The 72,089-nt window shown below is 37.2% G+C and overlaps 1 long non-coding RNA gene across 1 annotated transcript; it reads right to left on the bottom strand.

Moving 5' to 3' along the window:
* Positions 1-25,788: 25,788 nt before the first annotated feature.
* LOC115920490 lies at positions 25,789-49,200 on the bottom strand. The gene is made up of 3 exons (XR_004062376.1): positions 48,732-49,200; positions 34,960-35,024; positions 25,789-26,001 (listed from the first exon to the last, which is right to left on the bottom strand). It is a non-coding gene; the product is annotated as an uncharacterized LOC115920490 (long non-coding RNA).
* Positions 49,201-72,089: the final 22,889 nt, after the last annotated feature.

Below are 72,089 nucleotides of genomic sequence, written 5' to 3'. Positions count from 1 at the left end.
ACATGCCCTCCAGAACATAAGCACCGCCCCTTTTCCACGTATCGGCACCTGTCATTTTTCACCATTAAAATGTCGAGCAAGACATGCCACAACATAATTGTATGGCAGGCGGCTAGTGACATAAAAGTTCAATGGAAGAGAGATCAATCGGTTTAAAGGTATGGTTATCGCTGCAACTGCTGTTAAGTTTTTTTTTGGTCAATGGCGCAATATTTTGATGATGGGGGTACATACAGCGTTTTCCTGTCGCTGTACCCAAGCATCATCACGTGCGCGTCATCAGTTGGTGATGCATTTTGGGAAATGGCTGTCGACACATCGGGATATTGTGAGCAGTAGAAAGCAGTATACGTAAATCTGAATTAGTGTCAGTAGAATACACTGCCTTTAAAAGTTGGATGGTAAAAACATCGACCTTTTCCCATGTGTTTGGTGTCATAAACACCCGAAGGGAGATAGAATCTTTTTTCATTCATGTTTTTGTAATCGGCGCTCGAGAATTAGCGGCTAGTCTATTAATTTGTCTAAATGTTCGGTTTATATGGATGTTTAGATTGGGCGCTAACTCTCGTACCCTGATAAGTTAACAAAGACATAGATGAAAAAAAAAAGAATAAAGAAAATACGGATGTTTTAACATTATATTTTAAGAGTCGGATCAATCTTTGTTTCTTCCTCAACCATGATAGCAAAGACTTTCGAAAAATTAACCTAATGTAATTTTAATACCCCATTCTATATCCTGCAGACACTACGTTTGGATTTAAAGGGATCGTTTAACAATGTTAAACCTGAGATACACGGCCCTACGTGTTATCAGCGCCTGTGATATGGTGTAAAATTGAAGCCCTAAAAAAATTGCGCTTCAAAATGATCAAGAAGTGCCTCAAAAAAGTAAAAATCTTTGAGTGACCGGTTTTACCATACTCATTTTCCCCAATAGACGGTAGTGTTATGAAAACCGTCAGGCGAACGGTTTTCAAAATTTGTATTTCCAATCATAAATATCTTGATAATCAGACAGGCGATCGGCTTGTAAAAGTCATGGGGTTCCTGACTGACCTAAAGGTTTATAATTATCATTGCATCATGAGCTAAATCCAGAATTATTATACTTAAATTGGCGATGGTTAATTCTTTCGAAAGTCGTTGCAGACCTCTTCATTAAACCTTTATGTCACCAAACGCCTACAATAGAGCCCTGCTGCGGCTTGGGATCTGGTGTTGATAACAGATGATCACTCACTGCCTGATCAATCACACTGCTCGTTAACATGCGATAATTTGCCGTATTGTTTATAAATCCACGTGTCGTTGATTGATATAAAGGCACAGGTGAGATGCCAATTATCGGCCACGTGATGTGGGAGAACATGACATGTTAAGTTGATGTGGAGGCGATGTTGCTGTAGTCCAGCGGCTGTCCTGGCTCCTATCCATTCAAGCTTCGAATTTATATTTAATTACCATGCAAGGATGAAAATTGATAAACAATTTGTGCAACAGAAGCTGCGATCAAACGTAACCCCCTTGACCTTTTTCATTTAGGATTTTTTATAGCTGCTTGAGGCCATGAACATGCAATATGAGACTTGCATGGTGAACAGTGATGATGGTGTTTTATGTAACAGATCCACCATTAAATTATGCATTTGTATAAATATGTACGTGTATTATGAAATTATGTTCACGTGTTAAAATATTAAATGCAAGGAGGAAAGTAATTCGAATATATGTGTCTCTTAAAAATGCAGCAATATTTTAGGTGGAAACATATAAAAAGGTACTAAAACTTTTTCAATAAAAATTGCGTAGGTACTGGTGAAGTAGTGAGTGCGAATCTGTCTAAGCGAAAAAATAATAAAGTTATGCCTAAATTTGTAAGATGCATCATCTAAATAAATCCAATATCATTTCTGAATTTGGAATATTAAGCTTTGGAGTGTGATAACGTGGTATATCCAAGTCACTGGGGATGAAACTATTACGGTGGTATATAAAATCACTACTTTAACTGTGTCCTTGTATGTGAACGTCACTCTATGTTTTGCTGAAGGCTTTATTCCCCGCCTTTCCAATTGTACAGACCAAGTTCAAGTGGAAGTAGAATATTTGAGATGTCTAAAAAAAAGCTTGAAAGTTCAAATGTGATTGCATGATGGACATGTCTAAATTGTTGCTCCTTCAACATCAATAAGACACACTCTGGGCTTCCATCGTCTAGAGAGCTAAAAGCTATTCGGGAGGGGATTTGATGAGAGATCAACTCAAACCATCTCGATCCTTACGGGCTAAGGAATGGCAGAACAAGACAAACAAACAGTGAAGTCTAACTAAGAAAGCTTAAATACCGCTTAGGTTAAACATCGTATGTGGATTCATCAACTTCGAACGGATATCGATGGATACTATTCCTACCGGGGGCTTAGGTATATAGATATAACCTAGACTCATCCTTTGTACCTAATGTACATGTTCTGACGTATTAAAGGATAAATGCATAAATGCAGCTGTCTACAGCTATAATCCGTGGTTATGGAGGGATTTTCCCTGGTTTACAAAAGGCTGGCTATTTTGCATTTATGCCATGTGTTACGAGGCGTACTCGAAAAAACAATACAAAACCAGTCGTAATCACTTTTCATCGTTGAACACAGGACTACATCATTTGATGTAATAATCCGTAATTATAATGTTAAGCGCTTAGAAATGAATTAATAAGCGCTATACGAATGTGACTACTACTATTATTATTATTGATTATTAGTAAATCGTACTTAAAAACAATAATTGTTGACACATGATTAGGACGGAATACTTGTGAGCGAGCGAGGCAGTCAAGCGTTATATAAAGTTTGTATCCATACCTATAGTTTGTGATGGTGTACTCATTTATGACACAAGAAACTAAACTACTAGTTATTCCCTGTTAGTCACTTGGTATTTTAGCCGTACCCGGTAATATCCTCTCGCGTGCGCCTTGGGATGTGGGATACTATTTACAAATCCTTAGACCCGTTTCTCGATACCGTCATAAGTCCAATTCGTTGACATCGATCACATATGAACGACTGTTATACAAATAACACATCCTCAAAGGGGTGTTAACGCACCTGGGCACATGACGGTGTCGAGAAACTGGCCCCTTGGGTCTAGGTCTAGCAGTTCAAAGATATAAATGATGGACATCCCGTTTACATTGACAGTGTCACTGCCACGTACTGCAACAAATATTTGACATGATAAGAAAACAGAAACAGACAAAAACATTTTCACCAACAGCAAACACCACAACGTAATAATTAGTGCGATTTGGATCGCCGTGCAGACATTGATTTCATTTGGGGACATTCACAAGAGGGAGATTTCTCGCTCGGCGGCAAGAACGTCCGAAATGTGGATGCATGAATCTCGACAATGTATGCGCGCTTGGAATCTTGGAAATCTTGGGATTGAATATATAGATTTTTTTATTCTCAATACGATTCACACACACAGCGACCGGCAAACTATCGCAATTATTCTGAAAAGTCGCAAAACTTTGATGATAACTGAAATAATTCTGTCCACACACGCAAAAAAAAAAAAAAAATTGGGATCGCGATGCAAAAGTCGATTTTTAAATCTCCCTTTTTTTCTGTGAGTGTGAACGCCCTTATTTTTTCCTCGAGGCCGAACTCACCTACATTCGTACATTACTGTTGTGGATTCGGCAGAATAACTTGAATACGTGATCCAGGGGAAATGAACACAGGGATTATTGACTTACGGATGTCAAAATGAAACGTTAATATGTCACACCTGCCCCATGTTCCGGAGTTTACCTTATCTGATAGTATTTGTGGGGAATCGTTTGGCTGAACTAGAAAAGACATTGGAATATAATCCTTGAAACGCATTTTCGTATAAGATGTATAATGTACGTGAGAAAGTTCGTCTTGCATGCACGTAAGCCGAGAGCAACAACTGCGTTTTTGTGTAACTTATAATTAATAGGATAATGCTCTACCGACTATTACAAAGTTTTCGGAGCACGCTCATATACCCTTTATATCGAAGTACCCTTTGGCATTGATAACGGACAAAGTTTTTTAACACTCCCCCAATTCGGTCATTACATTCAGCAATGCTCGTGGTAATAATGCACCGACTCGAGTTTCAATCTCTATTTTTTTACTAATCCGTCATGGCGTACATTACGGCCCCCTCGTTAATCAGGAAGGCACACAATAAATCCCCTCGGTCTGACATGTTTCTCTCCAAATCCACTCCACTTTGTCTATGAGCTAATTTCCGTTTGTTTGTCCCCGAGTCATTTTCGATGTTTTCACGCATCGGGTGATGTCGACCGTCAGTGGTGGCGTTGAGTCAAGGATAAGGGAGAAAGGGGAAGAGCAAGATGGAACTACGTTGGGGAAAAAGGAAGTGAGAGACAGGAGACACAGAGAGAGAAAGAAAGAGAGGAAAGGTATGGAAATAGATAGTGAGGGGCGACTCAGAGATTACTAATATGCATGGGCCTATATGTTTTAACGTTATCATACCATTTTGTAATAATATGATTCAAGTGAAAGGAAATCCGGTAACGACAGTCGATCAGTTTGAAGATTGAAAAACTAAGAACAGTGTACTTTCAAAAGCAATCCGTATACACACACGAACACACACGAACACACACACACACACACACACACACACACACATTAACATATATATTACGAGTAACCTATTTCATGAATCTCTTTTGTTGCAAAATTGCTTTTTCACGAAATATGTATGAAATGAATGAGGAAAGATTACAGAGAATATAAAGAAGAAAAAAGAAAGGGAACGAGCGAGCTCGTAAATAACAGACACAAATAGACATACATATATAGAAAGAAAGAGAAATAGAGAGAGAGAGAGAGAGAGAGAGAGAGAGAGATACGGAGCGAACTGAGGGATTATGGTATAAGAAGGAAGTAATAATTAAAAAAAACAATGATGTAATAACCTGTAGTACTTTTGATCAGTTATAATTACATTCAAATGCAATCGATTGAAGAGACACGTATGAGTATTTAGACCAAATTGAGCACAAGACAGTATCAAAAGTCTGCCATTAATGACCATAAGGGTTAAACTTTAAATAAGAAGAAGTGGGTGAGCAAAGGGCGTGGCGGCTTATTGGAGATATAGCTGTAAATGGTTAACTTCAATAATTTCGGTCGTCTATTTCCCATCCTCTTCCTCCTATATTATAGTCATGTCAATGTCTTTAATTTTGCAAGTTTCTTCGATGTGATTGTACTTCTAAATCAAATACGGCTTTATGCGTGAAAGCTAGCCGACGTAATAGCGCTTAAGTCCTGATCGCCATGAAATTTCTCATGCAACGTAAAGCGAATTCGTATAATCGGATCTTGCCAGATTTAGCTCCTAAAATAAAATAATTATTCCATGCAAGGTCACATTTAACTCCTCAACTTATACAAAGTTCATGAGATTTTTTTTACTCTTCAAGACAACAAATGTTATAACAAATACGTCACTCGTCTGCTGATAGTTAAAGTCTCTGTCCTCATGAGCCACCGAAAATGGAACACTTTCGTTGTTATATTGATATTGTCTGACGTGGAGATCAACAGATCGGTCGTAACAATGGTAATACTGGTAGCTCGCATCACTTTCCAGTACATGCATGACTGACGAAGGTGTCTGAGCAATCGACCATGACATTGCTACCTTTTGAGTGTATTAGATAATTCTTTCATAATCGAGTCGCTAAGGTTACACCTTTAATAAGCGCGTCGTAGGGATTTGCACGATGACAAATCTCAAAACTTGTAAAAGGGCCAAGATGTTGAAAACAAATATTATAATTCAAACTTTTAGGCCCGGTCACACAGCCCTCCACGGGCGTATCGCGGCCGAATCACGGCCAAAAATTTCTGCCCGTGAAGCAGACGCTGTTGGACGCTTTGAGGTCGCGATAAAGACGCGATACAGCCGTACTTTACCCGTCGTTACACGCGGTAAGAAATTCACACGCGGTTGGCCGCGCGAAAAAGTTTTGGGGTGCCCAAAAATTTAGACCGCGGGTAAGCGCGGGCGGTACACGTGGTACACGTGGTACACACGCGGTAAAGACGCGGTACAGACGCGGAACGAACGTGCTAGGACGTGCTACGGCCGAGGTTAAGACGTGGTTACACGCGGAATTGGACGCGAAATTTTAGCGGGTAATCGCGGGTGGAGCACGGTCATAGCACGTTTGTTCCGCGTCTGTACCGCGTTGTTATCACGTGCATTAGCGTGTGTACCGCGTGTAAGCGTGGTAGGCCGCGGTACCGCCGCGCTTCACCCGCGATAAGGACGCGGAACAGTCGCCGGCGTCTGTTCCGCGGGCATACCACGGGTAAACCGCGGGTAAGCCAATTTTGCACATTTTCCACCACGGGCAACCGCGGGCAAAAAAAAATCGCGAAATTTTACCCGCGATACAGACGCGAAAGGCTGTGTGACCGGGCCTTAAAAGTTTGGTGGCAAAATGTATATACTAGCAAACTAACCGTAATTTTATTTTTTTTTCAAACTTAAATTTTGCAACTAGCACTAATTTATTCACCCCATTTGTTGTGTTCTTATAATGAGGGCTACATATTTTAGTTAGAGAGAGGAGACCACAGTATTTTCGTCTGAAATTTTGCACACACTTTCATAAACTAATCTCGCTGCTAAATATATTTTTAGATAATTGTTAAAGGCTTGCAATTCCCTGCTAGGGGCTTTAACATGTGAAAGTCCTGGCTTCTTCACTCTAAAGAATAAGGTCCTGGATTCTTCACTTTAAAGAGTAAAGACCTCACTAAATTCCAAGCTTTCATGTCTAATGCTTCTCCTGTTCATTCACTCCAACCTTCTTCCCCCACTCGCAACCCTCAGTCATCTTCTTCTCACAATTCTCCTCCTCTTTTTCCCTCCTTCTAATGAGCGTCACCCCTTCTTGTCGCGGTCCCATCACTCAATGCGGCTTCCCAAACCAGGTTCATTTCCGAGCTCCCTCCTCCATGGAGTGGATATTAATTACAGCTAACCTAGGATAAATCGATCCTCATTAATCCTCATCAATTATTCATGAATTAATTAAATATTGTACAGAAGAGTGTTTGATGTATAGGTCCCTCTTCTATGGCTGAAGAATGGTAACGTACCCTTCTTTACCTGTACGGCTTAATTGTAATATGCTCCTTCGTTGTCAGTATTAAAACGCAAAAGGCGTTTCATGCTGAATTAATGGAATCATTAAACGTTTCAAACATTAAGTGTTGTGTTCCACAAAGATGAAGAAGAACAAAGCAGCTGGACCAGATGGTGTGGTCACTGAAATGTTTGAAGCATTAGAGGAATATGGTGTTGATAGATTAACAGAAATTATCAACAAAATATATGATGACGGAACATTTCCAGATGAATTGGGCAGATCCATTTTCATTACTCTCCCAAAGAAACCGGGAGCCGTGGATTGTGAGCAATATAGGACAATCAGCCTTATTTGCCATATCACTAAGATTATTTTGAGGATTCTGCTTTTGAGAGCAAGAAGAAGCATAACTCCCATGATCGGAAGGGAACAATTTGGTTTTGTAAAGGATGCGGGCACAAGAAATGCAATATTTGTGGTTAGAAATATAACGGAGAGAGCAGTCGAAATGCAAAAGGATGTGTACATGTGTTTTATTGATTATTCAAAGGCTTTTGATAAAGTAAGACATTCAGAACTTTTTGAAGAGCTGAGAAAGCTTGATATATATAGGAAAGATCTAAGACTGCTACAAAGTCTATATTGGAATCAGTTTGCATGCATCAGGGTAGAAGGAGAGTGTAGTGAATATATCAACATCAGACGGGGAGTCAGACAGGGTTGTGTTATGTCGCCAGACCTGTTCAATATGTATAGTGAAATCATTCTAAGAGAATTGGAAGATGAAAATGGGATACAAGTGGGTGGTCATTCAATCACAAATATTAGATATGCTGATGACACTGTTTTATTTTCTGAATCAGAGAAAGATCTCCAAAGACTCCTGAATGTAGTTGTAAAAGAAAGTGAGAGAATGGGACTAGGGATCAACTATACCAAGACAAAATGCCTGGTGGTATCCAAGAAGAGCAGTCCAAAATGTAACTTGAAACTGAAAGAACAGACTATTAAACAAGTCTCCTCATTTAACTACCTCGGCAGCATGATTACCGAAGATGCCAGATGCGAGACAGAGATCAAGAGAAGGATAGCTCTCGCTAAATCTGCATTTTCAAAGTTAGGCAAAATTCTGACAAATCGAACATTGTGTATGAGGACCAGAATAAGGGTATTGAATTGTTACATCTACCCAGTACTTATGTATGGTAGTGAAACATGGACTTTAGCCTCTGATACTAAAAAGCGTTTGGAAAGTTGCGAAATGTGGTTTCTAAGAAGAATGATGAAAATCCCCTGGACTGACAAAGTTAGTAATGAGGAAGTTCTTACACGAGCTGGAGTGCAAAGGAAAATGATACGTGAGATGTTGATTAGGCAGTTGAAGTTCATGGGTCACATTACACGTAAAGAAGGCTTAGAGAACCTTGCTTTGACAGGGAAAATTGTGGGAAGAAGGAGTAGGGGAAGAAGGAGGATACTTTGGATGGACAGTCTGCAGAAATTGTTGGAAGAGAGAGGAGTGAAAGAACTGGGAGTGGTACTAATACAGAAGGCTAGGAGCCGAGGGTTGTGGAACAGCATGATCGCCAAAGTCAAACGATATGGCACTTAGAGAGAGAGAGAGTTCCACAAAAACAAAACTTAGTAATATCCAAGATAATGAGCAAAGTGTAGCAAGAACAATACTCATGCTACTAGCTGGTATTTTCCAGCTAGCATCACTAATTCCTGAGCAATGGCGCCTCGCTTATTAACAATCTTCCCAATAGACGCTTTGATTTATACTTTTCTTAAGTACCCACCATGTATCTCAATATCATACCAACTGCAGATTTTAAACGATATTGCATAACCAGTCGCTCAAACGTTTTTTTTATTATTACTATCATTATCATTATTTTTAGTTTTATTAATAAATCTATCCTTATTGTTAGTTTTATTATTACCATAATTATGATTATTATGTGTATTATGGTTATTTATTTTGTTGTCGTTGTAAATAATACTCTTTGATTGCTATTTTGTTGTATCTATTCTAATATAAATTACACCAATCATTGTTAAGTTAAAGAATAATAAGAACATTTATAAGATTATTATAACAAATATTTACAATAATAATTTTTTTTTAATGATTTATTCTATTATTTCTAATCCTATTGTTATGATTGCTGGTATAAACATAAGAACCCAAAGTTTTGTCTATGACGTAGAAAAAGGAAAGCTTGGCAAAACATACACATAGCACACATGTAAGATTAACAGGCAACCATTCCTACTCAAAAACAGATCAATGAAAAGATCTTGAAAAGCAGATTAAATACCCTATAGCCAACAGACCAGGAAACGCTACTCACCTGCCTTAACAAAGAATGGTCTCAGGCAATATTAGAGTACCTCCTAATTTAGTTCGATTTAAAATATTACGATTCCTTCCAAATCGTTTAAATCCTTTCCCATTTCAAAGAGAAAGATGTCACATGTTTCTTTCTTTTCTAATGGAAATAATATCGATGTAAAACTTACGTTTCAGGCAATCTTCATGAAAAGCGGATTGAATATCATAAAGAAAAACAATATAAAGCGAAAATGTAAAGCATCTGCCTTTTCCCAAAATGGTTTCTGGCAATGTCTCATTTAATGAATGATGTCTCTTTTCTTTCCATTTTGAAGGGGAAGAAAATCATAAATATCTATTTGAAAGAGTTCAAGAATGAAAGCAAGTTTGGTGGTGAAATAACATTACGTCACTAGACAATATATTATCATACAAATGACGAACATTAAGTGGAAGAAATGAATATGCATTCTGGATTAATATGCCTATGGTCTTGCTATAAATCACTCGGAATTCGAATCCTACTCGCGAGGTTTTTTTTTCCAGGCGTTTAATAGACAATAGCTAACCATCTAAGGCCGACATACAGTTCACCTTTCTTTTCATAAAAGTGGTTTCAGGCAATACTGTGCTCTTTGTAATCTGTGGGGAAAACTATTCCATCTTAATTTGTTTGGCATTCCAAGGGGATGGGCGTAATTGTCATTGACTTGTAGCGTCCCCAAGCAATCCCTGCTGCACCGCATCATTTTCTCAGATGCAAAAAAGAAAAGAAAATGTTATTGCTTTTTCGATCCAATATTTGCATAACAACATTAATGGGTGGTAGCTTGTTTTTTTTTTTTTTATCCTAACCCAAGTTCGATACAGCTGTTAAGAAATGCACCTTGACTTATAGGGGACGACTTAAGGGGGTTTTGTCGCATACGATTACTTTTCGCGCTTTGAGAAGGGCAGTATACTTAAACATCTGTCGTTTTTTATTGGTCATCATCATGGCATGCTCCGTTTCAATAGTAAGGTTTACACAACCAGTGGCGTACGCAGGATTTTTTCAAGGGGGGGGGGGGTTAACATTTTTAAATCGGGCTGAAAATTTCGCAACGACTCAGCCAGCCGCTGAAAAGGGGGGGGGGTAAGAGGACACTTTTTTTTTTTTTTTTGTCTCGAAATTTGAAAAATTGACATTTTGCTCCTTTGGGGGGGGTAAGGTCAAATTTTTTAGGTCAGCCATTGGTATAATTTTTTTTTAAAAAAAAACCCCACAAAAACAAAACAAAACAAAGGGGGGGTTGCTCCAAAATACACACATTAAAAATACCAAAGGGGGGTTTGAACCCCTAACCCCCCCCCCCCCCCCCCCCCCCCCCCCCCCCCCCCCCCCCCCAGCGTACGCGCCTACACACATCAGTCCCTTAACTTTGAGTTGAAGATGCGGTTTTAATCTTCGCGAAAAAACGCGCGACCTTAATGTTAGCGCGATAAGTACAAGTAGCGGGGATCCATATACAAATGTATGTGCCGTGCGGACGCAATTAGGTTAGAGGTTACGCCATCTTGTAGTTTGAATGGATGCTTTCCAGCATTGTAGTTTAAAGAAGAAGTCCACCCGGACATTATACTGGTTTCAATGAAAGCATACTAATGAGAGAGACAGATTGATGGAATTTCTGAGCAATATCCGATTGAAAATAGGAAAGTTATGTATTGCTAAATTTGCCATCAGTGAAACACAAATTGTCAACACTGTGATGTATCCTGCGAGCTCCTCTCTAATTTGCTGTGTAAAGATATGCCATAAACTTTCATTTTCTTAGTTATTATGACGGAATATACTTTGTTCATACAGTGGGTATATTAAAACCCATATGCAATAGTCATATTTAGGCTGAATGTATAATTGAAAAAATTCCTAAGGGAAAATATTGGCCTATACATATTGTGTAATTGTTCGTACAGGGCACATGGAAGGAGACCTCGCAAGATCCGTCACAGAATTGCTAATTTGTTTTTAATAAATGAACCTTCCGAAATTCGTAGCTTTCTCATTTTCAATCGGTTTTTGCAGAAATGTTTTATGACTCGTTTTTCTAATCTTTCTGCTTCTAATAAAACCAACTTAATATCCTTATACTTCCCCTTTAAAGCTTTCAATAATCAATGTAAGTTATGGTCCTGTATTGCCGTTGTTTATAACTTCGGGATGATGTGTGATGTTTGATATTTGTTTTGTTTCTGAAAGGGCCCCACCTGGGGCATGGAAGAAAAACAGATAAATGGTACAAAGATATTTGACAACAAAGACATTAAAAAAAGAAAATCATACAAACGAAAGGTTCTTTGGCAGCAAACAACACACGATAAATAGAAGGCAATATTTCAAAAATAACGAAAGTTTATAGGCAAGACGTTCTTTATTTAACATGGATACCAACGTGCTCATATAAGCAGAAAGTTTCGATCTTTTTTGTTCAAACCATCGATATTTCCTATGGGAAAAATTGTATCCTCCTAATCTGTTAGCTGCAGGGGCATTTTGATAAACAGTTTAGAATTTCTTGAAATAAAACACCCCCTTACCAACATATTATCGGAGAGCGAGTAAAGTTATCCCCGTCATAAACACAATATTGGTTACTTATTCTTTTTTTATACGTGTGGCCTTATAACCCAGTACGTTGCGTTGAAAATTAAATAAGAACATTACAAATATATTGTTTTCTTCACGTCTGACGAGGTATTTTTCTGTAAACTATACGAAATACCGCAAAATATCGATATATTTAAATATTTTTTACAATTTCTAAATCTAATACAGATCTGAACAAACTGATCATAGAGCTCATTAATTTTGTCAAACAAATACAGCCAGCCTATTTGTCCTAAAGCCCATCGTTCCTAAACATTAAGTTGTATGTTACGTGGTAGGCGCCGTTCCAAAAGGACTGTACCGTATCAGCAGAATCAATTGCTTAAATGCATTTTAATTGAAAGGTAAGTGGATGGACACCCTACTGAAATTGATTTGACATTTGAAAATTGGCAGATGAAACGACGTACTTCAATTTAGCATGAACGCTTTCCTCGAATCTTTGATGAATAGCTGAAGTCATAATCGATCGTGCGATTTGAGAAGAGATCAAAATACAAAAACAGAATGAAAAGAGTTAACTCATTGACCACTGGAGCCATATGTGTCCTGTATTATACCTATGGTCAATATTAGAGTTTAGTAGTCGGCGGGTAAAAACAAAAGGAAAAGCTTGTATTACAGTTTTCAAGGCTATTCAAAGACTTTTTTATCATCAAACGATAGCATCAAAAAGAACAAATCTTAAACCGATCAATGATCTTGAGCGGTATTGTTTAACACATTTAAAGACAAGATTGGGTTCTTGTGAAGGTGAAAAATATATTGTGAGCTTTTCGTTCTTGTTATGACAGTTTGTAATAATGTTGTAGTAGAATTGTTTCTTGAAAAGGAATTCGCTTGAAAAGCACTGATATTCGAAATATGACGGTAAATAGCTGAAGTTTGCCTCGAGCATTTATGAAACATGTATGTAGTCCCATATAGTCATTTCTGTGCGCAGTGCATGCGATTTTCAGCACAATTGTGTACATGTCAATGTTTTTAATCTTGATGATCTGAAATCTTCACAGCATACACCAATCCTGCAGGAGCACGTAATCGACTTTTCCATTTTTTTCTATACAGATTTTTACACAATGTAATTGCATGACCAGGGGGGGGGGGGGGGGTGTTTCACAAACTTAACTATGGCAGGCCGTTCATGCCACTGTTAGCTCTCACCATCATGATCTTTAGATATTATTTTTTTCCTTCAATAATGAATTATCCAATTTTTATGAATATTGATTTGTACGTCCTTTGAGAGCCCAATGCCAGTTAATGGTGAGATCAAACAGTGGCATGAACGGCATGCCATAGTTAAGTCCAACTTAAAGTCGATCTTTGTCTTTGTAAAACACCCCCAGAACTCTACTTTATCTTTAAAATACCCAGTAACTCTTTATCACTGTTCAGAATACCACTGTCAGGTTCTAAAGTGTCTCACTGACGCTATGCACAGGTGAGTCAACATAACACACGTGAAAACGACTGGGATATCTGAGTTTGATGAATTCTGCATGCTGTTCACATTGCCAAACAAAGACATTTATTCTACTTTATAGGCCGTAATAGGTGAAGGAATCTAGTGCCCTGCCATAAATATCTAACGATAGTGCGTACATCCTTTTGAAAAAAACGTTAAATATACCATTCTTGTACGCGACACTGATTTCATGGAACAAATATGACGTAAATGCAACGTTGAATGCCAACTCTATCATTGCTATAAAGATCCTGTCTTCAATACAAATTTGGAAAAAGTGATATTTAAATATCAAGTTGAAAAAGAGGTGCACTCGCTTTTGTTTAAAAAAATATAGTGCATTAGTACCAACTTCTTTATCGAAAAAAAAGTACGTATGGACATTTGTATGATGTTTATGAATATTAATATTGCTGTCGTAAGTATTGTGAAATGTTCCTTTTAATATAAAAGTCATATTGATATATATTTATATGTTATGTTTTGTATGAATTTCAACGTCATTTTGTGTCGAAAGGCGGAAAATAACTTTCTCCAGCTGCCTCATACTTATGTTCAGTCGTGTTCATACGAACATGTTGTATTGTCAATGACATCTATCGAACAATTCATCCCGTAAGGTCGAGTTCATAATGGTCATATAAATGTTCTTTCCAACCACATTATCACCACATCACAAGCTAAAGAAGATTAAGACGTTCACACAATAACTAGATAGCCTCAATAATAACAAATGATTATGTATTTCTTAAATTGTCCTTATTTTTGCTCTCTGTTCTTATGACGAGAACAAAACTATGATCTAATTAAAAAGATTACTTTCGAGATACGTTGTGGACGGACAGATGGTGGGCAAGAGAAAAACAATGACAATGCATGTGAACACGATCTAAAACGAATATTTGCCCGATAGCTTTGTTTAATTCATTAGCAAATTTGCAATAATCCTAATGTTTTTCTCATTGTCTAAAATAACCAAATTGATTGGTGTCAGGTAGAGACTGAAAATCGATTTCTCGTATTTACCGAAATAAATGTAGAATCCAATGAACAATTTAAATGTAGTCAATGATATGGTTAAAACAGGTGACTTAATATCCTATTGGTTCGATTCTACCTTGATAAAAGGCAGAGATTCGCAGACCTTTATCTCCTTACAAAAGTCAATCTATTTGCTTAATTGAAAGACTGCAATGTTTACTTAAATGTAGGTGCTTGAGCATTTTTTATTAATGTGAGAAAAACAAATTTCCACGTTTGAATGTACATTAGACAGATAAATAAATGAATGGAAGAATGAATGAATGTTAATAACATTATGTCAAAATAACTACGACAAATTATTTCGGCGACATTTATTTCCAAACTTTGAGCATGGTTGAACTTATTGTCAACCATTTCAATATGAACGCCTGTAAGAGCTGGAAATGGTTGTTTTGATCACATCTTCGCAAAAAGGCAAGGATTTCCATTGGAAATGTATGACCTAACATGGCAAGCAAGGAAAATATATTATACCATCATGGTGCCATGTATGATCCAAGATTTCTCCCAAGATTCCTCTTTGGGATTCTCCTCTCAAGGCATCGTCGGCAACCTTTGTTAAGCCACTTAATACCGACGATCTCGCAAGCCCGTTTCAGCATTTTTCCTCTGTTGTCCCTAAACTGGGGAATAAGCTCTCACATCGTCTGTAATAATCACTGTCCGGGGAACTTCGGAAGTCTTTCGTAAACAGCATAGACCCAACATTCTACCTTACATTCTTACAAGCAACAACTAAATTATTCATACCCTTACAGAGTTTTGTAATTTTTGAAGTAAGTGAACAAATGATTTGTCCATATTTATGTTTCATGAGAAAGAGAAATTTTAAACTAACATCTAAAAGGATTTTTTATTTAAAGCCCTCATTCAGACTGTCGACGTTTCAATCCAGAGTTACGAAAATACAAAAACATCAAATTTACAAGGAGTAATAATAATAAAGTTGATAACTGTAGGTTAAAAGGACACCTGAGCCAATTTTCCAAAATGATTCTTTTATTTTGGATAGAGGAACTGTCACTGAAGATGGAAATGATAATCAAAATCGAATTCAAAGTTTGATTCGTCCGATAGAAAAAGGGGACAGAAAAGTTATTTCATTCCATCTAGACTGATAAATTTTTTTTCTCCTTTAGATACAGTCCTATTCACTGGGGTATCAAATATATCGTAATTCAAAAGTTGTGTTAATATTAATCGATTGGGAAGTCAATAACAATTTTATCGGTTATCCAAGTCTTACCAAAGGAAGAAACTAAGACAATGAATATTCATTTATGCAATAGATAAATCAAAATCTGTGAATATTGTCATGTTTACCACTGTCTTGAAGAAGAATTCCAATAACATTTATGACTATTTGTATGTATATAATACAAAGAGATTCGAAGACTAAATACTGAGAGATCGAAGAACATTGTCACATGACGTTATTCAATTTTACATTGGCATATATCATTTTTTAAAACCTTTATTACGATTATTTTCCTTTAAAAAATCATCCAAGAGTTACGCGGCGACACTGCGAATTTATTTCGATTTTCTGCCCCCGTCTTAAAAAACCATATTCTGTAATTTACCGGCTACATGATATTTTATATTTAAGTGACATTTTGTATTGCGTGATACGGCGCTATGTCGCAATTGGAAGATATTTTCCAATTTACGTAAAATTGATTTGTATTGCCCACCATATCGGGTGCACACAAATAAACCCCCATATTTGATTTGTTGTCTGTCGTTTACTAACTTGCTTCTCTAGTAAAACTAATTTTGATATCTATATTTCTATTTTCTTAAATTTACTTTTCCTGATAGTTCTACGTGTGTTCATTATGTTAATGGCAATATACGTTTCTAATCCTATTCCAACATTCGTATTTTTTCCGAAATTAGAGGAGTTGCTTGCCTAAGGGTGAATATTTGTAAAAAAATTAATCTCGATACTATTCACTAGCGCAAAAAAATAAGATAATATCTTCTTTTTTCTGGATTTTCTTTTTTTAAATGTATAAACATCGAAGAAATGTTGGAATTTACCTTTCCATTGGAGTAATAACACTAGTCTTTATAGTGAAATATTTCAAATATTGCAGGCGGTAAAATATGCTTTTGCAATAAAGAAGCACATTTTCAACCATTCCTATAGCTAAACATGTGATAGGGAGAAAAGCTATTCAAATTGTCTTAGGTTGATTTTTCGAAAGCCTATGCGATCATGTTACCATCCCTAAACATTACGTCTTCCAGCTTAAACAGGTAATGTTCTATGCGACGTCATCGCAGTAGTCATACATGCCTTGCCACAGAGTATGTTGTTGCCTTCATAGACGGTCTCAGGCTTGGCCGTCAAACTGTTTGCTGATCTTCAGAACGTGATAAATGTCGTTCCACGTTGGCATTTTGATCTTATCAAAGTTGTTTGAAATGTCTCTAGTTCCTTTTTTATTCCAGCTAATTACCATTCTCTTTCTTGATGCTTACTGTACAGACCTTAAAGTTCAAGTAATACCTTCTATACTTGAAGAAAGAAATTCAACTTTAGTCTATGTTTATTGGGGTAATCTTCTTATTCTGAACAGAAAAAGGTATATATATATATATATATACATAAATATAATCGTTTTTGTGTGTAACTGGAAATCCAATAATGCGCTTTACATAGTAAATTAATGATAAACAGACAAACATTAAAAGAAAAACAATAAACATTCAGTAATGAGAAGGTGTGTTTGTAGGTTCTTCTTGGAGATTCTACTGAAGTGGAAGTACAAACAAAAGATGATAGTCAACAATATAATTGTATCTTTTTATAAGACATGAAAGGTAAGTTTGATAGTCAATACCATAATACAATAATGCGCTTTACATAGTAATTTAATGATAAACAGACAAACAATAAAAGAAAAACAATAAACATTCAGTTACTGAGAAGGTGTGTTTGTAGGTTCTTCTTGGAGAGTCAACTGAAGTGGAAGTACAGACAAAAGATGATAGTCGGTAATACGATTGTATCTTGTTATAAGACATGAAAAGTAAGTATGATAGTCAATACCATAATACAATAATGCGCTTTACATAGTAATTTAATGATAAACAGACAAGCAATAAAAGAAAAACATAAACATTCAGTTAATGAGAAGGTGTGTTTGTAGGTTCTTCTTAAGGAGTCAACTGAAATGGAAGTACAAACAAAAGATGATAGTCAACAATATAATTGTATCTTTGTATAAGACATGAAAAGTAAGTATGATAGTCAATACCATAATACAATAATGCGCTTTACATAGTAATTTCATAATAAACAGACAAACAATAAAAGAAAAACAATAAACATTCAGTAATGAGAAGGTGTGTTTGTAGGTTCTTCTTGGAGATTCTACTGAAGTGGAAGTACAAACAAAAGATGATAGTCAACAATATAATTGTATCTTTTTATAAGACATGAAAGGTAAGTTTGATAGTCAATACCATAATACAATAATGCGCTTTACATAGTAATTTAATGATAAACAGACAAACAATAAAAGAAAAACAATAAACATTCAGTTACTGAGAAGGTGTGTTTGTAGGTTCTTCTTGGAGAGTCAACTGAAGTGGAAGTACAGACAAAAGATGATAGTCGGTAATACGATTGTATCTTGTTATAAGACATGAAAAGTAAGTATGATAGTCAATACCATAATACAATAATGCGCTTTACATAGTAATTTAATGATAAACAGACAAACAATAAAAGAAAAACATAAACATTCAGTTAATGAGAAGGTGTGTTGTAGGTTCTTCTTGGAGAGTCAACTGAAATGGAAGTACAAACAAAAGATGATAGTCAACAATATAATTGTATCTTTGTATAAGACATGAAAAGTAAGTATGATAGTCAATACCATAATACAATAATGCGCTTTACATAGTAATTTCATAATAAACAGACAAACAATAAAAGAAAAACAATAAACATTCAGTCACTGAGAAGGTGTTTTTGTAGGTTCTTCTTGGAGAGTCAACTGAAGCGGGAGTATAGACAATAGCTGATAATCAACAATATAATTGTATCTTTGTATAAGACATGAAAAGTAAGTACGATAGTCAATACCAGACATGGAAATCAAAGGTGATCTAGAATGATGAAGAATAGAAATCATTAGATCTTGTTTACTCATCTAGGGAATCTTGGTTAAGTAACATTTGTCAAAACAAGCACATCAAGCATGGGGAGAATGTGAAAGGAGGACAGCCCGATGGAGGTCTATGGATTCTCTTTCTAATTCAGTAAGTTGGGAAGGTGCTTGAACAAGGAAGTGTTTGCATTCTAAAGTGAACTCGTCTTGAAGTGTGTGCAAGTGGCCCAACATTGGGTTTTTTCACCTCACCCTACTGGACGCCACTTGAATGATCAATTCACGCATCCGTAATGTATTAGCTGCGCACGTTTCTCAGACAGTCACCTTCGTGTTTGACTTGTTTGGTTTGGTATAGCTAGAGTGGTGAAGTGTGACGTCATCAAAATTCTATTTGTAGAATTTCTCAATTTTTTCAATTGGTTTTCGACATTTGGACATTATTTTTGATGCTATTTCGGAAAATGAAGAAAAAAAATGAGAAATTCTAAAAATAGATTTTTATGACGTCACAGCTTCAGTACTCTATACACCCTTTAACGGTTACAAGAGTGCGCATGCGCTGAAATAAAATTACGAGTAAACAAAGTTGTTTACTCGTAAATTAAAATGGCGCCCATGTCAATATCATGTGAGCGCAACAATGCATGCGCATCTGAAAACATTGATGACGCAATGCTTACTCGCAAATTAAAATGGCGGCCTTAACCGTAAAAGGGTGTATTGTGTTCATACGTTCACGAGGATACCCATGTTCTCTTTCGAAAGTGTTTTGATGTAACGGTTTTGACCAAGATTGGAATTGCGACATTCATTTTCAAGTAACACGTATTTTTATACGATGGAAGATTGAGAGAACCTTTGAAACGCGGTTAGCCTTTTCATGAAAATAGGAAGAGGAGTTTCCCCCGAGAGCCTTTAAATCAATGTCATCATGCAAATGTATACAGAAGGATAGTCAAGAGGGTCTCAATGGCCCGTTTCTCAAAACCTTTATAAGTCGAACATCTTGACTAAGTCAGAGGTATAATGCGTTTCAAGAAGCCCTTTTGCCATGATCAAGGACAACATCCCGACTAAGGAGTTATGACGCCTCCGACCCTGTCATGTCTCTGTCAAAACAATTTAGTCGATGTGAAGCGCCATCATGTGTCATTTATTGTGTAGACTATAGTTTGGAAGATCAGAGGCTTCTCCCTAGTTGGTGGACAAAGTCAAGACGGTCTTGTCATAGGTTTCGAGGAAACGGACCCCAGTGGTGCTACGCTGAACAGAATGCTGAGCGGTGTATTCTATCGCGCATGAATTCGTTAAAGGCCGCCTGTACTAGTTTGGCTACGAGGGATACGACCATCCAGGAAGGTCACTGACAGGTGTCTACCTCACCAACTCAGCTCTCAATTAACATAAGAAAAAGAGGATCGTGGGGGACCAATGGTCACCGATTGGGCATTGTTTTCTATAAAGAGGGAGCAAGTAGCTACAAGTAGTACAGTGGGCCTTTACACAACGTGCGCGAGAGTTGAATGCGCGTGTGGGTGAGGATGTGTTTAACGCAGTCTTTGGGTAGGTATCGAACTGCTAATTCCTGGTCACACCAATGCGAGCGACACCAGACATACAACAAACTTTACTGTCCTCACCTCATCGGTCAAATTACAGACTCCGCTCTAGTGACGATACTTCAATTATACACGTTCCTAGAGTTACTTCGAAGAAGGGTGAAGCTGGTATTGATTTTTGTGGTCCTCAACTGTGGAATAGTCGTGTACATCTACTGAATCATTTAAGCGGAATCTAAAGACATATTTGTTTGTAATGTAGTAAAGAAACATCGGAGGGCTGTAAAGCGCATATAGCAGTTTTAATTGATTATGCGATATATAAGTGACAGTTTATTTTTAGAAAGTAAACAATTACCTCTCATGACCAAGAGTTGGTCGGGTTGTAGTCGTGACAGCGTTGGCAACGTGACTGAGATATTAAACTTATGAGCTGTATAACTGGTTCGTGATATTTGAAGTTTAAATCTGATACTGAATTCGTGATTAACAACATGGATCATTCAGACTACACTTCTAAATCAGGACTGATATTTTAAGATTTGAACAAATTTTGAGAGTAGGCGTACTCAAGTAAGCGAAGATGCAGTTCAAACTCTACCATATTTTGATTGTGCTTTGATTGTGCTTTGATTGTTATGACAAGTCACCGCCTTGATTGTTTCCGCATTGTCACTTTCATGATTTTGGGGTAACGCATTTGGTGCATTAATTCCGAACATGTCCCGCTCTGTCTCCTGGGTTGTATCCCTTTTCCATCAGACCAGTGCGAAGTTAGCAGGTTCCTAAATGACCTGTCAATAACACATTACTTTTAAACATGGAAAGACAGGTCTGTGCAATTAGGAAAACCATTCTCAAAATGACACAAGATAGTGCTCCGTGCACTCTTAAAGGAGCGGGATGAAATATATGTACAATTTCACCCGACTCTTTTAAAATCGAATGTTCATTTCACGAATTTAGTAACATCGCGATGTTAGTAAAAACCACGATATAACGATGAAAGAATAATGATGAATTTCTTATTTAGAACAAAATTAGCACTCGTCTATGCCATTAAGATTAATAGAATGCAATGGCTGGGTGTCAACGTGGTTTAATTTACATACCTTTTCTGAAAAATATCCTCTTTTTACTCGGTGGAGTTCACTGTTTAGTCGAAATCATTTTCATCTTCCCATGTTCAGGCTGATATTACAAACTGGGTTCTCGACCCCACAAACTATAATACCTGATCATGGATGGATTGTACTGTCATCATTATGGATGTCACGTGTGGACATGATTTCTCTCTATGAAGGATGATAGATGACTTGTCATTATCTTCAATGCCATGTCTTTTCTTGTAAGCTCTTCTTTCTATTAAACGCCATACACATTTGATTCTCAGATGGTTCTATTCTGATCTTTATAAGAAACATATGTTGAATGATGAATGATTGAAGAATAGTCTGGCGGTTACAGCGCATGATCAAATGGGTGTCCATTTTGTTGTTTTTTCCTCCTTGTCCTCGCTGGTGATTAATGGCAGATATCTGGCTGAGTTTAAACGTGTATTTAAACATATGTACCTCTTAATATCGTGGTTATGTATTCCACATTCGGAAAGCCCATGCCTTTTTGAAGATAGGAAGGAGGATAAACAAATTAAAGGGGTTCCAGACACATACACCCATCCCCAACCTTCGCGCAAACAGAGCTATTACTGAGCTCTGTATGTGTTTGGTACTATGCCTTATCAAATATTGATTTCAGATGTTCCTTTGACAAAGAAATATTGCATGCTTTAATACCGTAATTTGGAAGGGTAAAGCGATTTGTGCAAATCACCAAGTATGATGAATTACATGAACAAGGAAAGTTAACATTACATAATAATTAACAATAATAATGAACGTTATTTGTATAGCGCATATCACTAACACAAAGAAAGTCCCTATGCGCTAAGAAGATAAGTAAATAGAGATATAGGGCAGAATAGAAATGAACATTTATGCCTGATACATGAAAATAGTTAATTATAAAAATCGCTTCATGATGGCTATGTTGTCCTTGATGTTTTATTTGGGGGTTTTCCCGCCAAAAGAGATCAACAATTATGATAAATGACCTGAACATTAAGACACCTTTTATTGCATCGAGATCATTTCATAGTGACGATGCTATCTTTAATATATTTGTTCTTCTTCTTGACTTTCTCCGACTAAAACTAATTTAAAGAGATGATCAAGTTATGACTCAGTAACTTATAGTTACATCACGATCATGTCATAATGACTATTTTTTAATGCATGTTGTATTTTCTCCCGGCTAAAAAGATCAACAACACTGATAAGTTACTTGAACAATTAAAAAAATGACCTGTAAATGCATCAACATCACTTCCTGGCTGATTATTTTGTGTGTGATATTGTATTCTTCTCACGGCCAACAAAGATCAACAACTGTGATAAATTAGAATTACTTCAACAAGAAAACTTATATTTATATATATAAATATATCTAAACAGTGCTATCTAATCATGTCAATGTAGCGTTATAATTTGTGTTTTAGTTTACTTTATTTTAGTTAAGAAGTTATATTTTTGTGATAGTAATACATGTATGTACAGCGCCATGAGCGTCAGAGCCTGGCGGATACCGGCGCTATATAAATATCCATATTATTATTATTATATCAAGATCACTTCACAATGACCCTGTTATCTTTAATGTTTTCGTTTCTTTATTTTCTTTGTTTTTTTCTTTTCCCCAGTTTAAGAAGATCAACAGGTATGATAACTTACTCGGAATCGATAACATCAAGATTACTTCATATGACATATGACCCTGTTTTCTTTCGATTAGTGTTCTTTTTGGTCTATGATCATTAAAACAGATGATGACACTGATAACGATAGAGTTACTCTGTCGTAGACATGCTTTGTATTCTTAGGTTTTATTTCAAGGTTAATAATGACGCAGGTGCGTATCCAGGGGGGCGGTGGGGCCGGTCCCCCCCCCCCCAAAAAAAAAAGAGAGAAAGAAGAAAGGAAGAGGACGTAGAAAGAAAAAGGTATAAGAGTCGAGAACGCTACAACAAATCGTCTTCTAATATTTTAATGAAACGTCAATAGAAACTGAATGTAGACGAGGATTAAGAGTCGAGAACGGTACAACGAATCGTCTTCTTTCTCGAATAATTTTATGAAACGTCAAAGCTTCCCCGCTTCGCGCGGGAGGGGGGCAGACTGAATTCAGACAATGATTAAGAGTCGAGAACAGTACAACAAATCGTCTTCTAATAATTTAATGAAACTTCAATAGAAACTGAAGGTAGACAAGGATTAAGAGTCGAGAACGGTACAACGAATCGCCTTCTTTCTCTAGTAATCTAATGAAAAGTCAAAACTTGAAACTGAGGGAGAGGGAAACTCCCTCCCCCTCCCCCTCCCTGCACCCACCCCTCTAGGGAGCGCGCTACGCTCGCTCTGTAAGTGATTCTCGTGCTCACTACCGCCCCCCCCCCCTAAAATTAAATCCTGGCTACGCGCTTGTAGTGACGTAAGTGTTGTAACTTGCCGTAATTTTCTCTTTAAACAAACATGTTTGATATAGATTTTGTACAAAAATATAGCTTTCTTGGAAGCAAAGAAGAAACAATGATGTAATGAATAGCACGGCCGTGGGCTTAATGGAACGTCTACCCTGGTATCTAATTGAATTTGATTACAGCTGGAAAAAAGCGTGAAGTAGATAAGTAAAACTTGAGGAAAATCTGGGAGAAGAATACGATATCGCTTTCATTGTTTCTTCTTGTTTGTAGCTTCCAAGTTTAGGCTTCAATTGGTTTAGCTTTGCATGTGTGTTGATTAGTTTTTAAGTTAAGACGTTGTGATCGATCAAAAACAAGAGAGCAGTTCTTCCTTGGTTAAAATGTACAACATAGTTTGTGAGTTTCAGTTTTCTCTACAATAAAACCTGTATAATTGGAAATATTATGATGCTCAACACACCCCTGAATGGAACAGGGGAAAAACAATAATCAACAACCAAGTAGAACAGCGAAGAAGAAACATGAAAGTACTTTGGGTTTTTGGAAATTTAATACAAAACAAAATAGAAGGCCGCTACTTGAAAAAAATCATGACTTTCTTTTGCTGCGATTTTTCTCAGACCTCAATAATCTACCTATCTAGTTTATATTGTCATAAAAGTCAGTTTGGTGACCAGTTATTCCCTCTTAAGCAGACAATGATATACTATTTATAAAAATAGTATAGGGTTGACAGGCTGAAAAAGAAAATTAGAAAGAGCATGCACGGTCTGCCCATAAGAAACACATAGATCGAGTTTAATTACATATACTTAATTCATGGTCGATTATGAGTGGGTCACTACTTACTACTTTATGTTGACCATTGACCTTCCAATCGACCTTTAACCGTTCAAACAAGGAGTCACGAGCGCTACTTGATATTCATGATACACACAAATATCTTCCCAATCTTCATTCCATCTCCTCCCGACGATGGCAAACGGTCAGGTTGAGAAAAATTGAAACCCGTTCTTATGTCCTATCGACAGAGGCGTATCTTGGAGGGCGAAGCTAGTGCCGATATGTAAACAATTGTATCCATATTTCCCTTCCCATTTTCCTACGGGGAACATTTTGCGAAAGGGGCGACTCTCCGAAAACACTCCTTGCCATACGCCGATGGTCATTGACAACGTCTGTGCCCCATCAAGGATCGAAGTATCTCTTTGTTTGATTGCCTTGTCTCTTATACTCTCTTCAGAAGCATCTCACCGACAGCGTTATTGCTAAAAAAATCCTCTTGAGATGGCCCTGGCGTTTTTAAGAGGGACCACCGTAAAAGTAATAAATCAGGGATGATTTTTATGGATTTTTATGTCTTCTGAGATGACAGATTTGAGCAAGAGTCATGAATGTTTTATATGGAAGGACAGTAAATCCTCCATTGCCGGTCTGCTTCCTAAATCATCATCTCCGCTTCATCTCTAAACAAGCCATTCAGGAATCAGTGTAATATCGAGTAAACAAACACCCCATATCTAATCGCACTCAAGCCTCATAAACAATAATCTATATGCAGTTTTTAGGAACAAAACAACCCACGAATCCCCAACGCCAACCTCCTTTCTGTGTACTGTTCTAAAGCGCGTGGTGAAATAAAGTGTACCGCTATAAAAATGTAAATTATTTAAACAGAAGTATTTTTCTTACCATTAAGGTATTATCCTAATGTACTCCTACGACATATCAACCACTATTCAGTCAAATATGTCCGTAATTATAATTATTTGTGATACCATGTCCAACTCTGTAAGACCACACAGCGATTACATCGCCGTCCACTACGAATTCTTTACTTGATTAAATTTCAAATCTTCATTTTCCACGTTATACCGATGATTAACTTTCACTATTGATTTGGACTATTAAAATGATGAATTACCATTAATATTTTGATTTTAAAAGAATAATAACATTTCGAACGAAATTTCCACTCTGCAACCTAGTGTAAAACTAAACATTAAAAAAAGGCAGATGTACATACCTATAGAATTAGACCATAATTCCATATCTTTTGATATCCTTCTCATGAAACATCTGTCCAATAAATTTCTGCATGGATGAAATGTGTACACAAAAAAAAAATCCGTTCCTAATTATCGTTAATTCCCCAGTTACACCGCGAAACCGTCTCTTAACCGACAGATAATCGAAAATAAAGTGGTATTTTCACATCTGACATCTTTTACAGCAAACCTAATCAACGGATCCCGACCGTTTTGGGTGTAATGTAATTTATGTACAATCTACGGAAGTCTCGTGGTGGGTCTCGTAGGTATAACTGGGGTAGAGGGGCATGAATATTTCATCTTTGCGGTCCATCATTGTAATTAACTTTCCATTTCTACCTCTGCTTTGTAAACTCTTGTCATGTCGACATTTTACGAAATGAAATAATACGGATAATGATAACATAAAACATAAATGGCAATGATAATGGAGATGATGAAAACTACGATAGTAGTAGACGAAGTAAAAGTAGTAGTAGTAGTAGTTAGGGGATGAGGCGAAGAAGGAGGGGGAGTAGCAGTACTAGTAATAGAAGGGGATTAGAATTAGTAGTAGCAGCAGTACTAGTAGTATATTTAGTAGTAGCAGTAGTAGCAGGAGTAGTAGTAGTAGTAATAGCAGTAGTAGTAGTATCAGAAGTTGGAGTAGTAGGAGTAGGAGTAGTAGTAGCAGTAGAAGTAGTAGTAGTAGTAGTAGTAGTAGTAGAAGTAGTAGTAGTAGTAGTAGTAGTAGTAGTAGTAGTAGAAGGAGCAGATGTAGGAGTAGTAGAAGTAGTACTTAGTAGTAGAAGTAGTAGTAGTAGTAGTAGTAGTAGTAGAAGTAGTAGTAGTAGTAGTAGTAGTAGTAGTAGAAGGAGCAGATGTAGGAGTAGTAGAAGTAGTACTTAGTAGTAGAAGTAGTAGTAAAAGAAGTAGTAGTGATGATGATCGTGATGATGATGATGATGATGATAATGATAATAATGATAACGATAATGATAATGGGGCAAAACAAATATTTTCATGATGATGTTGTATAATTCTCAAATATACCTACAAATACATTTTCAATATGTCATAAAAGGCTGTCATCGTTTATTTCAATGTCAGATTTTTTTTAATCGTTATAAAACGTAAAAGCAAACTGAAATGTGAGAGTGAAAGGAATAGAAAGAGAAGGAGAGAGGGATTACAGGCAGTAGAAGATGTTATGCTTTAAAGTTCAATACCAAATTAATCTCTCCACATGGCGAGATGATGACTGTCTTAAGGGACAGAACATAATATATCGGTCGGTAATATCCCCGACAGAATTGATACAGGCAGGCGCGGATCCAGGATTTCTTAGGGGAGGGGGCCCAACTTTTTTTTTTTTTTGCTCCCGAAAATTTGAAAATCGCGCCGGCCGAAAAGTCGCTCAGTGGGGGGGGGGGGGGGGGTACAGAGCCACAATTGTACAGAGCGCAATTTTTTTTTTTGCTCCTGAAAATTTGAAAAACGCGCCGGCCAAAAATTCGCTCAGTGGGGGGGGGGGGGGGGGGGGGGGTAGTGAGTGAGCACATTTTTTTTTTTTGATCCTCAAAAAAATTCAATTTACACCCCCCCCCCCCCCTTGAGCGCCAGGGGGGGGGGCCCAACCCCCAAAAAAGGTAAAAATCACGTGATTTTACATGATTTTTTTCTCAAGGGTGGGGGCCCGGGCCCCCCGGGCCCCCCCCCCCCCCCCCTGGATCCGCCACTGGATACAGGAAAGTAATATTTTCAACCGTTAGAGTACTAAAGAAGGAGATTGAAATGCCTCGTTAACTGTTCTAAAAGGCGGAAATTCAATAAAAGTCGGCTGAGTGAACGGGTGTTCTACCTTTTTTCTAGAACAATCTATAACTGATGCTATGTTTTTCCAGCTAGTCCAGATGTTTCCAGAATATTTTATGATATAATCTCTTTCCGCCGCTCTATCTTTCTCTGTCATTATTGAGGTGTGCGTGTGTTGTGCGTGTGCGCGTGTGTGCGTGTGTGCGTTCAACCCTCTCACTCTCTCTCTCTCCCTCTCTCTCTCTCTCTTCCTCCCTCCCTCCCCCTCTCTCTCTCTCTCTCTCTACAGTTTGTTCTTTAATTCTCTCCCTTTCTTTTAATTCATTTCTCTCTCTGCCCCCATTGCCTCGTCTCCTTCCGGATATCTCATTTTCACACCGTACCTCTCCCCTCGTTCTCTTTCAATTTCTCTCGTTTTTCCATCTAACACCGACATTTTGTATAAATTAATATTGGAATATTACGCAGTAGCAAAAAACACCTGTGTAGAGAACACGAAGTGCATCATTTTATCAACCGTTTCCTTATCCAAGGCCAAGTCCTTTATTGCTGTTATTAGGTGGTCTGTCAACGACAGATCACCTATTGTTTTCGTCAGAATTTTCTTTCTTTCTTTATTTATTTATTATTATTATTATTTATTTTTATTTATTTCTTCACACTTTTTTGTTCACAGGATAACTCAAGATCGGTTCAATCAATTTCCTTCAATTTTGGCACAGTCATAGGCCATTGTCATGAGACGTGACAGTAACATTTTCAAGGTCATCAAATTTTCATGACGTCATCCAGGCGCCATTTTGTGTTTTTTTTGGTACTTTTTACTCATGATCATATCTTCATAACGGAAAGGCATTTCTCATTCATATTCATCATGATTAAGGTCAATATCCGTCCGGTCAATTTCAGGTCAAAAAACGCGCGCGGATGCGTACGTCCGCGCGTCAGCGCGCGCGCAAAAAATAAAAATGCTCCAAATCGTCTCTAATTAATTTTGCATACGTTTCAGGCCATTTCAAGCATTTTGCCAAAAAAACGCGCACACGCGGATGGGCGCGCGTTTTCGCGCGTGCTGATATTTTGCAACATAGAATCGCTGAATTTTTTCTGTCATCATGTTTGACACATTTTTCCAAGCATTTTGATACCTTGTTCACCTTTTACTGACCAGTAATAACGGAATGAGCGTCCGTTTAAGATAATGTCCGTGCGTGCGAGCTCTCGTAATACATAGCATACATGGGCAAAAACATGCCTATACAAAATCCATTGTAGCGCTTTAGGATGCAAGTTGAACCCAATTTTTTTTCCATATTTTGATAGAGTATGAATTGGAAATATGATTTCATGTCTCATTTGACCCTCAATTAACTCATGACGTCATCATAATGGCCTCCCAACTCAAAATTTCAATTTGCATATTATGACGTCAGCAGATTTCTGGAAAATAGACTGTATCTCTGTCAATATTGATCAATTTTCTTTCAAATTTTGATATGATCTAGCTGAGACAATTCTCTACAAATGCAGTCATCACGATATTTCATTTTGACAAAGGCATCATGGCGTATTTTTGCGATTAAAGGAGGCATGTCAATTTTTCACATTTTGCGTGTATTCTCTATGGGACATGACTTTTTCTCAAAACTGGATTCTACATCCTGTCTTTTGCGAGCAATATCTCCGTCGTTTTAGCTTTGTTTACGCTGAACTTTGAGTATGTTGTAGCTGAGACGATAAGCTATCACAAGTGTGCCCTTTATTTTTCGATCAGATGCCGGGATCATGCTCATATTTCAATTACAAAGTGGGATTTGTGCATTCCATTTTCCGTTTACGTGTAATCTCTATGGGAAATGTTTTGGTATATCGGAAACGCACTTGACTTCCGACCTCGAGGTCCCTGGTTCGAGTCCGGGCGTCTCCAACAATTTTTTTTTCTTCACTTTTTTTTCTTTTTGACCGTTTCACTCTACCATCTCCTTTGAATATTAAAACACGTACAATCGCAAATAATGTAATAAACAACCATATTTACTTTATTATTACCCTATTATCACTAGATCCATTACTTTTTGCGTGTAATCCTTATGGGAGATGACTTTTTCTCAAATCTGGATTCTACATTCTTGTCTTTTGCGAGCAATATCGCCGTTATTTCGGCTTGATTTTTGTTGATTTTTGAGTATGTTGTAGCTGAGACTATATACTATCTAAATGTTCTCTCATTTTTTTCAGTCTGATGTCATCGTGGTCTGTTGATGATAATCATCAACATCATCATGATCATCATCATCATCATCATCGTCATCCCCATTACTATCAAGATCATCATCATCATCATCATCATCATTGTTTACATGTCTATATTAAACTTCTCCCTTTCTCAATATAGTAAATATTATAATACATCATAAGACTTGAAGACAGACCACCTAATTCGTCCCCATGACGAATTAAATTTCTAGTTTTCATTGTTATTTTGTCACTTTAACTTGCATTGTACAGTTTATAAGTTAACATATACGCCATGCACAATAATTTAAATCAGAGTAAAAAACTATCCACGTTACTTGTTACTTCCTTCATAGGGCATGTATGGCTGCAATACACCAAAATCGTGTTTGGCTGCCACTATCTTTCAAAAAGTACAATGAACTTAGAAACGTTAGGAAACATTGATTGATGCGGTATACATCGGTATGTGACCAACGATCTGTTTAAACATCAGAAGAGCTTCTAATATAAAACACGATATGATACAAATATGTGATTCTCAGAAATTAATCACATTTTCATTGTAATTGATATGCCTTAGCACAACTAATACGATGGTATTGAGCGCAAGTAAAATAACAATGGTGATTTTGAAGGAGACCCTGCCTCGTGCCCTGTAGTATTTCTCGGTAAAATACAGTCAAGCCAGCTTTCATCTCATTTAAAGATGAGATTGCACAATCATTTTCACATAATCATCCTTTTTGTCCTTGTAATTTATACTCAGCGGTACAGGTAACATTATGTTCATGATTTTAACCATCACAAATGAATGACACATATATTGTGAACTAACATGACTCGCATCGAGAGGCAGTCTTTTTTCTTTGTAATTTACACGCAGAGGTACAGCTGACATCACATATAAAAGATACCTAAATGCGAGCTAATATGACTCGCATCGCGGGCTATTTCTTCACTAAAATGCACTCACATTCCATTGTTATCACATTTATACATGATAACGCACAAGAGAAATCCTTGCTTAAAAGGTTTTAAGAAGTTAACGATCATGTGAGATGCAAATTCTTGGTGCTGATGCTAGATGTGACATTTGAGAATACATAGGGGGAGATGACCACTATTTAAGGCTGCAAGTATACATACGTCAGTATTTTCCATGAATCTAATGCCCGAGGAATAGCGGTGTCATTTCGATTCTGTTGCCACCTACGCTATCTACTTCCCCTCCCCCACCCTTTTTTGTCTCCCCCCCCCCTCTCTCCCCCCCCCCCTCTCTCTCTCTCTCTCTCTCTCTTTCTCTCTTTCTCTCTTTTTCTCTCTCTCACCATGTTTTGTTGCAACGTGTGGTTGGTGGGTGCTTAAAAGGATCAATTCCTTGATATGCACCTTGCACCAATTGCTTCACAAAGTCAGATTCATAATTTGAAAGCGGACCTTACAAAAAAGACTTAATAAACATGATGGGCCAATGAATTTAAAAATATTCTGGGGTATACAAAAATGAGATAAATTATGTCCGAATGATGTGTATTATTTGTTTTATAAGATGATTTCTTATTAGTTTTATAAAATAATGTTTTATAACATGATTTAACAAATGACCGGTCATTAGTATAAAAAAAAATGAAGTGTTAGGCAAAATAAATGCCTGGTCACGTGCACGCTCTCAACCAATCATTCGATTAGGATCCGCTTCATCATCTTATCAAACTTATTATACACGATCATGGACATTTCTGACGTCAAAAGGCAAGGCTAGAAACGGGGCTAGATTATGCTAATATCGCTTTAAAAAATAAAAGGATTTTTTAAGACCGGGCTCCGGGAAAAGGGCGACGAGCTTGTTTCTCGGCAAATTCCACTTTGCTAATCGTATTGATTTAGAACTTCACAGCCAATACCAATGCTGCGATCGAAGCGATGGAAGACATTACTTAATACTGCAGGTCGTTTATTGCGACAAGCTCTACTTTCACCATGCGATTAATTTGATGAATTGGCTTACCTGGGAGCCACATCTTCGCAATTTTTGGGCACTTTAAAGAGTTGAATTCACCACGCAAGCCTGATTCAGACTCCATTCTCTTTTCATTCATTCATTCGATTACGAAAATGAGGCCAGGGGCCCGTTTCATCAAACGTCTGACTTACGACAATAACAAGTTTGATATCTATAACAATTCTAATTACGACTATGGTAATCTGCGATAGAAGTGGAAATCCGTTAGATAAAACTAATATCAAGTTAATATAGGCAATGATTAATTGATAGTTCGCGAACGAGCCTAATTGCACTGGCGCTTTTTTGTGTGTGCAAAACATATATATACGTCGTCTGCGCGATCGAGTACGAGTACAAACTTTCACAAACTTGCAATACCAGCGGCTGTGATTTGTTAAAGAAAATGTATTTAGACGCTTTATATGTTTAATTTACTCTCCAATACTGTTCATGAGATTCAGGAATCATTACTGCAGTATTTTTTGTTGTGAAAATAAAAAGGTAATCTCAAACAAAGTAATAGTATGTGTCAAACCTCTGGATGAAAATCCGCTGTATCAATGGACTATCTAGAGGACGATCTTAATCGTGATCAATGTAGAAGATAAAGGTCCACATGTAGTCCAAATGATCCTTCTCCTGATAGTAATATGACAAGAAAAAATGTACTTTACAGCACAATGAAAACCCTAGATGGTGCTTAGGATGCTTATATGATGATGATGTTGATAATGATGATGATTCACAGCATTCATTTGGCGCCATATTTTGTTGAAAACATTCGAAAGTGGCAAGTCGAGAGAAAAAAAAAATCAGGAGCAAACTACCAGTCTGAATCTGAATCCGAAAGATAAAAATAGCTAAACACTCCTGGTGGAGAAAAAAGAGTCACTTGGTCAAACTAAAGCTATAACAGAAACTCTGCCAATGTCAATAGCTAGATGTGAAACCTACACCTTTGGGGTTCCAACTCCGGTTAGCCTTAACGTTCAGAAAGCCCGCGTCTCAACCAGCTAAACGAATGGTAGACGATACCTTTAACGCTGCTGCGTGCATTTCATCTCAATCTTTCTTGGTATACGGGAATTATATTACCATTCATTTATCACATCTTACATGAACACCAGACATTAATCGATTTGGCGTAGTGTGTTACCTGAAATTTGTCCTCCTACGCTCCCACATCTCATTCAAATGTCATGCTTCTCGAGGCTAATGACAAAGGGGGTCGATGGCCCCATCATACTACATTGATCAAGATTCCCAAACGTTTTAACTTCTGGAGATATGAACATAAGGTATAGCTAACTTGATTTTAATCTTCTTTAGCTTATTGTTGCTTGGGCAGATGGTTCTTCATAGATTTTGTTCCCACTGTCATTTTACCGCACTTCCATATTGAATGCATACCTTCTCATGCACATTCAACGTCGATGCTTTTACATAGAGGAGATCGTGGGACATTACAGGGGAATATCTTCTTTAAATCCAAGTCATCAGTCTTGTCTGGTCTCGTTCCGATCATTCATTTATCAAATATGTTATTGTTTTTCTTCAAATGACTCATCATATTCATTTTGCTTATAAATATCGTCTTCTTTCTTGGAAGTTAACGATACATTGGAAAACATTTCGGAGAAAGAATACCGTAAAAGTAGTTCCTACGCCAAATAAGCGTATTATATTGTCGAAGCTATAAATCACTGCTACGAAACGAAAAGGAAAAACTAATTCCAAATTGTAAAGAAAACAAAGAGAATGTCGGCTTGTTTTCTTTTCTTGACGTAAATGATTAATCTATTGCCCGCATTAGTTTTAATAATAAATATTTAATTGCAAAAAAAACCGTTACAATTTCGCGGAACCCATAAATATTACCTTTAAGAAATTAAATGAAGTCCTCTTTCGAGATTGTAGCGAAAATTTAATGTATTTATTTTTCTCGGAGGAGATACTAAATAACTTAAATGAGCATATTTATTTTATTCATATACAAGACGATCCTAACATCTGGTAGAACTTTTATAACACTATCATGAAATGAAATATCCTGCATTCGAAATTTCGGGTAAAATATTGTTTTCTGGACAAAAACAGAGTAGCCAAACGTTAGTCATTACAACGCCTAATAAGAAGGAAAAAAGGAGACACCTAATTCATCATATATTTCAAAAATTGTTCTTTGCTGCTATTGCTACAAGCCGGTCTGTATCGATAGTTATCATGTCTCACAAAACAAACAAGGCGGTCTCTTTTAGAATCCAACTGACGATATCATATCAGAATTGTGTTCGTTTTTAAAATGTCTACTTCCTAGACGAAAGGCAAACGATGTCTTCAAGCAAGCACAGTCTCTCATGTCTTTTCCCATGTGTCTCTAATTATAAGCTGGAGGGGCGCTTAGACTTTGTCGTAATCTAATAGCCTATTTTCCGACGACATTACATCTATTTAGGAGGGTAATGACGTTAATCGACCGTTCTTTACGCAAAGAAATTTGATTAAAATGATATATGATCTAAGTATCTTTTTATTCAAGACATGTTTTCCTCAAAACAGATAATCGTTTGCATGTTGGATAGCTCAATGTCGACTTTTCGTCTTCGCAGCCTCATCAGGTGCGGATCCAGAATCGTCAGGAGGGGCAATTTTCTTTTTCCCATACATTTTTCTTTACCGAGATTAAGGTTTCCTTGGATATCTGCCTGCCTACTCATGCTCGCTAGGGGAGGGGGCAGGACGCAAAGACATCAATTAAGCATCGAAAATACGACTTCTGGAAGATTTGGAGAAAAACAAGAGATATTTCGCGGCCAGAATTTCTATCAAGGAAGTATCTTTAAAAAGGCCTCAATTGTGCCGTTTCTGCGTTTTTTGTTATAGGAGCAGCCCTTTGCCCTTGGACGCATCTTCAAGACAGCTACGCTGAACACAATTTCACATAAAGATTTTGAATAGACCTACCTTTAAAGAATCTGTAGATCAAGTGCGATGCAGCAGTAGATGGGGCTCAAAATGAATTCCAAGTGCTGTTGAGGTTTGAAAGAGAGAAATATTTGAGAGATATTAAAGAACCAATTACATAAGTACAGTAGACAAAGATAACATTTGTTCGGGGGAATTTGAAAGGAAGGAAGGGAATTTGAAAGGAGGTCCCGGCATGTGCAGAAATAATGAACGCATCTAATTTTGGACCCATGTGGAGAATGTCTCAACCTGATAGATAAGTGGTTATAATTATTATGTTCATTCAGTGCTTAGTGAGACTGACTGTCTGTCTGAAGCTCTGGAAAGGGTGGGGCGGAGTGCGGCAACATTCCATTTTTTGTGGGGATGTGCAGTTATAGTTTGATAGAGATGTTTGTGATGTTAAAATGCATTCATATAAAAGATGATTTTAAATGCATTCATATAAAAGATGATTTTAAATGCATTCATATAAAAGATGATTTTAAATGCATTCATATAAAAGATGATGTTAAATGCATTTATATAAAAGATGATGTTAAATGCATTCATATAAAAGATGATGTTAAATGCATTCATATAAAAGATGATGTTAAATGCATTCATATAAAAGATGATGTTAAATGCATTCTAATAAAAGATACCGGGTGGTATGAAGTCATCATACAACAATCTGCATGAAACAATGAAAAGATTTTTTTCCTGTAGCTCGTTACATGTTAAATGGAAAACTGTGTTTTGGCGGCCACTGGGAATGTGTGCGCGAGCGTGTGTGTACGCGCGAGTGTGGGGTGTGTGTTTAACTGTGTGTCCAACTGATTCTCAATAGTCGCCCAAATTACACAGTTAAACTTCACATCAAGCTTAATGATTCGAGCATGATGTGTTCTGTACTATTGACCGGTGAGCTAAGGAAAGAGATAGAGAGAGAGAGAGTAAGAGAGAGAGAGAGAGTGAGAGAGGGAGAGAGAGAGAGAGAGAGAGAAATGGAGAGAGAGAGACTGTAACTGCAATATGAGAAATGATTCTTCTTATCACCCATTACGTGCGGCCGAAAATTGTCCTCCATCGAGAAAAAAAAGACGCCGTTACCTCCAGGCAATGTCTTCTATCCAATAAAACATTAGGGATTCGTCAGCAACATTGTTATTGCCAATAAAATTTCGACTATGGATACACTTAAGTCGAATATTGCCAAAATTGAGGCATTAACTTGCGGTAATCGATCAGATACAATGAACTGTGCCGGTGTTGACGTCATATAAGAAAGTCATCGGGGATCCCTTTATTTTAACAACACAAAGATGTAGTAAGATGTGGACAGCTGATGTTGTTATGCCGAAAGTAAAATGCCCTTTCAAATGTGATGATTTCTCTACAATCCTTTACAGAGTGTTACCGCATTAAGGACTTAGAGGAATATAGAATCTGACATTTGTTGAAAGTAAACATAATTATAGTCACATGTTGTCGCCCAAGGGGTAACGTGGAGCGTGACGGAGATGGTGTCTTAGAGAGAAAGGAGGTGAGAAACAAGAAAAAAGGAAAGAAAGGATGAGACAAAGAAAGAGTATATGCATGGAAGAGATTTTTACTCAAAGTGAAAGGGAGACGGTAGGACAGATAGGAGGGACAGAGACAGAGACAGAGCGAGGGGAGAATGGAGAGGAAGGAGAGAGGGGAGAGGGGAGAGGGATGAGAGAGAGGTGGGGGGACGAAAACATGGTATGCATGGACGTGGATCACTTTCGCGCTGTACTTTTCACACTGCCGAACACTTTATTATACTAGTAGAGATCGATATTGAGTACAGCGAACTACACTCCAACGTCTTATTTGAAAAGAAGTTCCTATTTTGTCTAATGTGTTCGTTCGTTCGTTTGTGTCTCCTTAGATCAAGATTAATATAAAGTTCCTAAATTAAGTTAAATTAAATTAAGTTCTTCCCTCGCCCGATGGCTGCGATGGCCGTCTCATTTACAAGGGCAACCCGTTCCGCCCCACTGCAAGATGTGGCCCATCGTCTGAGTTCCTCCACAAGTCGCAGAGAGTACTATCTTCTTCAAATGTGTCATTGTGTGGCTACAACCCGCTAACTCCACAGTGCAGGTCTCTTGAGCTTTCAGACAACTTTGATTAAGGGTTCACTGGGCCAACGGCCCATGAGGCTGACCTTCTTTTTTATCTTCTCTTACATATTTCTATGTTTTGTCGGTCTCGTGGGATGTCGGTCTAATGGGATGACCCCGGTGGTCTAGTTATGACACTCAAATGTGAAGAATAAACAGAGCGCCAAAAATATTTGATCAAAATAAGAGCCTGATCATGATCATCATTTGGTCTCTGAGTTCTTTTACAGCAACACTAGTTCAATATTATATCTTCGGCTTTATTAATCGTGTCCAAATCAAATTAACCTTTTGCCTTTCATGACAACACACACATACACACACGCACCCAAGCACATAAATCACTTATAAAAATAACGTTTCTCTGTTACGTATATAGACACAGCATATTTACCTCTCCGTTTTTAACATTACCCAGATGGGTTTGTTCTCACATGATAAATTATGTTTATTCTTTTACCTGGATGTGTTTGTTCGTCGGCTATCTAATGAGAGGAAAGTCATGTTTGCTGTTCATGCCGAAAATGCAAACGCCGAACCCTAAAATATCATCACACCTTTTATTAATTACAGGAGAGACACACGAAGGACTTACACCAGGCAGGTCACCTCTTGACCACACTTTGCTTCAGGAGAGAGAGAGAGAGTGAGAGTGTGTCTTGTTTAAAGGGCAATCTAACCTTTGAAATACAAAGATCGGACCAATATTTAGAGAGATATGAATTATTGAATATGAGATCACAAAATGTATGCGAAACTGAAATTGGGAATTTGGTCAATGGATAATAACGAAGTCACGGACAACTCTCCCATTGGTCGTATACAAAGAAATATTAATTTCTGTTTTTCTCCTCAGTACCTTCTCCTTTGGGCACTAATCACAATGCATTATCCTCTTTAAAGGATAGGTCTCTAAAGAGAAAAGACTCTCTTGACTCCAAAGTCATACATTTTAGTCATTGTTGTGTGTTGAAACATCAGGCACTACGTCACAGTGACATTACCGATTCAGCCTATTTGAATGACCATGTTCCTATAACTTTAACAAAATCCATAACTTTCTAATTTTTTGGGGTGAGATTTAATAGCCTCTTTTTTTATTTTTCTGTATTCTTTTAGATTAGTTGTCTATCAAGATTGGATTTTTTCTTTTAAGTTCGACTGTCATCCTGGGGAAAAGGTTGATATAATAGATATTGATGGCTGTTTAAAGAGTTTCGATACTGTTACATTGTTTTTTTCTCCAGATTTTAGATAAAGGTAACTTCCATGAGGATGATGAAGGCAAATAATTATCCCTATGTTCATTCTCTTGCTCTATTTATCTCTATAGGCCTTTTTGATACGTGACTCCATTTAAATCGGTCTCTCGTAAACGAATATTCGGCCTCCATTAACCCTCTGGAATGAATTTATGACTTTTTATGTCCGATCTCAATGCACTTTCATACATGAATAAAGAACTAAATAAAAACACGGTCGAGCTTAGAAAGAAATTTATAAGAAAAACAACCTTAGTAATGAAATAATTTCTTACATAATTAAATTATATTACAAGAAACCTGGTGGAACCATAAAAGCATATTGTTTTTCTTCCAAGCAATTTGGAGAATTAGGTCTTGTTCATACAAAGATGCAGGCGTTGATAATCGGCTAGTGCCCATATAATGAGAAAGAGGCGGAATGCATTAGAAGTGTGGATAGGACGAGTGATTTATTTATCACCACCCTCCGGCAATCGCTAACGTCGTGTATAGAGGATAATATCTCGGTATCATTTTGCAAACTTCTGAAAGTTACAAAAGGCTGCCGATGTGTGCTTTGCATAATAAAGATCTCTCCACAAGTACCAGTTCGAAAGTCCTAGCGACGCACGCATGCTGATTCGGTACAGTGTAAAGTGTCTGTTTATCCGGGATGTTCTCAATTTCCATATCATGCTGGTGTTGTGTTCTTCACGGTCGGCGCCTTTTAGCCTCCTCAGGCAATCTGATATCCTCTCAAGTACGTGTATGGTTAAAGCAAAAAACAAAGAAGAAGAAGAAGATGAAGTAAAAGAGAAAAGAAAAGGTGCTATCGTCGGCAAATAATTAAAAATAGATTCAAAGTTGATTCATAGACAGGTTAAAGCCTATCTACACTAGTCACTTGGCCAGGAGGGATTAGACCTCCCTGCGTGGTCACTAGCAGATGGTTAAATCAGCTCTCAATTAACATAAGAAAAGGGGGACCATGGGGGATCAACGGGCACCGCTTAGGCATTGTTGGCTGTATATACAGGGGCGCAAGTATAGCTACAAGCAGTGCAGTCCCGCATAAGTAAAACAAATCTAGGTGCACTTGCTGGACCATCTGCTGCCAAAATGTAAAACAAGAATCATGAAAGGTTTAGTTGTCATTTGCAATACGAGACAGTCAAAAAAAGTTATATTTAAGGTAGTGATTTATCAGGTAATTATTATCCATAAACCCCAAGGCGCGCTTCACGTTTGTCGGACAAAAACCAAGTTACACCAAAATACCCATTTTTTTGTTTTTAAATACAATCGTGTAGCTAATGTTTGTCTTCAAATAATTTCAAAATGAGACTTGAGGATCGTTTGATAGGAGCCTACATTGCAGAAAACACAGGGGAAAATCAGTGACATATCTTCAAATCTGTTAATTGTAGTTCATGAAATAGAAGTACGTTGATCGGTATAAAAATATGTGGTACTGATGTAGACGACAAAAGTATTCCTAATATCGAAAGGACAAAGCGAAATACGACGACGCACAGTTTATATGTTACTCTATCCTTAACCGAAATTATGCATCAATGTCGAAGAAATGTCTTAATGTTCTAAAATGGATTCTAAAATCAAATACACAATCAGGAGGCTCCCCGCCATTTTCTGCAGCCTTTCAAAATGTCCTTTTGAGGAAGAAAGTGATTTGCTATGTATCAGCAATATGTACATTTTAACTCTCGCGGATCATTTTAATACCGTCTGCCGATTGATTGGTCTACGACACGTATGTTTATAAAAGAAGAAGAATATCATCTAGGACATCAGACTGCCATCAAGACCCCGGAATACCACTTTATCCGCCTGAGATGGGATTTGGAAGTATCGTGCTCGCGTCGAGATGTAGCATTTATAAAGCCTAGCTCATCACAAATGAGATGTGTAAACGTCGTTCGTGATAATGTTCTTCCATTGCAGCGTATCAGTATATAAATATTGTAGATATGATATGAATGTAAGAGAGCGTTTGTCATATTATACAAACTGACCTGATAATGGAGTACGACCAAGAAAGCTTTTTTGTTCCCTTGTATCATGTTATGGGTTTTGTATATATAAAAGAGGTGTTGGCATGGTAAGAAGTTATACATATGTGAAATAGTTATCTTTTTTCTTTCTTTTGAGACCGCCATTAGTCAAGCATTGCTTATGCTGGCGGTCTCTCGCACTTTTCCACGGATAGTTAGGATAATATTTTCAATTCATAATTACATATTATAGAAATAATAAAGAAATATTAAGTTCGTTATGTTATATGTGTGTATTTGAGAATGCGATTTTATTTTCAAGAAGGAGCGTTACAACAATGAAATCATGAAACAAAATTATACTCGAACTATACAAGTTCAAGCTAATCTTGAGCTCTGGTATGGGTATCGTTTGTCGAGAGAACATGGCTATAATTCATTCTTGATTGTTTATCCTGCAGTAGATTGATTGTTTGAACCAATAAAATAAAAACAAACTCACAAAAACTTGCTGGATATCATCTTCAATAAAAACCACAACTCGCATATGCACACAGTGACCTGTTCTAGGAATATGGTGTCGGGCCTACTTACAATGTACCGTGATTTCCTTATCTTTCTATGCTCATTAATTAGCCGTTATGCATTTTCCACCAAAATCGTTTGGCACATGTCATTTATTTGTAATCTTGTACATTCAGTGTAAGTTTTGTTGGATTCTGTGATTTCCTATCATTACTAGAACTCAAAGCTTATCTTTAATATTCTGTTAGAATGTTTTAATAGGGGCTAATGGCTAGGTCACATTTTCTCTACCGCTAGGATACGGCGGCCGTAGGCCCATGGGTCACCGTGGGATTATAGCACGGGGTTATAACCTTTTTCATTTCTAAGTTCAGCGTAGCAATTAGACAATAAGGCACACCGTAGCCATGCCGTAGAGCGGTTCCACGGCGACCATACATCGGGCGTACGGTGGCCTTGCGTCCGTCTTGGTATTTGTCAAAAACTGTACGGCCGCCGCAGGGACGCGCTAAGGCGACCGTGCGTCATCACTTCAACGGCCATACGCCAACCGCAGATTTTCTGTCTCCATAAATTCAAAATACGCCATGCGGCTACCCTAACATATGTGACTGCTATATGTGATCGTGGGAATGCTGCGACGAGCCCAATAATTGCTACTGGCCGTAAATATTTTTGACGTCACGACCGCGGCGGCAAATGTGACCTAGGCATAATGAGGGTACACTTTATGGGGAGAACGACTTGTCAAGCAATTATGCTGTTGTGATTTATCATCTGTAGACGACTAAAAGGTAATACAACTCAAACATTATCAGCAAATTTGTTTAAGAAATCATAGAAAAGGAAAGAACAAATGAAATCAAATCATGATTTATAATATCAATATTATCAACGAGGTATATCAGACAGTAAAACATTTTTATTTTAAAAGACGTGAAATCCAGATTCAGTAACTCAAATATTTGCAGGAATACGGTACACCTGGAAACACTGGACTGTTGGCTCCAATTGAGTTAGATTTTGTTTAACAGCTTTTATAACACTCCAGTGTATTGGAGAAATGAGTATGGTTAACCGGTTACTCAAAGATTTTTTTACTTTTTTGAAGCATTTCATGATCATTTTGAAGCTCAATTGTTTAGGGCTTCAATATTACACCAAATCACACGTATAGGGCCATGCATCTCAGATTTTGAAAAAATGGAAACATTGTTAAACAATACTGAGAGGAGAGAAGTGAATGTTACAAAATATGAGCCATATCGTTCTGGTTCGTGAAATGAGATCGCCAAGATGTGACCAGGACTATCTGTTGACAACTCAAATGCCAGATGCATTACTCAAACTTGAGCGCGGTTAACGCCAATAAAAGTACGCACATGTCCAGCTCAATAAAACGGACAAAGTACAGCGCTGCTACTCGTGAATGGATGGAATAAAACTGACGAGTAGGATAGTACACTTATGACTCATATGCCCTCCATCGAACACGCATTTAAAGGCAATTAAACTTCGATCTCCACGTCTTGTTACTATGCAGGATTGTTGAGTTGAAATCAATACCACTTCGGTTTCATCGGTCTGGTTCAAGTGAGGAGTCGGATGGACTCCCCCTTGACCCCTCTTACAAATTAGAGTGAATCCGGACATTCCGCTGGCCAGGATGCAAACAACTGACCGTTGATATAATGACCTTCCGGTCATATCCAGCTTAATCAGACAAATAGGAATGTCCTCGCGATAGAAAGTCGTAAAAACATAAAAAGGATTTCTGCGATTTATAGGATCATCCAAAATCAATACACGAACGTATTCATAACTGACAGGCTAGAAGTGGAGGTAATTGGAGTACATGCACTTTTCTCTTTTTCTTCACTTCGCCTTCCCCCCTCTCTCTCTCTCCCTCTCTCTCTCTCTCTCTCTCTCTCTCTCTCTCTCTCTTTCCATGGACCTAGTTGGTCCATGCTCTCTCCCTCTCTCTCTTTTGTCACATATTTTAGTTCATCAGGGTTCTACAAGTTACTTATACATGTATTTAATCCCTTTTTTAGTTTTACTTTGTTTATGTTTCTTCAATTTCATCCAGAGCGTTACTGTCAATGTGTTCGCTTGACTTTTCATATGCGACCATCGACCAAACTATTTTTTAACCTCTCGTTCTCCGTCGGTACGACTATTTCTCGGCAGACAAATGAACCCATTGCCTACGAGAAACGGTCGGCTCTTGTATTGAGCCTTTGAAAATAAGAGAATGCAGTAGTCAGCAGGTTAATTGCCGTTGTTAATGCACAATTCACAGTAACATTCCTCATCTCGTGAACTGAAACGTCTCAATAAAGAGGCTTTGTAGGGGCACGAAATAAACATGTTTTGTATACATTCATCATAATCCACCTCTGTTGCTAGAATATTGTTCTCAATCACAAAGATATTCCAGACATAAAACCCAGGCAATTTCATTTGTAAAATCCATCGTCTTTAAAAATGTGTGGACATAAGACAATGACATATTACGTAATCAGAACTTTCATGTTTGTGATCGTTTTCTTCATTCACAACATAATCTGATGTAACTTATTTAATGTTCATCCAGAAAAAAATCAAGTTCAACTTTCAAGTTTATCAGTTCTAGTTCCAGTTCGAGTTCGACTCGCACGAATGTGACATAAATATTCGCTCGCATATTGCCATCCATCTTACTATACCAAGTTAGTACAACAATAATACCTTTTCAAATCAACACGCCCTTCCTAGGTGTTCATAGGAGAGATCAATGTAAATGCAATTTGCCTAACTCTAACGAAAAGTATAATCTAGCAGCCGACAAAATATTGACCATGATACAGATATCGATCGATCACGTGCGGATAGCGCAAAGTATGTCAACGAATATTTATTCACGGCACGTGTCTTTTCAATTACTTTCGATTATTTTCGATTATGATTGTGAGGGAAGGGCTTTTAATCCAAGCCCCTTCTTATATATCTCCCTCTCATACTCATGTTTTGGTTTTAAACCCGCTTCCTTTCTTGACTCTTTCCTCTTCATTGTATTATTTTTGCTAAAGATTGTATGATCCTGCTGCTATTTCTACCTTTTACCATATCATTATTTCTTCTTCATAAAATTATTTATGTGACTTTAAGTTTGTCGTTCAGATTCTGCGCCCGAGGAAGAAATCATAACTTTACATTTCAAGCTCGAAAATTGTTATTAGCTCCCCCTTTTTTTTTCTATTATACTCTTTCTAAACGTGATCCATTGTCCTTCGATACCCAACGACAAAAAATAGCCGAACCGAAAAATTCTTCTGTTTGGGCATATTGTGGTTAGGGTTCGATTACATTTTTAAAAGGCAGTGCAAAAGATGTCGGATGACCATTTCAATTATGTGAAAGTGGACCCCACTGTTTACAAGCCAATGTTTCATAAGGTGCACTTAAACTGTAACTCAAGCAAGTCACGTCTTAAGATAAAGGCTTTCGCAGAGAGTATAGACAAGATAAACCTACAAATGTCTAGAAACATGTTGAATATCCAGGCATGGTATAGCCCCCCCCCCCCACCCAAAAAAAAAGGAGAAAAGGAAATGATAGGAAGAGGCAAAAGCAAAAGAGGATGACACTCCTTCCACCCCCTCCCGGACTTGTTCATTTGTATTTAATACAATAAGAGCAACGTGCCCCTCAGTGCCCCCCTCACTGACTAGACCAAGGCCCCCTCCCATCGTTTCTAGGTATTTCCATTTCGCCTAACCTTGTAGTTGAAAAAAAACCAAAGTATCATCTTTAAAATTGAGTATTTGTAAGTCATCCACTTTTTTTTGTAATTCTTGACCTCCTCCAACCCATCCAACCCCTCCGACCTCTTCATGATTGCACTATTGTACTTTCCGTAATATGTACCTTTCCTGGATGGATATTCAACTTGTCTTCCCAAATCTTGTCTTTCTTCTACGTCTGGTTTTATTATCTCGCGTAAGCAATACAAACAAATCAAATCAGATTGTACACGATTTAGTTTTGTTGGTATATATATTATACTTCGTTTGCGCATCGACAATGTTATTCCTTTATTACAAAAATGATAAATAAGTGGTAAATTTAGACTAAATGTTTAAAAAAAGATAGAAAGTTAGGAACCGTGAATAAAATGTCATAAAAGTCGATACATTGATCTCTCTATGTATTAGCTTTATCATCTTCTTTGTTTTTCAATTTCCTTTTACACTAATTGTGATTATGATCAATACGTTATTATACTGCTTAACTTATTCATATCAATGAATATTATGATTTATTTGTTACATAGTCATTATATGTATCAATTATACTGAATAAATACGGTATTCACAGGAATGTCGAGTTATTAGGGTCAGTGGATGACTATACATGTTGTTAAAGATGCCAATGATTCATGAAATGATAAGTAGGCCTAATTTATTAATCAAACCATGAAGTTTTTCTAACCGAGTTTGTATTTCCATGACATTGGTAAGGGGTTCGAATCCCTGTTAAAGCACTAACGCCCTTTGAAAAACATATTAATCTTCATCTGCCACACTGCATCCAGGTGAGGTAAATGGGTATCTGGTAGAAGCATGTCTGACTCTGCGCTGGTCGTGCTGATAACGGGTACAGCTGGAATAATTTCCAAAGCTCTTAGGAAGCCGAAAGAGACTTTACATCAAAATCGTCTTTTTCTTCACCCTCTCTCTCTCTCTCTCTCTCTCTCTTACTCCTCTCTCTTTTCACATATCTTCCCTCCTCTCTCTCTCGCTCTATCCCATTCATGTTAATATTTATATTTCTATTATTATTATTATTATTACTTTTATTATTATCAAAAATTTTATTATCATTATTATTATGATTATTTGTATACTTATTATTATTATTATTATTATCATCATAATTATTATTATCATTTATTGTTAGAATGGTTTTGTTGAGAACGAATTTTAGAAGTCCATGGTATATTAAAGGTACATCCAAAACCGCATAAGCATTGTGCCATAATACGCAAACTCTATACGCAATCACCTTTCTACCGTTTGCAAAATCAAAAGATATCGCTAGAGAAAAAGTCATCGGGGAATAAAAAATATATACAATTTAGGTCGCGTTGATTAGTTTACGATAAAATACCTGGAGGTACATTTATAAACGAATTATCTTGATATTCGGTTCTGGATTCCGTATCCAGTTCAAAACAGGGCTTTGGTTTTACTGCCTTAATTCGGTGTTGGGTATTGAAATAAATAGGGATTGCTTTGGGGTTGATTACTAGCTGACTAGCTGAGCCCTAGACATCATTTCACAATCGAAAGATAAATCGCTGGCAGACTCAGTGATATGTGCATAGTAATTGATGAATATTTGCAGATTGATCAATTGATTTTTGTATGTTTTACTTGTATGATAAAGCCACTTATAAAGAATAAAATACTCTTATCATTCATGAGAGCAGTAATCAATTTGTAATTACAAAAAAAATGAAAGAAATGAACAAAATGATCTTACTCGAAAGTCGTATTTCTGCAATAATTACCCACCCATGAATTAGTTATGTATTTTTGTTTAAACAACAGTGGTTTATTTGATGGTTTGAATATAGAGTTTTTACTAGTGATAATTCAAAGCGTCTGCAAAAGGCGGAGAAACTTTTTGTCAAAATGTCATTTTTATCGTGGAATATATAAGGCTCATGACATTAGCGGTAAATAAATACACTTAAAAGCAAGACCATACCCCATTAAAATGTTTACATTTAGGTCAGTAGTAATTAACTGTTCTTTCTCTCAATCTTTTAGTTTCGTGTAGTATACAAAAATATTACATTGTTAATAGTTAATTATTGAGCCGATATAACTCATGTTTATGATTACAAAGACAAAATATAATAAATCAAACCAAGTTAAATCAAGATAGTGCAAGTAAATAAAATCATTATAAGACTTTGTTTGCTTAGCTACCACAGTATTAATCACTTACTGGATATTATGGCATTGTATTAGTACATCCCACGTAGGACAGTAAAGTTTTCTCTTTGTGAGCAAGAATTTTGACCAAAAAATGGTAAACGATGAGGAACTAATGGGTATGATTTTGTATATGCCAAGTGTGATTTGTGTAGAAGAAAGACTTCTTCCCTTTTAAATGCTATCATAAACTAAGAAAAAAACTTTTTAAGTAGGCCTATTTATTACAGAAAACAATTACAGTCATTTCAGATACAATTCTGACATTTAAAAGAATAGAAAACTATCCTTAATAAATGTTATCAAAATTATACGGATATGTACAGTAACCTTTTAAAAAGTACATTGGCAATTAAACAGAACGGAAGAATTTAGACCTGTTTCTCGTTCAAACATGACCGTCCTTGATAAGATATAAACAAGAATAAAGACATGAACATTTTTTGAGAAAACAAAAACGATTACCCAGCAGGACACACACGCATGCACAGTTTAGTTTCAGATGCCATCTTAACATTTCAAAGATATTCATCGGAAAGAAAAACAGAACAAGAAATTTAAGCATTTACGTGGTCATCCACAGAAAGGAACAAACGAGTATCAGGAAATGTACGTTTAACCTATACGTCTATCTATTTGCTAAAGAAATGAATTATTCAGTTGTACCTAATAGACGCAATCAATATCTTTAAAAGGATACCATCCTCAGAATGAGGTATATTGACAAGTTAAAAAGTCGACAAATGATAAACATGATAGCCTGAGGCTGGACAGCAAAAGAAACCCTCCTACGTGCGGTAAAGTGAGAGGAGTATGCTCTAATCCGCTGTTCATTTCGACTTTCCTTTTATATCTTGGAAGAAAAACCGCCGTCCTCAGAACACTTCTTGATCCCCTGAGAGGAAATCATGCGATGTAAGACAAGCAACATCCCCATCTTAATTATTTAAGGAGAATTCGATGGTAAATACCATCATTATTGTCTCGAGAGCGTGATAAAGATGCAGAGATTCGTTCAAAATCGTGATTAGATTTGTAGATTATAATCTGTCTTTTAAATCGTGAAAATCTGGAACTGCCGTTGTCTCTCTGTTTTTTTTTTTTTACTTCTAAAATAGACGTCGGAGAAGCAATTGTATAAGGAGCATAATGTCAATGGTGTAAAAAGTCTTGAAGGGCAATGCAACATTTGTGATATGTTCGTGTGTATGAAAGCAGAATCAAAAGAGAATTGGAATGGTAACAGTTTGAAAAGATCAGATTAATAATAAGACAGTAATGTTATTTCAGATCAGATTTCAGATCTCAGATTAATTTTATTGATCCATTTGGAAAGTGGTATGCTATGGAATGTAATAAGCTAAAAGGCACAGCCTTTGAAGCCGAAGTGACTTATATCGTGATAAAATGAACAAATGAAAATGAGAGGACAATAGCCAATAAGTATTGATATTATTACATAATTATCAATGACATTATGACTCTCGAACTTTCGACGCCCTTCGTTTTCTTTCGGAACAAACAAAAACACGATGTTGATATGTGATAAATCAATCATTGCCGAAAATATGTTGGCACCTATCACCCCCCCCCCCCCCTCAACCACGGATACAAATCGACACCCCTGATTGTCAGAAATAAGCTCTAGGAGACACATCCTAAAATTCTTTACCTGTTGATAGTTCAGATGGTTCAGACATCTTCTTCAGACGTGTAATGAACATGCTGAAGTTAGTTGCCAGTTTTCCGATTGCCAAAAGATGCCGTTGTAATAATTAAAACCGTCCCGATTAACTTGAGCAAGATGCATTATCATTCCATTACAATACTAGAAATACAAATATAGTAAAAGAAATCAGGACATATTTAGCTCACCTCACAATTTTCAACAATCTATAGCGATGGTGTTCTGTAGGAGAATACTCCTTCGTCTCGCAACACTAGATGTTTGTTTAAATAGCTTCGTTTGCCATCGTCCTAGCCACAACATGCAGAAAATCCGCTCACGTTTTAAGTGAGTATGTTTCTATCTTCTTTTAGTCCGGGATGTAGCTTATCTGCACGATCTTCAGACTGGCTTTTCTTTTCAATAATTAAAAAATGGACATAATTGTGGTTGTTGTTGTTGCTCTGCAGTGTGCTAAATTCGCATGGGCCATCTGAGAACATAAATAGTAATCGGTAGTTCGCAATCAATATCGACCGATGCTTTTATTTCAAAATGTACTTTCAAACAACCCTGCTCGGGGAATGTTGTTTTCCACTTCGGGTGAATGTACTGTTCGAGATGTATAGCAATGTGCTACAATGCGACCCGAAACAGTCTAGACAATGATGTACTAAACTCAACAGACAGTAAACACTGACACGACTTTAAAAGCAGCCGATGTGTCCTTTAGACGGAATGAATGCTATTGTTCCTTCATGAATAACATAACAAGGTCTTCTTATCGATTACAAGAAGTTTAACGTGGGTGATACCACCAATTAGTTTTTGAAAGAAAACTTCGACGAGCATGGGTACCCCCTAGATGTCAAGCGGAAAGACACAATGGAAAGGAATCCGTAATTAAAAATGTTTGTTTGAGGTAATGTTTAAAGGTATCTGGTAACTTTGTCTTAGATCCTTAAAAAATCCTTGATTTAGCTCATACTACAATGATAATTATAAACCTTTAGGTCAGTCAGGAACCCCATGACTTTTACAAGCCGATCGCCCGTCTGACTATGAAGATATTTATGATTGAAAATCGAAATCAAATTTGCGTTTGCCAAACGGTTTTCATTACACTACAGTCTATTTGGGAAAACGAGTATGCATCTCAGATTTAACGATGTTAAACGATCCCTTTAACTGGAATCAATCTTTGTGTATTGTGACATCGAAGAGTACAAAGGAATAAATCCTGAAATTAATTTAAATGTCGTTTACCACGATTTAGGGATCTGCCAATGACAAAAGAATGCACTTATCATCCAAGCGCTAAAAGCTCACTTCTGTCAACATGGCTTGACGAGAATAACATTGAGTAATTTTACGGCTGTTACTCAGAATTGCACGCCCCATTTACCACGCTTAGGAATTAAATTGAATTGAATGTATTTTTCTGCAACATACAAATCAAATTACATTTCAGCGATTCAACATATACAAAATATAACCATTTTGTTAACGTTCACATACTATAATAATAATTATAAATGTTGACATCAAAACAAAGTGTAAGTGATGACACACTATACCCACAATTATTCATGGAGAAATCTGCAGAAGAGGACACAATTACACGATAGTGTGAGACGGGGTAGGGGAGGAAATACGGAAAGACGGAATGCAATACATTTTCTGCAAATATTGCACAATCGTCAATAACCAGTCTCTGCCAACTATCAGTCATTTTTCTTTTAGTCGAGAAAAATATGTGTATCTTTACTTCATGTACTATAAATCATTAATGTAATTTCGGGATTTAACTGGGTGCTTTTTTTCGGAAGTACATATTTATGGCAGGCAATTTGACTGATTTTGTATTTATTGTCGTTCTTATAGAGACAAGAGTTCTTTCTTACATGCGCTCATAACATGTTGTTTGTCAAGTTTGGCTTGTTATTTCCGGTACAATTGACGGCATACCCACCATATCCCACTCACTCACCTACCCACGCACATACTAATTTATTTCTTTTTTTAACACTCCAATTATTAATTACCTTCCTTTTTATTTACTTCAATTGAGAAATACGAAATGAAGAACCATACAATGTCATCGCCAGGGGCGTACGCAGGATTTTTTCAAGGGGGGGGGTTTAAAATATTTTGCTCCCGAAAATTTGAAAATCGCGCCGGCCGAAAAGTCGCTCAGTGGGGGGGGGGGTAAGCGGACACTTTTTTTTTTTTTTTTTTTTAATAAAAAAAAAGAAAAAAAAAGCCAAAGCCAAAGGGGGGGGGGTTTTAGGTTTTTAAATGGGGGTTTACATAAATGAAAATACCAAAGGGGGGGGTTTGAACCCCCAAAACACCCCCCTGCGTACGCCCCTGGTCATCGCAAAGAATAAAATATTTAAGCATAATTCGCCGAGGTAAGAACTAATGACTATCATTATTGATCGTTTAGTTTTTATTAAAACAACTCTCTAGGCACTCACTGAAATGAAATCATATATTTTTTTTCAAATGTCTCTAATATTTATTCTCAAAGGTTTATGTTACAATTCAAACGTATCTCGCGTTATCTGAGATTTTTCTACGTATGAAGCAACCACAAGTACTTGTTATAAACCACATATAATTTCATCAGTCATGGAATTACACCGTATGCAACTATCGGTAAAACATCTAATAAAGTTAGGTATCCTTACATCGAATAATTATTCTTTGTCAAAACGAATTATGATAATTTAACCATTTAACGATTTTTATTGCAACTTAATGAGACATAAAAAATGTCATCTATCTATAACTCTGAGCGAAGATACTTATTTTAATCATTTATCCTACACTGTATCGCTATGTTTCGAACCAAGCCCTATAAAAACGTCTTGAACTTTTTGAAAAATAGGCTAAAAGAACCTGTCTTTACAACTACTTTATTACCTTGTATTGAATCATGTTTTCTGAAAATTCTAAGAATTCCAGGATTGCTAAAATACCTAATTTTTTATGAATCCCTTGAAAAGTGCTGAAAATCACTGAAAAAAAGTATAAATGTAAGTCTTTTAAAGACACTTTTAGAACATTGCTTACTTGTTTTGTATCTGTCTTGTTTAAAGCCGTACTTTCTGTCACTCGAATATATTTTACACTTATAAATAAATCTTACGATACATCGTAAGATCAGTCATGATACATAGAGTTAAACGGTGCTCCTGTCCAAAACTTTGTTCGCCGACTTGGAGTGTTATACAGTGCGTCCCAGAAAAAACGAAACCGAGAATTATCGATGTTTTATAATAACTTAGTCACATCGATATATGAAACATATTAATCGATATATGAAACATATTATGAAAGCTTAGATCCTCCTCTTTCATTTTATCAAGCTCATATGATGCATATTTAACGCATGGGTGATTAAAATGAATTTGAAGAGAGGAAACCAAAAAGTAATTTGACGGACGGTATCTGAATTTGAAAGAGAAAATCACATTTCTAGAAAGCTGAGTTTCTGCCCTTTCATTTGACACCTCAGTCAGGAAATATGAGCTAGGAATAACAAAGTTTTGTTTGTTTAAAGTAGTGCTTGCATTTCCATAATTTTATCAAACGAATGCGTTTTCATTGGCTGCCTGCTATAGCAACAAACGGAATCGACAAAAGACTTAACTCCGTTTAGTTGACAATCAGCCATGCATGATATGAGGAAAGCACCTTAACGCACCTCAACGCTCGGTCGACGATCATGTTAACTCAGTTGTTGCGGGAATTAGCACATGAAAGAGTAACCACATTGTTTTAAATCTAAAAAAATGCACATGAGGGGAAATCACTCAAGCAAGCGACCCAAACTTCATGAACAGTGGGGTAGCTACAGTGGGGCACGGGGGCACGAGCAAAGCGAGAAAAGGGAGGAGAAGGGAAATACGGAAAAGAAGACGCCTGGGCCACCTTCCACCCCCTCCCTAATCAGAGTATTAATATTTATTTTCCGAGGAAGACCACACCCCCCCCTATCTCTCTCTCTCTCTCTCTCTCTCTCAATTGAAGGACTCTTACGTCGCCTCTGCTTATCATTCCACCGAAGATGTTTCGACCGAGGCGTCAAGGTTATGCTGTATAATGAGCGCCAATTAACGCGAATCCATCTGGTCACTCGCATCGACCATCAATCCCAACATGACTGGGGGATGACTTGTCGAGCAAAAAAGGTAGTAGGTATGTTGCATTCAAATTTTGAAAATGTAGTCAGAACCATTTGAAGGTAAAATGCTTGAAGGAATCTAACGAAATTGGATATTGCCCTTTCTACATTAACATTATTGTAATCGTGATATTTTTTAAGCAACTATATAACGCATGGCTGCAGATGGGTCTACCTGGAATGTAAAGACATCAATGTCATTCGTATTATTTTGAACGCGTACTGTCAGTTAAAAACTCTCCTGAAAATCGTTCACTGTCCCATAAATATCCTGCTGTGATCGTGAATGGATGTGATTTGTTATTAACTAAAAAATCTTTTATCTCCGGATTTCATTTAGCTAATTGACAGCCGCGTTTTGATGGCATCTAGCCCCGATTATCAATATACATCTTCACCACGTTGCCTCTCGTGAAAGGCAGCCTTACTATATTGAACTGCATAAAGTCTACTTGAATGAATGTGTTGTTGATTTCTCCTCGAGCTGTTTATTCCAATCTAAAATCGTAATAGTCGTGAGGCCATGTATTATCTCACTTTTTTTTTGAAGCGTTTTCTTTGGCAAGTAAGTGAACCCAGCATATACCGAATATCCGACGCCCGCCAAATCAGAAAGTCGTAAAACAGGAATCTCTGCGGAATTCTAATCGCCGAGAAGGGTACGCGCGGGTATTGGAATAGATTCTGGAAACCCCTTTGGTGTTTATCTTTGTTTTATTGAAAAACATCGCTTGGTAATCGGTGTAATGATCGAGAATTCCGGATATGTTGTTTGATAGCTGTTTAGGAATGGGAATGGGCGCTAAGGGCGAAATGTGATGCTGACAAGAGTTACTTATGAGGTTCACGCCCAGAGACCAAGTGTAATTGGAAAGATGGGGAACAGAAGGGGTGCAAATGGTGGAGAAGAGTAGGATGATATTAGAGAAGGAGGGAAGAGGAGGCCGGACATGTAAAAAGGAAGGGGACAAATAAGATATAGAAGAAGAGGGTGTGAAGAAAATGAAGAAGTCAGGGGGTAATATCAAGTAGGAGAAGAGGTTACAGAAACATGAAATAGAAAATAAAAGTAGTGTGAAAAAGCGTACATGATTACTTTTTTTCTTGTTAACATGCTTGAAATTCACCATGGCTGTTGCATAATCATGAAGCTTAGCGCAGCTTAGCAGACATTGCAGTTAAAAATGAAGTTTATTTGGTAAAGCCGGGAACATAATATCCACAATCCTCGGAAGCGCTTACTAGAGACGTTATATCATAATGTGATATGCGTTATACAAGAAGGGCATATTATTATTATTGTTCCATATTTACATCCAAAACAATTCAGATTTATACAAACTAAAGATTACAAAGCATAACAGGCATACAACGTAAATGAGGTATAGTTTACGGTAAATAGGAAAAAGTTTCGAGCGAAAAGTAGATAGAACAGTAAATTTTTTTTTTTAAAGAAGCTTGCACACGATCAAGCTCAAGTAAAGAGTGGTACATGTATTTTAAAGTCTGAATAATATTCAGGAAAAGGTGAAATGTTAAAGTAGTACGATATTCAAGTAACGTACATCGGCTCTTTTTTTTAAACCCATTTTCGCATCCTTGAAACCTAATCTCTGGATTCCGTGTATTTCTTCATCTGCATTAGATAACTTCCATCACAATATGTGTAAAATCAGTCGTAAAACTAAAACAAGACAAAATAAGAAACAAATATCCTAAAGTATGAGCTCGAATGTAAGGCCCTTCGGAAAAATGAATATGACGAAACAAATGTTGACATCGATACACGGTCACTGGATTCTTTCCTTGAAAGAAAAAAATTGCCACCGCCCTTCTCTCTCTCTCTCTCCCTCTTTCTCTCTTTATCTCGAACTTGCGCCTTTTCTTTATTTGTCTCTATATTTTCGATCTTTTATATCACCAGGCATCATTTGGTTTTGAATTTCTATAGGCTTTAACATGGCCTCAAGCAGCTGCTTATCATGGAGTTTAAAGAGAGGTTTGGGTGCTGGTAAAAGTGAAACAAAATAATTTGTGAGTTTTCTCGTTCTTATTTTATGACTGCTCTTCATAACCGTTCGTTTTCAAAATATTACTAGAAAGAGTCGACGTGTTTGGACCAAACAGCCATACCGCGTGTGAATGCACCCCTGCATACCCATCTCTCTGTGTGCATTCCACGTCCTATAGAGTCCAATTCTCATTAACGTGGCGATTTGAAATCCTCACAGCATACGCCAGTGCTCATGTACTGCACATAATTAGAAATAGTATATAACTTTTTGTTACCAAGACGGTTGTAAAACCTTGATAATTAATAAATGAAAATGATAATATAATAAAGTAAATCAAGATTACCATGGTTAACTTTTTAATGATTAAAACAAACTTACCACATACTTATTTCAAGAAAAATCTCAAAATTACCATATTTAATGTCTTTCATCTGATTGCATACCTACCAATCAATTTACAATATATGTTATACATAACTCACCAATGAAAATGTAAAATGTAATTTATAAATTTTTACAACCAGTATTCTCACTGTCGAAATTGTACTTTTTACCTTATTTTCGATATGTCTGATATACACTCTCATTCTCAACATTATCTGTTATATATATATATATATATATATATATATATATATATATATATATCGCTTTGTCTCTCTTTCTCTCTCCCTCTCTCCCTCTCTCCCTCTCTCCTTTTCTCTCCCTCTGTCTTTCTCTATCTCACACTGTTCCTGGATCTCCTGTGCTGTCTGCACTATTATCCTCCCTACCTCTCTTCTATATTTCTCTCCAGCCCTATGATGATTGTGGCATAGAATTAAGCAATTGTTAGCGAATTTTATGAATTGTATTAATTTGTATATACATGTATATGTGTACACTAATTTATTTAGAAATTCATTCACTGCGTGATATGTCTTAATACGATTTATGTTTGTGTAAATATTCATGTTCTTACAATGTACAAAATTCTGCAATTCAGCCATCTGGCTGCAAATGAATTTTTAATAAAACCATTACCATTATAATCATATTTTCCTAATTACATGCTTCCTGGCAGTAATTTTCACACTCCTATTGCATGCCCCAAACCCAAATCTAATCAATGTTCAAGTTAGATTTTGTTTTCAGTAGCTATTAAACATGTTAATGTGAGAAAATAAGTATTTTATCCAAGCATGAATGGTTATACATTATATGCCATTGCTACTGGGGCACGGAGCAAATCAAATGAATTCATGTACATAATTATACTATCTAAAAACATTGTGTAAATCAAAATATACGACAATTTTTGTTCATGTGCGATTTCGACCATACTCTTTATCATAATTATTACATTCATCATTGATCTGCCAAGAATACAGTGAAACCAATACTTCGTACACTTAAACATACAGTAATGTATCTATAATGTTGACTGAGTTGAAATTTTCCTTTGTATCATAAAATTCAAATAGCATGAATGGCAGCAAAATTCAAAGTTGTTTTTATCGTTTAACAAATTACAAAATGTAAGTTTGATCAAAAGATAATATGTTTCACAATTATGACTCACGATATTAAAGGGAAACATTTGTTACGTGTCATTAAAGGGACGTGGTAACCTTGTAAAGATGAGAGAATATGGTGTTAAGGTAGTACAATTAAAGATAATCTGAAAGTTTGAGTGAAAACAAACCATTATTAACGATAAAAATTGGTAAAACTAATCTGATTGATACCTTAATTTTCCCAACTATATTATTATAATTTAATTACATTTTAGGTGAATGTAAATCGTCACAAAGTAATGAATTGGCTCTACATACCATTCCAGACATTCAAGTGTTGAAAGATTTTTAAAAGTCTGTCTTTTGTCTTATTTTCATAGAAAAACGGTTTGGAAAATTCTAAAATGGTTGGAAGAATTTACTGTTAATCACTGTTAGAGGGTGTTGCACAGTGACGAAATTTTTTTTCTTCAGGATTTTGTTTACATGTTAGAGGGTTAACAGTAGAAGGAAGGTTATAAGTAACATTTCATACAAAAATTACGCAATTTGTTAAAGGTAATACAAAGTTTTGGTATGGGGTCATGAATTTGGTTCAAATGAAGATATTGGAAGCATATACGATCCTACAATATTCAGTGATTGTTGTCGCGGTTAAAATCGAGTCTCTTATTATGAATTTGTAAATAATAAACTCTTTATGTTGTATAGCTCCCTCTCAAGGTCAAGATATCAATTAAGCTATTAAACAATGTTTCTTGAATAAATCGACCGATTAGCTATTCACGTTGGGAAATTATATATCTCAACTACATATTCTGAGATTTTCATGGTCCCACCTACCATAGTACGGCCGTACGCGATATTTGATTTTTAGAAAATTTACCGGGAGCACCGGTAAATTGTTATATTAAATTTTTCTCGGAAGCAGACGTGTTTTAGGGGCTAAATTTCCTAGTGCTTGTAATACATCCACATGGGCATCCAAATATATCACAAGTGTATAGAACCACTACCACCCAATTTTCAAAATTTCCCAAAACTTTGTATTACCTTTAATGAACCTTCAACGATGTTACCGAGCCACTTTAACGAATTAAATTACAAACTTAAGTGACAATTAAGTGAGATGAGTGCATGAAATTAATTTAGAGTGTCTCGCTATTCTATATTGGCGCATCATGAATACAGTAATGGACACATTAGTTACATATAAAAAAAAAATGGAATAAATTATATGATAAGAAATCGATGGTCAGTATTGGAAAAAAAGATCATGTAATGTCTCTCTTTAAAGATACTACATTTTAAACATTTTTAACATCAGCAGTGTCCTAGTATTCAAATTATGCAAGAAAACCCGTTTACCTTCTAGACTTCACTGTCAGACACTATTGAGTGACTGACTGACATCTTTTTTCTTTGGTAATAACATACATAAAATCAGCTGTAAAGGTACATGAGCATTTATTTGTCTACATCAATAATCCACTATATGTAATGGCCAAAATTAAACTGATTAAATCATAGCGCAGCACAAAACGTAGGACCTTTCGGTAAAAGGGGCTGAAAATCAGACTATTACTTAGGTGATTGCAATCACTTAAGTCGATTCGACAACTGATGGTCGTTATTTTCCCACTTAAAGCCATTTTCAAGCCCTTTCGTGTTGAGGGAAGTTCTTAATTAGTATTGTCTTTCAAATGCCGTTGGAATTTAAACTTTTCATTTTTCGGCTTGCAAATGCCGGGACATACTACTTTTAAAAACAAGAGAAAGTGTTAGATGTCAGAATGACAAATATCCAGGAAGCAGAAACGTATTCATTTTATTGGCACCTTGTCATACAATACTCCCTGGCTGCAGGCTATATAAATGTTCAAACGTCTTGTTCATGCTTTGAATACTAAGTCTTCAGGTGCTCCTTGACAAAATACCATCGGGCAATGAAACTAGGTTGGAAGGGAATTTGTGGACACGTGTGTTTTTACGGCCATTCAACTTCTTGAAGGATAATAACTGTGAATAATTTTATTTCGGTCATGGACAGACACCTTTTTAATAGTAACAGAGAAACGTTAATCCTAGTTCGTACACGTAGTTAAAGACGATGAATGTAGAATTTGAGATGCCCCTTTCGTTATTTCCAGGAAGAATACAATAATCATCCATTTCGTGAAAGCAAGATGTAGTTGGATATGGCCCCTTAATAACATGATTTTGGATTGTGCTATACGATCTATCTACTTATTGGACAACAAGTTGACCAAGAAAACAAGCGCAGAAAAGAAAATCATCCCCTCCCCATTGCCCAAAAATATATCTATACGTACACATTATTACGACCCTGTGTTCATATTATTCCCAGTTTTATTTTCAAAGTAAAATTGATTTCTTTTGCTTGGTGACTTTTCGGATTTTCCAAGAAGTTTCAGATTGATCCATGCGTCATTCGACCGCTTTCATTTTCATACGTAAATGTGGAGCTGGACATTTAATAAGCTCAATATTGAATACAGCATTACACTTGGTTCGGGAGGAAGAAAAAGGGGTTCAGTGTATGTATATGATTTCATCGAATCACGAATCCAATATCCGTTGGATCATCACAACAATACTAACATATCTAGCTTACGGTATTACAAAACGATCCGGCATTACAAATGACATAGCCTAACTGTTATTTTTCCATTTCACTGAATGACTGGAGTAGTTTCCCGTCATGTGAATCCATGACTAGGCGATTTCCTCTTGTGCTTGTTATCAAGACTGATGCCAGCGGCAAGAAAAACGAGAATTATGAAAATTCTCAGAAAAGTTTGGGGAATCGTTCTGGGAAGCTCCGTTTAAAAAAAGATATAATATATTTCCACCCCCATGTTTCTTAATCATTGTCCGGAAGAGAGTCTGAGCTCTTGAAGATCACAAGATTCCTTGATTAAAACCTATGGCTAGACACTCTGACGACAAGGGGTACAGCGTGGAGATGAGGCGCTTCTTGGAGGTCGAAAACCAAATTCTTATTAAACAATCCTAACATCTGATCGAAATATAATGGTTTTGCCGATACTTGGTGGACTGGTTTGAAGGCGATATGACCTGATGCGGGGTGACAAGATACTTAACGCCAACACTTCATCTCTTAACCCTCCTTTATCATCCCGGCAATAATTTGCTCATTATCCATTTCACTGAGACTAATCGGATTACCAAGTTGACGCTCGTATTTCTTAACCGTCGACGAAGGAGCATCGCGATGGCTGTTGAAAGTCCTACGGTAAGTGTGGTTTCTGGCTCCGACGTTGCGCCATTGCTCTATCCATTTCGTCCACGCGAGCAACACCACAGACAGAATGGTTTGCGAGGAGTAGAAGTTTCTTATTAATTAAAGGCATCCATCCCAAATCGGTTCTCCATACCATGGCGAGACTACTCGACAGTATATCCTTTCCCATACCAGCCGAAAGACCCTGACCTAAGGGCCCTTATCCTAACGATGCGAAGTGGAATTTTTAGCTGTTCAAACCCCGTAAATATAGTATAAATAATATTGCAAGTTGACACCCTTCATATCAAACGTAAAATAAGGAATGAGTGGGAAATAATTCATGGATTCATTCACCCCGAGCAGAGCCCTTTGGCAGACTCCGAACTGTTTGGTAGACAGACCACTTGAAAGGAAGAGGCAGAAATTATGTGACTAGAGTATCTGAATATTACTACGTACTAGAAACGTGCCTAGCCTTGCAATGATAATCAATTGTAATATAACGATCAATAGGACGTTATAGGTTACGGCCAACGAACGAAAGAGATAAGAGAAGTGATAAACCATTAGCCTGTTAACGATGATCTTCACCAATCCAACTCCAATCACACGTCCATGACCAGAGGTTTGACGACGAACATCAAAAGTACCGTCAAAGGAGTATACAATGATGGGCCGTATAGTTTGTGGTTGGTTATTTGTTTATAATTGGTGTGATCGGACTTATTGTTTGATATTGGGATGATGATTGATGCTCTTGAAAAGAAGATTTCCTTTCGTATCCATGACACTAGGCCTTAGGAGGAAGGGATTGGGGTTTACCGGGTTGAGTCTTCCTAAAAATATGTGAAAAGATGTGTGCGGGAATTATATTATTAAAGGTACTATATCCCTTTTGCAGCCAACCTCAAATTCTGTAGAACTTTGCAGGAATTATGAATATGTCATGTATGTCCTATCTGTGAAATTTAAACATTAGCACTGTCCTAATATTCAAATTATGCAAGGAAACCCGTTTACTTGCTAGACTTCAATATCAGACACTATTGAGTGAATGACTGGCTTTTTTCTTCTTTGGTAATAACATACATAACATGAGCTGTAAAGGGTACATGAGCATTTGTCTACATCAATAACCCACTTCTTGTGATGGCCAAAATTAAACTGATTGAATCTTTGCGCAGCATAAAACGTATGGCCATTCGGTACAATGGTCTGATAATCAAGACTATTACTTATTGGCTCTATAGCTCCTAAGTCGATTTGACAACTAATAGTCGTTATTTTCCCACTTGAAGACATTTTCAAGCCTCACCGTTTTTAGGGAAGTTCTAAATTAGTATAATCTTTCAAATGCAGTTGGAATATTACCTTTTCATTTGTTGGGCCTGCAAATGGGACATAGTACCTTTAAGAGAAGGGTGAGTTCTGATAAAATGAAAAATAATCAGCGATTTCTCATTTCTCAGATTTGAGGGGATATATCAAATTCACCTGCAAAGTTTGTTTTTCAAAAGAACTCATTCATATATCTAAGTTGAGGGCTACGGGCACGTCAAGCTACTTTGCTATTTCTGTAGCCCTCCTGCATCTAATGCATTTAATATATTTGTTTAATTTCGTTTATTATCTGTATAAAATTATATACGCTTAAAATATTGTATCAAACCATATTATGTTCATGAAAATGTATGATGAAAAAAAAAAGATGCAGAAACCAATAAATCAAATCAAATCAAATCAAATATATATATATGGCGAGAAATGGCTACAATATTCAATGACGGATCTACAGCCCCTCCCCCCCCCCCCCCCCTCTCTTTCTCTCTCTTGGTGGCGGCGTTAAAATATAAAAAAAATAAAAGAGGGAAGAGAAAGCGATCGAAGAGAAAAAGCACGAAAGAAGATTAAAGAGAAACAAAAAGGATATAGAGAGGATAAAGAGGACATACCCTTTCTCCACAGAATAAGGGATTCTGTAAGGTAGGGGTGTATCCTGTCACGCTAACCACGTCTTACAAATAGTCGGAATTGGCGGACGCTGCGGGCCTGCGGCCTTACTCGGATAGTTTATCACAATCATGTGACGATACCAACAATAATGAGGACATATCAATGTGATTATTGTATGAAACTAATATTTGTTTTCCAAATGTCAAAAGATAAAGAGGGCGATATACATACATGTACATATACAGTGGCGTACACAGGATTTTTTTCAAGGGGGGGGGTTAACATTTTAAAATCGGGCAAACAATTTCGCAACCACTCAGCCAGCCGCTGAATAAGCGGAGAGAGGGGTGGGGGGATAAGAGGACACTTTTTTTTTGGGGGGGGGGGTCCCCAAAAATCGTAACGACTCGGCCAGCCGCTGAATAAGCGAATAAGCGTGGGGGGGGGGGGGGGGTAAGAGGACACTTTTTGTCTTCTTTTCTTCTTCTTTTTTAATCACAGGGGGGGGGAGGGTTGCATACACACATAAAAAAAAACTTAAGGGGGAGGTTCAACCCCCCCCCCCCCCCCCTCCGTACGCGCCGGTACATATATATATATATATATATATATATTCATATCACCCTCATAATCTTTATATACACATAAGTAACATTCTCTGATACTACATCAATATCAAATTCCTATGCAGTCTTAAGTTACCACACTTTTTAGAACGATTAGGCCCCCTTGATTTCTGAGAGCGTATTTTAACCTTTGAAGTTTTTACCTCTGGCATAGTTTCCTCTGATATTTTTACCTGGCACCACCAGTGAAGGGGGGGGGGGCAAGTGTCTTTTCATGTGAACGGTATGCAAGAGGACAAGATCATCGAGTGGAGAAGGAATGTAGGAAAGGGTTAAAGCATCTTTTTATGTTTCCATCCCCTCTCTCACCCCCCCCCCCTTGCCATTCTTTTGGGAGAAAGCAAGTGCCCCCAATCACACATTAGCTACTCCATTTATTACAATAGTCATTATTACCTGAAGTTTGAACTTTGAACTGTGAATGTTATAGAGCACGTTTATAGAGCAAGCTTCATAAGCATGATTGGGGACAAGTCCAGATTCTGTCCCCTTTTATATATTCTTTTTCCTTCAATCATGAGGGTTTTTTTCCCTCCCTTACATCCCACAGAGCGCAGAGTCTCTATAAATTACACCAATATTAACAGGGGCTATGAAATTAGGCGCGGAGTGTTCACTAATCGGTGAGAAAAACGAGAGTTAGAATGAAAGTACCTTTTTTCCGTTTTAGCTATGAGGGTATGTTATTTTCTCAGCGGATCGGGCACGTGACATGAAAACACTCCAGGCAGTGGTCTAAAGATGGAGACCCGTTTTCGGTGTATAGTAACTTCTTCTTCCTTTTCCCCATCTTTGTTCATTCTTTTTCTTCTTCTTCTTTCCCGTTTTCTTTATCATCTCATTCTTCTCCTACTCCTTCTCTCCTTGTTCTTTTTCCTATTCCTCTCCTTCTTCTTCTTCTTCCTCTTCATATTCACCTTCTTTATTCAGCTTTATCAATTAGTATGAAATCAGATCATCTTCTAGAACAGAACCATTTCGAGACAACGCCGGAACATAATTCGTCTTATTTCATTAGGTTTTCTTACTCTAGGCTGGAGCCATTAGTCTGGAGCTAGTAATCTATAGGTCCTTCACATCTGATATAAATTTGAAATCGAAATTCGCCCGGGTGACAGAATGTTTTTGCAACGATTGTGTTTTATGGGCAATTAATTTGAGGCCATACAGAAATGACCAATGTTCCTCGAAAGCCTGTCGACTGATAGGTTTTATTAAAGCACATCCCCAGGGGAAGTTTAAGCCCTTCAATAGTCATAATGGTAAACGGTAATACAAAGTTCGTAATCCTTAAGAGCTTCGATGGCGTTAGCAAATTGCTTTCGACCTGATTTCAACCTGAGCTGTAGACGAGGTCCTATTCTCTTCGTATCGGTCGTGAAAACGAACTTTATTCAAATTCTTTAGGTTTTTCCCAAGGTTACCTACTAAAAAGAATAAAAGCACCGTCATGTAAGTTGTCCGACAATATTAGTGCGAATTCTTATCGGTAAAAATAAAAACAGAAAAAGGATGCCTGATAAATCATTTTTTACAATTGAATACCAACAGCTTCATGTCTCTAATAAGTACTTTTACAAATAAATATTCTGTCTTTTACTTTGGTTTGATATGATTAAAAATAGGTAAATCACCATACAGGTATGCAGAAAAAAACACCCCTCCCCCACACACACGCACGCACCCACACACACACACACACACACAACGCACGTGCACAAACAAATAGACACACGCACGCACAACACACGCGCACACACACACATGTACACACACACACACACTCAGACAAAGCCTGGAGAAAAGAATCAATTGCACTGTCGTCCGACAATGTAATTTTGTTTTGTTTTGTGTTGTCTCGGTTTTTCTAGTTTTTTCCGGATTGCATTTTCATGAATCTGATATTTGATGAGCCTCTGAACATATTATAAAAAATGTTTTGGTATATACTTTTGAAGTGGCACAGCCAGAAACAAACTACAATGGTACCGTATATGGCACTGGGAAATCAACATATAAATTAAGCCTCCCCTCCCCCTCCCCCTCCCCCCCCCCCCCACCCCCCCCCCCCTCCCGCTACCGCTGTTGGGTAAATCTGATCACTTGTTCATGCATAATCACATAACCACTACGTCGGTATACCAATTATCTTCCATGCACCATTGGTTTGGGTCATGTGATGTCAAAATTTGAACACTAGTAATAAAAATGACTCCAGCATGAAGAAGCATGCAAATGTCATATTTATAAAATATTTTCATTTGCCTCTTTTTACCCATTTTTCTCTTTCTGTATTTTCTCCCTCTGTGTGTAATATAGAACTCGTAATTACACGTCCCCGCAATTCCCCTCCCCCTCCCTCTTCCCCTTCCCCCGACTGCAGCAGATAAGAAGGAATAGGATGTAACCGAAAACAGAGATAATTGCGCACCCATCGATTGTAGAATCAGACCCAAACCGCATAAGCCATTGCTTTTTCAGGACGATTTTATAACAAGGCACCCCCAGTCGTGGGCACTACAGCATTGCGTCTCGTCTTCTGCATGGGGTAAAAACACACCAATTCCAAACCCATCCTTAAGGTATTTCTTATAGTGGTTTCTCCTTGCAGGATCTAAATATACTATTCGGGTCACTCAAACAACAACAGAACACTTCGAAAGATTAGTTGAACCAACATTATACTTATAGCAGTTAACATTTTCCCAATCGTTTTTCTTTTGAGTATTAAGACATGAACTCATTTCTTAATGTATATTACTCAATGGCAACGGAAGGACGAGAGAAAGTGAAAACCACATAAACAAACAAGCTAGACAGACGAAAGAGGGGGAAGGAGAGGGGTAAAGATAGAGGGAGAGAGAGAGACAGAGAGAGACAGACAGACAGAAAGAGAGAGGTACAACGGAAGAGAGAAAAAGGAGGGAGATGAAGAAAGAAGGAGCAAAAGGAAGAGAGGGGGAAGGGGGAGAGAGAGAATGTTAAAAGGGAGAGAGAGAGAAATAGAAAGAGGGAAAGATAAAAAGGGAGAGAGAGAGAGAAAGAGAGTATTACCATCGCCGATTCACCTATATGGATGACGGTGCATGCCGCCTTCAAATACCCTGAAAACGGGGTTCAGTTACGCACGCAGTTGTGCCATGGGGGAGTAGTGATCCAAATATCATGATCTCTTTACTATCATTACAATCCCTTCTAGCACCCACCCACCCCGCCCCTTCCCTCACCTTCCACACACACACATCAGACTAACGTAGGTAAGTAACGCTATAGTATGACTACTTAATTATATATATTTTGTATATGATAATAAACCCTGCAAGTATAAATATTTCAATTTACCCCCGCACCTTTCTATTTAATAGAAGGACATGTTATATGTATATTCTGTTTACAAAACAGGAATGCAACTACATTTTCACTAATATACCATATTCTGCATTTTTTGTTATCACCATATTATATTTATGATAATATTCAATATAAATAATACTCTCACATAATTAATATTCATAAAAATATATGCATCAACAATAAACATAATTTATGGAACACTCATCCCTGGAAATGCCACTGACTGTACTTTTCATTAAAGGATATTATTTTTAATTCTTAAAAAAAAAGTTACTGGTTCGTACTTGTATACGTATTTCAGACTTCTTAGACATAAACGAATATAATCTATGAAAGCTATACTGAAATTAATTATGATGTACAATAGACAATCAAGTTGATGTAGCTGGTGTTTTTCTAACAGAACAGGTGTGCCTGTGTACGCCACCGGTAACTCCAGCAATGGGTTTGAACATCAACTCCTGTGCTTGCTTCCTGCAAGTTTATTTGCACCCCTCTTCCTCAGCGCTACACTTTGCTGAGCATTAGTGTCCGCTACAAACAAATACATGTACCCGGGAAAGTGGAGAATTGTGTAAAGTGCACTTAAAAGACTGTCGAAAGTCCATTCCCGACATTTAATTTGGACGCAGGGGTGTTAGAAGTCCTGCTTCGACCGTCTATGACGAATTGAAGAAAGTATATTTGGCATGACGTACAATCGATTAGATGCCTGATATTTCTAGAGGGATGGATGCAGTGAACTCAGTTTGACATGCACAAATGAAAAAGGCATTGCTAATATTTATCTCTTTCACCTTGCTTTCGCACATCATTATAAGACACGACCCCCTCCCCCTTAATCCTCACCTAATATGAAAAAAATATCAAAAGTAGGTCTCTTCCAGGGGGAGAGGCTACACAAAATACAACATTCACATCTAATTTAGACGAAACTCCCCAACGTCAAACTAACAATGGACACATGAAAAAGCCCCTAGAAGCTAGACCTACATTTAATGTTCTCTTTGTATTTTGTTAAAAGTGAAGAAGATTGTATATCCGTTCCTGATTCAAATGTAGACTTTCCTCCGGTGAATAATCTTTATAAAACACTGATGGTTTTAGAGATTCTGGGTAACCCTTTCCCGCTAAGAGATCGGTAAAGATAAGGAATAACAGCTTATTTCATTGGCAAAACAACATCATGTCACGTGGCTTGGTGGTGCATGATGTTGCGAAAGTTCTGGAAACAGATAACTATACCTAAGATACATATTATTTGAAAGAAGGTCAACCTTGATCAAGTCGAAAAAATGCTGGCTGATTGACGTGTTTCACTAAAACTACAGTTCATATCAGTCATTCTGAAATCCCTTCCTCTCCTTTGCTGCAAACCTTTGAAAACGTGGCCCTTGCAATATCTTCTTTTTTCACTTTTAAGCTTTAGTAGTAATGCTAAATATAATTATGAAGACCCAAATAATGACAATACCAGATATTTATTGTCTGACTTGATGTAAAGATGATACATTACTACTCTTCAGACGCTTCCCTTTCTTGATGCAATTTTCCCTCAGGCAACTCAATCTCATATAAAATGTATTCCACAGGGGGAAAAGGGATGTCTTCGGAAACCTTCCTCCCGTCGTAGGCTCCGAGGTAATGTGGCGACATTTTTAGCCTCGAGCTAAAAAATTGGGTGAGAAGAATATCATCAAGATTTAAGGCAATTTTCTAAGCATTTCGTGGCTTTCTTTAAAATTATTTGACGAAAATGTTATTACAATTATTGCGAGAACAGCAACATTTCCACAGGAAGCAGGGCCGTGTCATGTTGACAATGCGACATTGGACTTAGAGATTTTGTCTTAAATATCTGCATTTTTATTTCTGTCTGGAATTTTAGACGCAAAATATGTTGTTTCGAGGGTTATAGGTGAACTTGCGATAAAACGAAGTGCTTCATCAATCAATTCTTTATTGGATTTTGACAACGTCTGGGACGTGAGACAGAGAAGGTCCAAGGGGGAGCCTTAACTTTGGATTTGATTGCACGTTGAGACAGTGGGCGAGTGTTGAGACGTTGAACTGCAAGATTTTTTCCACTAATGATATAATTTGATAATCTAGTTTAGTGTTTCTGTGGGAACCATTAATTTAGACCTATTCCCTGGGTGGCATTTTAAGTCTGCACTTTCATGGTTCACCAGAGCTCATACATGTCATAGACCCCTTTCTCATTAAAGTTACTGGACTGGGCCCCATTTCACAAAACTTGTCATCAGTTACAAATGACGGTTTTTGTTATAAGCTCCTGAAATCCTTGCTTCTGATTGGTTATCAGCAGATTTGTCAATGACTTTTGTCATTTGTCTTTGAAAAAAGGGCTTTGTGAAACGGGTCCCTGATCTACGCTAGACCGATCCACTGAACTGTTTGGTTTCACACCCATCGCAATTTTTACCCTGATGAGACACGTGATCCCACAGCAACAGGAATCGTTCCTGTTGCTGTAATAGCACGGGTCATTTTCGCGCGGAATTGTCTTCTCTTCTATCTTTCCTTTTCTTATTCTTGACCCTTACTATTCTATCATCATCTTTCTATATTTCCTTTTCATATATCTTTTCCCCCCTTCTATCATCTTCTCTTGTGTTATCATTTGTTTTTATCCGTTCCTCGTCTTTTCTATCTTTCATAATGTTATTCTTTGTTTTTCCTCCTTTCAGTTTCTCGTTTTTCTCTCCCATTCTAAAGAAAGGGCAATGTCATATTAAACGAGAATAAGTTTTCGGAACGATATGTGAAATAGTTCACCCACACATGATGTTACCAAAATACGTAAAACGCCTCCACTCCATGAGATTAAATGGCTGGTAGTGCCGTTTCACATCACATGATTTGAAACGCAAAACAATATCCTGACAATATTTGTACTGACGTGTCAGTCACATTCGATTACCAATGATTATAAATACCACCATTATCCAGCTGAGTGTAATCTACCAGGAGACGATTATCTGTTGCACCGAATTGGTACAAGGAGGCACATCTGGCCCATGCCCCTGTTTTAGAATCCGATGTAATTTGGTGAGAAATTAAACTACAGATGCCACTCTTCACCCAATCGTAGTAAATAGTTACCTTATAGGAAGACATCCTTTGTAAAAGTTTAAATGCTTGAGCACCTTATCACGGTAGCTCGGCTAAAGCCGGGGTAATAATCTTATATTACTGCATGTCATTCAGGAAATAGCATTGATACTGATTAGGGTACGCTTGGTAAACAAGGCATTATTATTATTATAATCAGGAATACCGAAAGTACAGTCATATACACACACAACAATCAAATTTGAAAGCCTTTTATACCAGTACCAATAATGACGATCATTTCTGTATAAACAATTTTTCCTGTTGTAGAGCATCGGATGTTTATAAAATCACTATTTCTTCACCCTCCAGATTTAAATGCATTTGATTTGATATGTTTAAAGCTTTCAATTTTCATTCTTACGGGGGCTCCGATATGAAAACTCTTATATCTTAGTCACACCGCCAAGCCGACTCTGTCCCGACTCCAAACCGATCGATTCATGTCCATCCGAGGCAATGTGATTGTTTTTGTTGATTTTGTTCTTCTTCTTAATAGTTGAAGTGACTGTTGGTGTGTCGGCTTATCAATCTAGGCCCGTTTTGTTCACGGCTCAATTTGTGGGGAAATCGTTATCTATTCAAGGTAATATTTGTCCCCAACGTACATTAGCTTTCATCATGTTCCCTTTCTTGATGGGTAATTTAACACCATACATGGAATGATTCTGTCACGCACTTTAATCACCCAGACGGATCATGCAGGCTTCCTACCTCAGGCGCACCGATGAAACTGATGTTAGACCAACACTACAGACCAAACCAAAATTTCCATTACAATTAATGGCCACGACGCCATTTTTTTAGAAATGGTTTCTCGGTGTGACGGAGGTATAATGTATTTAAAAGATGGTCTAAGACTACTGGCATGTTATGAACTTGAATTATAAGCACGCGATGGGGGGGGGGTGATAGGGGCGATGGGGGCGATGAGGGCGATGGGTAACTGTACCTGTATGTGCCGGTAAGTTGCTATCTAAACATCGGCCTTCAAATAGAAGGGTTTTCCGTTCAAAGTACAGTGTCCTAACCCGAACATTTATCACATCCATAAAACAATCTTGATAGCAAAAGCAAAGGAAACAATGTGCGGGCAACACCAACGGAATTTCCTGAAACCTATGATTTGGTTTTGGGCTTCAAGGTAATTTTCAAGGTCCAATTTGCCAGAGACTACACTTGAAAGGAGGTATGTATTCAAAATTTATCTTGCGCTAAAAACATCTTGGTGATCAAAACTTTAATGGCCATATCCGAACTGAAGAATGAAATGGATGAATTATATATCAACGGAAAGCTTATAAGCCATAGCTTACAATATAATCAGTTATATTGCCATTTTAGTGTCTGTCAGAGGAGTATATTAGCTCTCTGAAAAATAAAAACCTAAAGCTTTAAAAATCGGAATTTATCGACCTAAAAACTTGCTATCGACTTGATGACATCATCTTATGTGGAGTACGCATATTCACAATGTCTTTGCATTAATTAAGCATGGCTCATCGCGTCAGCTATATCGGTAAACCGGTCGGGTCCACATGTTATGTCGTCACTGTCACATCGGCAATTTTGACCCCTGTTGACCCGTAATTTGGAGGGTTGCGGAAAATGAGGTTTCCATTTGCTTTCGTGCGATAATGAAAGGGTAAATACTTGTTATTCCTTTATATTTATATTCTACATTCATTCAGTTTTCCATTTATATCAAGTTGTTTTGTCATCGGATAGGGTCTTTAAATCTGAATATCCACACGTGAATATGTGCGGCTATACAGTGCGTCCCAGAAAAAACAAAACCGAGAATTATCGATGTTTTATCATAACTTAATCACAATTATAATTGATAAATGACACGTATTTGTAAAGCTTGGATCCTTTTCTTTCATTTGATCCAACTCATATGATGCATATTTCACGCATGAGTGATTTAAATGAATTAGAAGAGAGGAAATCAAAAAGTCATTTGGCGGACGGTATCTGAATTTCAAAGAGAAAATCACATTCCTAGAAAGTTGAGTTTTTGCCCTTTCATTTGACACCTCAGTCAGGAAAAATGAGCTAGGAATAACAAAGTTCTGTTTGTTAAAAGTAGTGCTTGCATTTCCATAATTTTATTAAACGAATTCGTTTTCACTGGCTGCCTGCCGTATCAGCAAACGGAAATAAGAAAAGACTTGACTCCGTTTCGTTGACAATCAGCCGTAGACGAAAGACTTCATGCATGGCTGATTGTCAACGAAGCTTTCCAAATATGTGTAATTTATTAATTATAAATGTGACTAAGTTATGATGAACATCGATGATTCTCGGTTTCGTTTTTTCTGGGACGCACTGTATAAGATTACTGCCATTGACGCAATGCATGCCGACCAAACACGTGTTAGCCAATCGTCACAACATTACCAGACACATTCAGGGCTAAAAGAAAATAGATTAGAGAGTTCATGCTATGGGCAATCGAGGGAGCGATGTTTCATTCATATAGATAGGGTTACATTAATCCGAATTATTCGTCACCTCTATACTTGTTACTGTTCTTTAAATCTGCTGTGATTACAGCCGCTGGAAGAATGTGATTTAGGTCACTGCGTTTGAATCTCCTGCTACCCCATTTATATCCGTAACAAATCGGTATCAGTCTGTGTCACACCAGACGACCATCTGATGCCCCGTATATATCAGTAACAAATTTGAGGTAAGTAACATCCGGATGTCGTGCCATGTCACCCCTTCCCTGCTGGAAAGAACACACTCATTCACACACTGTGACTGAGTGTGAATGAGTGTGTTCTTTCCTTTTCCGATTATCCACACTGTGAACCACAGTGTGAAACGAATCGACCATAATGTGAAAACGCCCCAATTTAACATTGTGGAGCACACTGTGAATGAGTGTGAATGAGTGTGTTCTTTTCAGCAGGGTTGTTTACTGAAAACTTAATTTAAACGTTCGCAGCACATAGGACAAAGTATCAGCCAATGACAACGCTCGAATACGGCAAAAATCAAATTAAACAGTGCAACCAATGAGTTGAATTTGTGGGGCATGCGTCAAACGCATTCATAGCTTATTCAGCCCTAGAAAATGACGCAAAGGAAATGGTGCCTCGTCGATTAAACGGGCATAAAAAAAATACTGCCTTTAAACATAACTCCAAAAGTTCTCCAAGTTTGTTTGTATTTTCCCCAAACATGGGCGTTGCACACCAGGCATCATTTAATGACGAAGGATAGCATCGGTGACTTCCTCGGTATTTGGCGCGCCATATGTTATTGTCATCATATGAAATGTTAATAAAATTACTTGTGCGAACATTTACTAATATTTACATTTGATTTACTGGCAAATCAGAATGACGCTTCGATTTTAATAATATTTATGCCCAAGAGACCGTTTAATCGCAACTCTTTTGTAACATGCCCTTGGTCTGATGCATCCTTATTGAATAATTTATATTGATAGGTATTGGTTTCCCTGAAAATATTCTTCAGAACAATCATGTGCAATTATTTCTGCCCAAGAGACAA

Source organism: Strongylocentrotus purpuratus, unplaced genomic scaffold (assembly GCF_000002235.5).
Source record: "Strongylocentrotus purpuratus isolate Spur 01 unplaced genomic scaffold, Spur_5.0 spur5_scaffold_9, whole genome shotgun sequence".
Taxonomy (NCBI): domain Eukaryota; kingdom Metazoa; phylum Echinodermata; class Echinoidea; order Camarodonta; family Strongylocentrotidae; genus Strongylocentrotus; species Strongylocentrotus purpuratus.
Note: the sequence above shows the minus strand (reverse complement) of the source record. Positions and strands in the feature narration are given on the sequence as shown.